The sequence below is a fragment of the Arachis hypogaea genome, chromosome 10, assembly GCF_003086295.3.
Source record: "Arachis hypogaea cultivar Tifrunner chromosome 10, arahy.Tifrunner.gnm2.J5K5, whole genome shotgun sequence".
NCBI lineage: Eukaryota > Viridiplantae > Streptophyta > Magnoliopsida > Fabales > Fabaceae > Arachis > Arachis hypogaea.
In genome coordinates, this window is record NC_092045.1 from 73,710,607 (window position 1) to 73,782,695 (window position 72,089).

The window sequence follows — 72,089 nt, forward strand, 5'->3', positions numbered from 1 at the left end:
ATCTAAGTTTTTCTGTTAAGAACCTGAAGCTCACTCCCCAGTTCTCTGTCCTAATTTTCTGCATGATTTTGGTTATGAGTTTTGAGTAGATTTTATGGTTTTGGTTGTTTAGGTGATCTCTAGTAGCGGGTAAATATTGGATTTTATCTCTAATCACGTTGGGTAAGGTAAGGTTTCACTAAACCCTTATTTTTAGTTATTAGTGTATCTTAGGTTTTGATTTTGGTATATATATGTGTTGTTAGTTTTAGTTTTGATGTTGGTTGGAGTTGGTTGAGGCTTTGGATCAAACTTGGTGGCTTCGCTTTGATGATTGGTGCGTTTGAGAATCGGTCAAGGTATGGTTTCGATTTTCTTTATGTAATATATAATGTTTCTGGACACTTAGGCTAGTGACCCATAGGATAGGATTGAATTAAATTGGTTGTTGGGATTGTTGTATGATGATGATGTATAATGATTTGAGGATTTGAGTTGTTGAAAGATAATTTATGATGAATTATGATGGGTTGATGATTTTTAGCATATTGATGAATTATGATGTTGTAATGATAATATGGTGTAAAATATTTAGATTGAGGTGAAATGAAATTGAGAGTGATGCTTGGTATTGATAGATGATGAATATTGATGAATTGTGTTGGTGCGTGTTGAGATTTGAAGATGGATGTTAATGATGATCTTAGGGTTGGTTAGTGTAGTTGGTTGATGATGATTATGTGTGTTTTTGATGGTTTTGGATGTTTATGGTTAAGGATTTTGATGGTGTTAAATGGTGTAAATGGGGATATTATGGATGATTGAGTTGAGAGAGGAATGGTATGGACCTTGATGTTGTTTTGGTATTGTTTGTGTTATAATTAGTTTGTTTTTAAATTGTGAGTTTTGGGAAATTTGAGGTTAAGAGGTTTTTGGGTAAAAATGGATCTTTGGTAAACTTTAACTGATCATAACTTTTGCTTCGGTTTTCAAAATTTATTGAAATTTTATTTAAATTAAAGCTTATTGAAAACTCTTCAAATTGATATAAAGTTTGTAAAATTTGAAATTTTGTAGAGGGAGTTACGATAATTCAAATTTGGTGTTGAAAATCTGAAATTCTACAGAGTTGCAGAATTTCAGGATTTTCTGATACGTGCGCACGCACAACCCTGCAAAAATTCTATTCTATGCGGACGCAAAGACCTGTGCGTACACACAGCCAGGGGAAAGGGCTCTGGTAGCAGCAAGAGCACAGCTTGTGCGTGCGAACATCAATGAAGAATTACGACCTATGTGGAATCACAGCCCTGTGCAGAAGGACAGCCCTGTTAGGGGTGCTCGCACAGCTTGTGCGAGTGAACATGCTTTATATATTTCAGTACCTATGCGTATGCACACCCTTGTGCGGACGCATACTTTCAAAATCTTCCTAGACGTGCGCACGCACACCCCTGTGCGGATGCACACGCCCTGTTTCATAATTTTAAGACTTTTGGGCTTAGATTTGAGTATGGGAATAAGGGAAATAGGCTAAGGGTTTTAGTTGATGATTATATTGAAATGTTAGAGAATGGAGGTTTAGGTTTCTGATGTATTGATGTTGAGTTTGGTTGAGAGAGAAGGAATAGTAGTGAACTTGGTGATTGCTGATGATGAATTGAGAAACTAAAGAAGTAATGAGTTAGTAATGGAAATGGTGAATGGCTAAGGTTGATGGAATTAGTATGAGTGGAAGTGTGTTATGAGGAGTGGCCTCTGAGATTGAATATGTAATTATACTATGCATTGTTCTCCATCGTAGGGGCTGTGGCAGAATCCCGCCTACGCTCGGATGTGAGAGTTGAAGCTGGGCTTCTCACTCATACTTTTCACAACCAGAGGAAGGTGGTAGGGCAAGTTCCCTCAGAATATTTCCCTCTGAAAGGAGAAGGTGGTAGGGCACTTATCCCTCGGAATTATTCCTCCTAAAAATGCGACTTCTCTCTGATTGCAAGGTGGTAGGGCACTAACCCACGGAATCATGCGACAACCAGAGGAAGGTGATAGGGCACGTTCCCTCATAATATTTCCCTCTGAAAGGAGGTGGTAGGGCACTCTCCGTCGGAATTTTCCACCTTATGCGCAATAGAGAGACTAATCTGGGAGTTGTCGATTGGATTCGCTGTCGGGTTTGGCACAATAACCGACATGTGATATCACAGCCAATAGGACAGACATTCATTATGTGCATCTTCTATATGCTTGCTTGCTTTGTTTACTTGAGTTTGCCTAATTGTATAACACGCTTACTTGCTTCTTGAATTACTTGTTGTATATGAATATTATCTATGTTTTACTAGCTTGCATTAATTGTGATTGTCTGGTGTTGAGGAGGTTAGATAGGCGGTGGTGTTGGGATCGCACAGAGGGTAGGTTGGCAAAGGTTGTGGGATACAGCAGTGTGACTAGTTTAGTTAGAATTCCCCTAAGTTTAGGTAACCCGGTTTATGGTTTAAGTTCTTTATTCATTTATTTTTGTTCTAAGCTTGAATATCAGTATGTGATGTAAATTTCTAGGATTGCCGTCAGCATCCCGGAGCCTTACATCTTATATCATTGGGCACTGTTACCATATTGAGAATCTCCAGTTCTCATTCCATACTTTATTGTTATTTTTCAGATGCAGTTCGTAATCTACTTCGGTGAGAATGTCGATATGGTGACAGAACAGAGTATGGTTCCTCCTTGATTTATTTCTAATTTACCTTACTATAATTACAATCACATCTCTTTGTATTTTATTTTTATGGCCTTAGAGGCTTACTTGAGAGATAGGTTGTATAAGCTGTTTTTAGTTGCAAAACTCTGTATTTATCTATTTAAAACTAGTCGACTTAAACTCCGCAAGCTGCGGCTAGTTCCCTATGAGCTATTATAATATTATATATATATGTGTGTGTGTGTGTGTGTGTGTGTGTGTGTGTGTGTTTTATTCTTTTGCATCTATACCTTGTGTCTTGCGCTTTAGCTTCGTGTGAATGTTTTCGTGCTTTTATAATTCTATTTTTTGAGTTCAATCCTTCATCAGGCTTCTAGAATATATTACTTCCTTATATATATATATATATATATATATATATATATATATATATATATTGTTCATACACTCGGTCGAGCTGTCCGAGCCGGGATGTTCAGTAGCAAAGCGACCGACCTCTTTAGGTCAAGCGGACCGACTTCTTCGTAAAAGAACTCGACCAAATCGACAGGAAAGCCCAAAGAAGGGCCCAACTCAAGGAATACGACCCCGATCCAAAGGCAGCCCAAGCTTATAGAGATAAGGGCGGTTCCATGGAAGATAAGCTGACCTCGACAAAAGATAAGATAAGATAAGATAACTAACTTATCTTATCCAAAGAAGGTCACATCTCACCATTATAAATACACTGGAGCACCCAGGTATAACTCATACTCTGATACTACTCAATACCTGCTTAATACCCTTGCTAACTTAAGCATCGGAGTCCCTTGCAGGTACCCCCACCCTTCGGTGACAAAGGATCAGCAGCATTCTCAGTTCCACAAGTCGGACACACCAGCTCCGGCCGCTATACACCTGCCAGACACGTCGGCTTCGACCAACACAGAAGATCTCGACCGAGATCGACCTATAGTTTCAGGTAACCCTCGGAACATATATATATATATATATATATATATATATATATATATATATATATATATATATATATATGTATGTATGTATAAGCCTTAGAACTGTCGTAACTTCTGATTAACTTTTGCATTACGGCTAGAGGTAAAGCTTAGCATAATTGAGGTGTTACACCTACTATTACTACAGAAAATTATGATAATTATGATGGATTAATCTCACTAAGTCAACCCTTAACATCGAAGGATAAGTCAAGTGAGCATAATTGTTGTTAATCCACAAATCCTAACTAACTTACCAAACTAGTTGTTAAAAAGCTAGTGTTAGTGAAGACAAGAACAATTAACAACTGGTACACGAAATCGTGATACACAACTTCGTGCAGCTGACCAGCAAGTGCACTGGGTCGTCCAAGTAATACCTTACGTGAGTAAGGGTCGATCCCACGGAGATTGTCGGCTTGAAGCAAGCTATGGTCATCTTGTAAATCTCAGTCAGGCGGATTCAAATGGTTATGGAGTTTTGATAATTAAAATATAAATAAACATAAAATAAAGATAGAGATACTTATGTAATTCATTGGTGGGAATTTCAGATAAACGTATGGAGATGCGTTATTCCTTCTGAATCTCTGCTTTCCTACTGTCTTAATTCAATCATTCATACCATTTCCATGGCAAGCTGTATGTTGAGGATCACCATTGTCAATGGCTACCTCGCGTCCTCTCAGTGAAAATGGTCCTCTACGGTTTCTGTACGGCTAATCAACTGTCAGATATCTCGTCTCGGATGAAAAATACCAGTCACAGCTACCGTATGGCTAATAAGCTGTCGATTCTCGATCGTGTCGGAATAAGATCCAATGATCCTTTTGCGCACTGTCACTGCGCCCCAGAGTCGCGAGTTTGAAGCTTGTTACAGTCATCTCTTCCCAGATCCTACTCGGAATACCACAAACAAGGTTTAGACTTTTTGGATCGCAAGAATGCTGCCAATTATTTCTAGCCTATACCACAAAGATTCTAATCTCGAATTTAGATGACCTATTGTCAGAGGGGAAACGATGTGAATCGTTGATTAGAGATCCAAGAGATATGCATTCAAGCTTGTTTTCATGTAGAACGGAAGCGTTTGTCAAGCACACGTTCATAAGTGAGAATGGTGATGAGTGTCATTTGATCATCACATTCATCCTGTTCTTGTGTGTGAATGAACATCTTGGAATAAGAATAAGTTTAATTGAATAGAAGAACAATAGTACTTTGCATTAATACTCGAAGAACAGCAGAGCTCCACACCTTAATTTATGAGGTGTAGAAACTCCACCGTTGGAAATACATAAGTGATAATGGTGTTCATTGGTTTCGGCCTCAGAGAGGGAACCAGAATAACCAAGACCTAGGTCTAAGGACTAAACGTCCAAAGATATTAGTACAATAGTAAAAAGTCCTATTTATACTAAACTAGTTACTAGGATTACAGAAATAAGTAAATGATGCAGAGATCCACTTTCGGGCCCACTTGGTGTGTGCTTGGACTGAGCATTGAGGCTTTCATGTGTAGAGACATTTCTTAGAGTTAAACGCCAGCTTTGGTGCTAGTTTGGGCGTTTAACTCCAGCTTTTATCCTGTTTCTGGCGTTTAACACCAGAATAGGGCAGGAAGTTGGCGTTTGAACGCCAGTTGGGCAACGTATGGACTATTATATATTGTTGGAAAGCCCAAGATGTCTACTTTCTAGCGAAATTAAGAGCGTGCAAATTGGGCTTCTGTAGCTCCAGAAAATCCATTTCAAGTGTAGGGAGGTCAGAATCCAACAGCATCTGCAGTCCTTTTCAGCCTCTGAATCAGATTTTTTCTCAGGTCCCTCAATTTTAGCCAGAAAAAACTTGAAATCACGAAAAAATACACAAACTCATAGTAAAGTCCAGAAATGTGAATTTTGCTTAAAAACTAATAAAAATATACTAAAACGTAGCTAGATCCTACTAAAAACTACCTAAAAATAATGCCAAAAAGCGTATAAATTATCTGCTCATCACAACACCAAACTTAAATTGTTGCTTGTCCCCAAGCAACTAAAAACAAAATAGAATAAAAAAAGAGAATATACAATGAAGTCCACAATATCAATGATACTTAGTCCCAATTAGATGAGTGGGGCTAGTAGCTTTTTGCTTCTGAACAGTTTTGGCATCTCACTTTATCCTTTGAAATTCAGAATGATTAGCATCTATAAGAACTCATAATTTAGATAGTGTTATTGATTCTCCTAGTTCAGTATGTTGATTCTTGAACACAACTACTTTATGAGTCTTGGCCGTGACCTTAAGCATTTTGTTTTCCAGTATTACCACCGGATACATAAATGCCACAGACGCATAACTGGGTGAACCTTTTCAGATTGTGACTCAGCGTTGCTAAAGTCCCCAGTTAGAGGTGTCCAGAGTTCTTAAGCACACTCTTTTTCTTTGGATCACGACTTTAACCACTCAGTCTCAAGCTTTTCACTTGGACCTTCATGACACAAGCACGTAGTTAGGGACAGCTTGATTTAGCCGCTTATGCCAGGATTTTATTCCTTTGGGCCCTCATTTCCACTGATGCTCAAAGCCTTGGATCCTTTTTTCCCTTGCCTTTTGGTTTAAAGGGCTATTGGCTTTTCTGCTTGCTTTTTTTTCTTTCTTTTTCTTTTTCGCCATTTTTTTCTCTTTTTTTTTCGCAAGCTTTGTTATTCACTGCTTTTTCTTGCTTCAAGAATCAATTTCATGATTTTTCAGATTATCAATAACATTTCTCTTTGTTCATCATTCTTTCAAGAGCCAACAATTTTAACATTCATAAACCTCACTATAAAAAATATGCACTGTTCAAGCATTCATTCAGAAAACAAAAAGTATTGCCACCACATCAAAATAATTAAACTAATTTCAAGATAAAATTTGAAATTCATGTACTTCTTGTCCTTTTGTAATTAGGAACATTTTTTTCATTTAAGAAAAGTGAAGGATTCATGGAATTATTTATTGCTTTAAGACATAGACACTAGACACTAATGATCATGTAGTAAAGACACAAAACATAGTAAAACATAAAGCTCAAAGCCAAAAACAGAAAGACAAATAGACAAGGAGATTAAGGAACGGGTCCACCTTAGTGAGGGTGGCCTCTTCTTCCTCTTGAAGAACCAATGGTGCTCTTGAGCTCCTCTATGTCTCTTCCTTGCCTTTGTTGCTCCTCCCTCATGGCTCCTTGATATTCTCTAATTTCATGGAGAATGATGGAGTGCTCTTGGTGCTCCACCCTTAGTTGGTCCATGTTGTAACTCAAGCCTTCCAAAGAGGTGTTGAGTTGCTCCCAATAGTTGTGTGGAGAAAAGTGCATCCCTTGAGGTATCTCAGGGATTTCATGAGGAATTTTCTCATGTTCTTGTTGAGCTCTATGAGTGGACTCTCTTGTTTACTCTATCCTTTTCCTAGTGATGGGCTTGTCCTCTTCAATGAGGATGTCTCCTTCTATGACAATCCCAGCCGAATTGCATAGGTGACAAATGAAATGGGAAAAGGCTAACCTTGCCAAAGTGGTGGACTTGTTAGCCACCTTGTAGAGTTCTAGAGGTATGATCTCATGAACTTCCACTTCCTCCCCAATCATGATACTATGGATCATGATGGCCCGATCTACAGTTACTTCGGATCGGTTGCTAGTAGGAATGATAGAGCGTTGGATGAACTCCAACCATCCTCTAGCCACAGGCTTAAGGTCCGGTCTTCTCAATTGAACTGGCTTGCCTCTTGAGTATCTTTTCCATTGAGCTCCTTCCACACATATGTCCATGAGGACTTAGTCCAACCTTTGATCAAAGTTGACCCTTCTAGTGTAGGGGCGTGCGTTTTCTTGCATTATTGGCAAGTTGAATGCAAACCTTACATTTTCCAGACTGAAATCTAAGTATTTCCCCCGAACCATTGTGAGCCAATTCTTTGGGTTTGGGTTCACACTTTGATCATCGTTCTTGGTGATCCATGTATTTGCATAGAACTCTTGAACCATTAAGATTCCGACTTGTTGAATGGGGTTGGTGAGAACTTCCCAACCTCTTCTTCGGATCTCATGTCGGATCTCCGGATACTCATTCCTTTTGAGCATGAAAGGGACCTCAGGGATCACCTTCTTCTTGGCCACAAATTCATAGAAGTGGTATTGATGGACCTTTGAAATGAATCTCTCCATCTCCCATGACTCAGAAGTGGAATCTTTTGCCTTCCCTTTTCTCTTTCTAGAGGTTTCTCTGGCCTTAGGTGCCATAAATGGTTATGGAAAAACAAAAAGTAATGCTTTTACCACACTAAACTTAAAAGGTTTGCTCGTCCTCGAGCAAAAGAAGAAGGAAAGAAGGGGAAGAAGAAGAAAATGGAGGAGATGGAGGGTGGAATGTGGTTCGGCCAAGGGGTAGATGTAGTGTTGGTAATGTGTGAAAATGAAAGAGTGTGGAGGGGTTTACATACGAGTGGGGGAAGTAGGTGATGGTGTTTTGCGGAAAAACGGATTTCCAACACACAAATCCAACCGGCAAGTGTACCGGGTCGCATCAAGTAGTAATAACTCACAAGAGTGAGGTCGATCCCACAGGGATTGATGGATCAAGCAACTTTAGTGGGTGATTAGTTTAGTCAAGCTAACATTGAGTGAATTGTGTGAAGTGTAGCCAACAGAAAGTAAATGGCAGAAATCTTAAAGATGCGGAAAGTAAATTGGCAAGTAACTTAAAGAGCAAGAAATGTAAATTGCAAGAATCTTAAATGACAAGAAATGTAAATTGCATTAAATGTAAAGGGGAGTGGGTGCTGGAAATTAAAGGAAGCAATAAATCAAGCAACTGAAAATTTAAATTGCAGGAAGAATAAAAGGATTTTGGGAGCTGGGATTCAAAAAATCAAACAAGAAATTGTAAATGGCAATCAAACAGAGAAGTAAAAGATGTAGTAACTTGCAACTGATCTCAAACAGAAAGCAGAATTGCTTGAAGAAGCAAACAGAAATTAAATTCAACTCAATTAGAAAATCAAAATGAAGATCTCAGGAAATCAAAGAGACTAGAAAACAAGTCTAGATCTCAATTCCTTCCTTGATCAAAGTAGAAAATAATCAGCAGAAGAGAAGTAAATCAAGCAGCAAGTGAAATGTAAATCCAATTCTCAATTATGCAGAAGAACAAAGCAGAGATGTTGCAGATGGAGAATGAAAACAGAATTCCTTCCAATCTCCACCCAAGATTCAAAATAGAAATGAAAACTCAAAGAGAGAGCTATCTACTACTACTACTCCCTAATGGAGCAAGCCTTTTCTAATCGAGCTCCCTTTTTTACAAAGATGGAAGTGATGCCTTATATAGGCTTTACAAAATAAAATGAAATTGAAATGAAAAACAAATTAAATGAAAATCCTAATTCTAGCTTGTTCTTGTGCCTTTGAGTGATGATGTGGGCTTTAGCTTGCTTTGGATTTGAGGAGAAATGGGTTTGCTTGGCCTTGATTCAATTTGGAGAGGAATTGAATTTAAATGAGATTTTGGTTGAATTTTGGCCCATGATGCTCCCAGGAGGCTGCTCTGCTCTTGTTGGAGGGCAGAGCAGGAAAGCTTTGTGTGGGCACCCTTGCGCGCTCCAAGTCCTCTTGGTCCATGTTATGTTGCATGACATGCTTCCCTGGGCCGTGCCAATTTTGTGTGCCATGCACCAATAAATGCTCCTTTGCCCTTCACAAGGGCAGGGCAGCGCAAGCTTTCCTTGTTCTTGGGTGAGGTCCCAAGTTCGAAACTTGCTGTAAGCATTTGGGGAGCAATTTTCCTTGATTTTCCATGAAGAGAGCACGACATTGCCCTGCTCTCCAAGAGGGCAGAGCAGAAAAATGAGCGCTACTTTCCTTTGGAGTGAGGCTCCAGCTTCGAACCTTGGTGGAAGCATTTTGGTTTATTTTTGCTTATTTTTGGCCCTTAAAGATGCCTTTCACTCATGCCTCAATTGTACGCTAAATATGAATTGATATATATCGTTGGAAAGCTCTGAATGGCAGCTTTCCAACGCAACTGAAAGCACATCAATCGGACGTCTGTAGCTCAAGTTATAGCCCTTTGAAATAGGTATGGTCATGCTGTGAGTGCCCAGTTTTTACCTTAGCGAAAATTCTTGCTTCCAACCTCACTTTGCATCACAATATTGCTCTGCCCTTGGCAAGAGCAGGGCAGTGTGTGCTGATTGCCTATTCTCCTTTAATTTGGTCATGGGCCACGCTTTTAAAAGCGTCGCCTAAGGCTCCAAAGTGTGCTCCATCTTCAAAGTGTGTCCCAAAGCTCTTTTTTTCTCCTTTTTTTGTGCTTCTTTGCTTCTTTTTCTTCTTATTTCCTACAAGATTTATAAAATTAAAAGATCAAGGAAATATACCAATTAAGTATAAAAGCATTCAATATTTAAGCACAATTCATCAATTTCTTGTATGAAAAAGCATAGAAAAATAGGTATATGATGACTTGTCATCACAACACCAAACATAAACCTTGCTTGTCCCCAAGCAAGAAAAGAATCATGCAATAAAAATTGACAATCCAAGGTAAGAAGAATAGTAACTCAATGTTCATGGTAGGCTAGTTTTCTATGCATGCTACAATCACAAAAGAAATATAAATGATTGATGCTTCTATCTAGCTCAATTTATGAAATCTTTTTCTTATAATTCTTCCTTGAAATAAGCTTTTGATTCTTTTTAGCTTCTCCTTTTGGGTGCTTTGCCCCATGAGTTGATAACAAAGCTACGACTTCTAAATGCTTTGTTTTCAAGTATTATCACTTGATACATAAGCACCACAAGCATTTAATTAGAGGACTTCATTAAGCTCATCATTTTTTTTTCTTTTCTTGACTCTCTAATCATTGATGCTCAGAACCTTGAGCTTTGAGGGAGTGCTTTTGCACTTGAGCCTAGCCTTGACTTCTAAGTGTTTTATTTTCAAGTATTTGACTTGATACATAAACACCACAAGCACTTAACAAATAAATTGCCATTGGTACTCAGAGCCTTCAGCTTTCTCATTCTTTCCCTTTTTCTTTTCTTGCTTTAATTATATTTGCTTCTTCAAGGTTTTTATGATTTCAAAAGATTTCACAAAATGTACTAGATGAAAACTTCAATTAAATAAAATCTAATGCAATTGAGCAACAATCGAACATACTAGCTTTTCAATACTTGTATGCACATGCTAAATTCTTCTTTAATGCCTTGTTTGTTTATGATCATGATATTTTACTGCTTTTGAACTCACAGAATTCAAGTTGGTAGTTATAATGCCACAGCAACATATTACAAATCAAGATTCAAGCTATGCTTTATTCATATACACATGTAAATAGAGAAGATAATAAGCCAATCATACAATTTAAGTGCTGGAAACAAATTAGAAGAAAAGGAACTCTACAACCTTGTAGTTCATCCTCATTATTGTTGTCTTTTTTCTCCAATTCTTCCCTTTCCCTTGCCAAACTTAGAGTGCTTGCTCATCCTCAAGCAACAATTAGAACAATGGCTATGGGGCTAAGATGGATCATGAGTTCTTATACAATGAAAAGTTAGTAGTACATGTGTTCTAAGCAAGCAAAATTAAAGATAATAATCAAGGCACAAGAGACAGAGACATTGTGATTGCAAAATTAAGAAAGTGAGCACAATACATTGCATAAAAGATAAGTGGCACACCAAACTTAGTGTGACACTTTCACTTGGAATTAATGCAAGTATCTTGTAAGAATTTGAACCAAATTTTGTTGCATAGCAACACCAAACTTAGAATGCAATCACATGTCAATTTATCTGAATTAAAACTAAGCAAGTGAAACTGTTATTTGTTAAGTACAATCACCAAGCCAAGAATCTGTCATGAATAAAGCTCTCTTGGTAATGTCTTAACAAACACAGTAAATAAGCAAACTGAAATGAAAGCATTTTAAAACAGAAAAATGACTAAAGAAAGCAGAATGAAAAAGTGTCAAATTAAAAGAGAAAAATAAAACTGCAGAGGCATTATGATTATGCAGACAAGTAGTGTTGCTTGAATGATTTTGCATAGAAAAATAAGTGGCACACCAAACTTAGAATCTTGGTGTGTCACTTTCATTTTTGATTTGATGCAATCATCCAAAAAGATTGAAAACAATTTGTTGCAAGGCAACACCAAACTTAGAATGTAACCATATGCCAATTTATTGAATTTAAACAAAGCATAGAAAGAAAACAAAGCAGAAAAGAAATGTTACCTACGGTTGGGTTACCTCCCAACAAGTGCTCTTTTAGGGTCATTAGCTTGACATGTTGTTCTTCACTTTCTTCCTCTTCTTCCAGTTTGTTAAGAGGAATGACCTTAAGGGGGGAGAAGATTCAGCTACTGTCCCTTGTCTTGGCCTTTCCTCAGCAAGCTTTCTTTTGCAAATGGCTTGATTGATTTTGCTTGCTGGATTAGGGACAGAATTGGTGTTCTTGCTAGTTGCCTTCACTTCTTTGGATTCAAGACTTGGTTGCTGTGTGATTATTGGAGTTTCGTATTCATCTAGAGCTTTTTGAATTGGTGGTTCTATGAGCTTTTCTTCTATGTACTTCTCTGCTTCACTTGAGTGTAAATTTTCTGGAATGACTTCCTCACTTTCTTGCTCCTCCACTCCTTTCTTTGCACCCAACATTTGACTTAATAGTTCTTTTATGGAGTAGGTTTGTTGTTCTTCCCAAGATTTCTTCATCTCCTCTTCATATTTTTCGATCACAGATTCAAGGGAAGTTTGTGAGGGTTGTGAATGTTCATGTTCCTTTGTCACCTCAAGTAGCGTTTGTGAATGTAAAATCCTTGGCTCATGTCCCTCATCCTTCATTGCAATTTCACATGACACAGGGACCTTTTGTTTTTGTTTTTCCATTTTCTCCATCCATGCATTCGACAATTGGCCTAACTGCACTTCCATATTTTTGAGGGAGTTCTCTTGTTCTTTCTGGTACTTCTCTTTCTCCTCCGCAAATCTTTTGAGCATGGACTCAAGCTTTGAGATTCTTTGGCTATTGGAAGTTTGTGTGAGTGGTAAGTTTTGAAAGGGGCTTTTTGTTGAAGCATGGTCAAGTGATGATATCTTTGGATGAATATCATATGGAGCATTAGAATTCCTTTCCCAGCCACCATTGGAATTATGACTTGCATCATTTTGTGGTGGAGGGAAATATCCCATATGGTTTTCTTGCTCATCTTGTGTCTGTGAAGCAAATCTCCATGGATTGGAGTGCTTAGAATTTGTATTTTCTTGGTGATATTCCCAACCACCATTAGAGATTGGTGATGGTGGGTGATATCCCATAAAATTTTGTTTGACCATAAGATGAGTTGAACTCCATTTGTATTTTGTAAACATCAATGAAATTTGAAATTCATGTCACAGAGAAAAAATTTCTTAGTGAGGCAATAGCTCAAACACCTTGCTATCAATTTAAAACAGAGAGCAAAAGCAAAGAAAATGCTTGATCTAGACTTCTCACCCACTTAATCATTGTTGATCTAAATCAATCCCCGGCAACGGCGCCAAAAACTTGATAGTGTTTTGCGGAAAAACGAATTTCCAACACACAAATCCAACCGGCAAGTGTACCGGGTCGCATCAAGTAGTAATAACTCACAAGAGTGAGGTTGATCCCACAGGGATTGATGGATCAAGCAACTTTAGTGGGTGATTAGTTTAGTCAAGCTAACATTGAGTGAATTGTGTGAAGTGTAGCCAACAGAAAGTAAATGGCAGAAATCTTAAAGATGCAGAAAGTAAATTGGCAAGTAACTTAAAGAGCAAGAAATGTAAATTGCAAGAATCTTAAATGACAAGAAATTTAAATTGCATTAAATGTAAAAGGGAGTGGGTGCTGGAAATTAAAGGAAGCAATAAATCAAGCAACTGAAAATTTATATTGCAGGAAGAATAAAAGGATTTTGGGAGCTGGGATTCAAGAAATCAAACAAGAAATTGTAAATGGCAATCAAACAGAGAAGTAAAAGATGTAGTAACTTGCAACTGATCTCAAACAGAAAGCAGAATTGCTTGAAGAAGCAAACAGAAATTAAATTCAACTCAATTGGAAAATCAAAATGAAGATCTCAGGAAATCAAAGAGACTAGAAAACAAGTCTAGATCTCAATTCCTTCCTTGATCAAAGTAGAAAATAATCAGCAGAAGAGAAGTAAATCAAGCAGCAAGTGAAATGTAAATCCAATTCTCAATTATGCAGAAGAATAAAGCAGAGATGTTGCAGATGGAGAATGAAAACAGAATTCCTTCCAATCTCCACCCAAGATTCAAAACAGAAATGAAAACTCAAAGAGAGAGCTATCTACTACTACTACTCCCTAATGGAGCAAGCCTTTTCTAATCGAGCTCCCTTTTTTACAAAGATGGAAATGATGCCTTATATAGGCTTTACAAAATAAAATGAAATTGAAATGAAAAACAAATTAAATGAAAATCCTAATTCTAGCTTGTTCTTGTGCCTTTGAGTGATGATGTGGGCTTTAGCTTGCTTTGGATTTGAGGAGAAATGGGTTTGCTTGGCCTTGATTCAATTTGGAGAGGAATTGAATTTAAATGAGATTTTGGTTGAATTTTGGCCCATGATGCTCCCAGGAGGCTGCTCTGCTCTTGTTGGAGGGCAGAGCAGGGAAGCTATGTGTGGGCACCCTTGCGCGCTCCAAGTCCCCTTGGTCCGTGTTATGTTGCGTGACATGCTTCCCTGGGCCGTGCCAATTTTGTGTGCCATGCACCAATAAATGCTTCTCTTCCCTTCACAAGGGCAGGGCAGCGCAAGCTTTCCTTGATCTTGGGTGAGGTCCCAAGTTCGAAACTTGCTCTATGCATTTGGGGAGCAATTTTCCTTGATTTTTCATGAAGAGAGCACGACATTGCCCTGCTCTCCAAGAGGGCAGAGCAGAAAAATGAGCGCTACTTTGCTTTGGAGTGAGGCTCCAGCTTCGAACCTTGGTGGAAGCATTTTGGTTTATTTTCGCTTATTTTTTGCCCTTAAAGATGCCTTTCACTCATGCCTCAATTGTATGCCAAATATGGATTGCTATATATCGTTGGAAAGCTCTGAATGTCAGCTTTCTAACGCAACTAAAAGCACATCAATCAGATGTCTGTAGCTCAAGTTATAGCCCTTTGAAATAGGTATGGTCATGCTGTGAGCGCCCAGTTTTTACCTTAGCGAAAATTCTTGCTTCCAACCTCACTTTGCATCACAATATTGCTCTGCCCTTGGCAAGAGCAGGGCAGTGTGTGCTGATTGCCTATTCTCCTTTAATTTGGTCATGGGCCATGCTTTTAAAAGCGTGGCCTAAGGCTCCAAAGTTTGCTCCAACTTCAAAGTGTGTCCCAAAGCTCTTTTTTTCTCCTTTTTTTGTGCTTCTTTGCTTCTTTTTCTTCTTATTTCCTACAAGATTTATAAAATTAAAAGATCAAGGAAATATACCAATTAAGTATAAAAGCATTCAATATTTAAGCACAATTCATCAATTTCTTGTATGAAAAAGCATAGAAAAATAGGTATATGATGACTTGTCATCAGTAGGTTCGTGTGTTTGGGGTTGGGTTGGGACGGAAAAAGTGTTTTGAATTTGAAAAGTGAGGTAGGTGAGGTTTTTGGGGAAGAGGGATGGAGGTGATTGGTGAAGCGAATATAGGGAAGAGGATAGAATTTGATAGGTGAGTGGTGTTTTGGGTAGAGTGTTATAGAGATGTGAGAGGGGGGAGAGAGAGAGAGAGGTGGGGTAGGTGGGAATCCTGTAGGGTCCACAGATCCTGAGGTGTCAAGGATTTCTCATCCCTTCACCATTTAAGCGTGCAAAATGCCCTTAGAATGCAATTAACGCCAGACGACTGCCTGTTTCTGGCGTTAAACGCCAGCTTTTATACCTTTCCTGGCTTTTAACACCAATTTGGTGCCCTATTCTGGCATTAAACACTAGTCTGGTGCCTATTTCTGGCGTTAAACGCCCAGAATGGTGCCAGACTGGGCATTTAACGCCCATCCTGCTACCCTTACTAGCGTTTAAACGCCTGTAAGTTCTTCCTCCAGGGTGTGCTGTTTTTAATGCTATTTTTGATTTTGCTTTGATTATTGCAGTTATTTTTGTGACTCCACATGATCATCAACCTAAAGAAAACATAAACTTATAATGGAAAATGAAAATTTAACATAGATAAATAAAAATTGGGTTGCCTCCCAATAAGCGCTTCTTTATTGTCAATAGCTTGACAGTGGTCTCTCATGGAACCTCACAGATAATCAGAGCATGGTTGTGACCTCTCAACACCAAACTTAGAGTTTGGTTGTGGCCTCTCAACACCAAACTTAGAGTTTGGTTGTGGCCTCCCAACACCAAACTTAGAGTTTGAATGTGGGGGCTTTGTTTGACTCTATATTGGAAAAAGCTTTTCATGTTTCTTCTCCATGTGTACAGAAGGAGAACCTTGAGTCTTGAATACAAGGTAGTCCTCATTCAATTGAAGGACCAACTCTCCTCTATCAACATCAATCACAGCTTTTACTGTGGCTAGAAAAAGTTTGCCAAGGATGATGGATTCATCCTTATCCTTCCCAGTGTCTAGGATTATGAAATCAGTAGGGATGTAAAGGCCTTCAACCTTCACTAGCACGTCCTCTACTAGTCCATAAGCCTGTTTCATTGATTTGTCTACCATCTCTAGTGAGATTCTTGCAGCTTGTACCTCAAAGATTCCCAGTTTCTTCATTATAGAGAGTGACATGAGGCTAATACCTGACCCTAAGTCACACAAAGCCTTCTCAAAGATCATGGTGCCTATGGTACAGGGTATTAAGAATTTACCAGGATCCTGTTTCTTTTGAGATAAAGGTTGTTGAATCCAGGTATTCAGTTCATTAGTGAGCAATGGAGGTTCATCCTCCCAAGTCTCATTACCAAATAGCTTGGCATTCAGCTTCATGATTGCTCCTAAATACTGGGCAACTTGTCCTTCAGCAATGTCTTCATCTTCTTTAGAAGATGAATAGTCATCAGAGCTCATGAATGGTAAAAGGAAGTTCAATGGAATCTCTATGGTCTCTGTATGAGCCTTAGATTCTAGTGGTTCCTCATTAGGGTACTCCTTAATGGCCAGTGGACGTTCCCTGAGGTCTTCCTCACTGGGAATCACTGCCTTTTCACTCTCTCCAGGTTCGGCCATGTTGGTCAAAGTTATGGCCTTGCACTCTCTTTTGGGATTCTCTTTTGTATTGCTTGGGAGAGTGCTAGGAGGAGTTTCAGTAACTCTTTTACTCAGCTGACCCACTTGTGCCTCCAAGTTTCTGATGGAGGACCTTGTTTCATTCATGAAATTGAGAGTGGCCTTAGATAGAAATCAGAGACTATATTTGCTAAGCTAGATGGATTTTGTTCAGAATTCTCTGTCTGTTGCTGAGAAGATAATGGAAAAGGCTTGCCATTGCTAAACCTGTTTCTTCCACCATTATTATTGTTAAAGCCTTGTTGAGGCTTTTGCTGATCCTTCCATGAGAAATTTGGATGATTTCTCCATGATGGATTATAGGTGTTTCCATAGGCTTCACCCATGTAATTCACCTCTGCCATTGCAGGGTTCTCAGGATCATAAGCTTCTTCTACAGAAGATGCTTCTTTAGTACTGTTGGATGCAGCTTATAATCCATTCAGACTCTGAGAAATCATATTGACTTGCTTAGTCAACATTTTTTTCTGAGCCAGTATGGCGTTTAGAGTATCAATTTCAAGAACTCCCTTCCTCTGAGGCGTCCCATTATTCACAGGATTCCTTTCAGAGGTGTACATGAACTGGTTATTTGCAACCATTTCAATGAGTTCCTGAGCTTCTGTAGGCATTTTCTTCAGGTGAATAGATCTACTTGCAGAATAGTCCAATGACATCTTAGACAATTCAGACAGACCATCATAGAATATATCCAGGATGGTCCATTCTGAAAGCATGTCAGAAGGACACTTTTTGGTCAGTTGCTTGTATCTTTCCCAAGCTTCATAGAGGGATTCACCTTCTTTTTTCCTGAAGGTTTGAACATCCACTCTAAGCTTGCTCAGCTTTTGAGGAGGAAAGAATTTGGCTAAGAAAGCCGTCACCAGCTTATCCCAAGAGTTCAGGCTATCTCTAGGTTGAGAGTCTAACCATATTCTAGCTCTGTCTCTTACAGCAAAAGGGAAAAGCATAAGCTTGTAGACTTCGGGATCAACTCCATTGGTCTTAACAATATCACAGATCTGCAAGAATTTAGTTAAGAACTAAAAAATATCTTCTGATGGAATTCCATAGAACTTGCAATTCTGTTGCATCAGAGAAACTAATTGAGGCTTAAGCTCAAAATTGTTTGCTCCAATGGCAGGTATTGAGATGCTTCTTCCATGGAAGTTGGAAGTTGGTGTAGTAAAATCACCAAGCACCTTCCTTGCATTGTTATTTTTGTTGGGTTTGGCCATTACTTCTTTTTCGAGATTCTCTATAAGGTTTTCTCTAGATTGTTGTGCTTTAGCTTCTTCTTCAAAGTCCTTTCAGGTTCAGGGTTAGCTTCAACAAGAATGTTCTTGTCCTTGCTCCTGCTCATATGAAAAAGAAGAGAACAGAAAGGAAGAGGAATCCTCTATGTCACAGTATAGAGATTCATTAAGGTGTCAAAGGAAAATAAGAATAGAAGGGTGAGGTAGATAGAGGCGAATTCGAACATATAAGGAATGAGAGAGTCCGAATTGCTAGTAGAGGAGAAGTGTTAGTGATTAAATAGAAAGAGATGAGAGGGAGGTAATTTTCGAAAAATTAAATCAAAATTTAAAATAATTAGTTAATTAAAAAGAATTTCGAAAAATGGTTAATGGTTTTCGAAAGTCAAAAGTGAGAAAGTGGTTAGGTGTTTTGCAAAAGATAAGAAATAATAAATTTGAAAAGATAAGAAGTTAGAAAGAAATTTTGAACTTAGAATTTAAAAGGATATGATTTGAAAAAGATATGGTTTAAAAAGATATGATTGGCAAACAATTTGAAAAGATTTGTCTTTTTTAAATTGATGACTTGGCTAACAAGAAACTAAAAGATATGATTCTAAAGTTCAAATATTGAATCTTTCCTAACAAGAAAGTAACAAACTTGAAAATTTTTAATCAAGATTTTTGAAAATAGTAAAAGAAAAATGGGAAAGATTTGAAATTTTTTTTTTGAAAAAGATATGATTGAAAAGATTTGATTTTGAAAGATATGATTTCAAAAATAAGAATTAAAACATGAAAATTTGAAAAAGATTTGAATTGAAAACAAAATCTTCTCTCCTGTGCCATCCTGGCGTTAAACGCCCAGAATGGTATCCATTCTGGCGTTTAATGCCCAAAATACTACCCTTTTGGGCATTTAACGCCCAGCCAGGGGGTACCTGGCTTTGAATGCCAGAAATGCTTCCTTACTGGGCATTTTTCTGAACGCCTAGCTTTTCTCTGTGATTTCTCTGCTGAATGTTCTGAATCTTCAATTCCCTGTATTATTGACTTGAAAAGATATATTTATGAATTTTTGAATTTTTAATGATGAGAGAGACAAAAACAAAATGAGTTAAAACAAGAGAATGCAAGATCAAAACAAATAATGCATGTAAGGACACTTTGAATGTCAAGATGAACACCAAGAATACTTTGAAGATCATGATGAAAATCAAGAACATATTTTTGAAAAATTTTTAGAAAAGAAAGACATGCAAGACACCAAACATAGAAGTTTGTATACTAAGGACACTAACAAATTGAGAATGCATATGAAAAACAACAAATCATACAAAACAAGAGAATTTAAAGATCAAAACACAGAAAATCTTCAAGAACAACTTGAAGATCAATAAAGAACATAATGCATAAGATTTTGAAAAATGCAAGAAAAAAAAGAAAACATGCAATTGACACCAAACTTAAAATTGACTCTAGACTCAAACAAGAAACACAAAATATTTTTTTATTTTTTTGTATTTTTTCTGAAAAATTATTTTTGGAAAAGAAAATAAGAAACTCAAAAATTTTAATAAGAATTCCAGGAATCATGCAATGTTAGTCTAAAGCTTCAGTCTAAAAAGATTATACATGGCTAGCCAAGCTTCAGCAAGACATTACATACAACAGCCAAATTGATGGGAATCAACTACCTCCAGTGATGATAAAGGCTTCCTCCGAAACTCTAGAATTCATTCTTAAAAATTCTGAAGAACAAAATAAAAAGAAAAATACCTAATCTAAGAAACAAGATGAACCGTCAGTTGTCCAAACTCGAACAATCCCCGGTAACGGCACCAAAAACTTGGTACATGAAATTGTGATACACAACTTCGTGCAGCTGACCAGCAAGTGCACTGGGTCGTCCAAGTAATACGTTACGTGAGTAAGAGTCGATCCCACAGATATTGTCGGCTTGAAGCAAGCTATGGTCATCTTGTAAATCTCAGTCATACGGATTCAAATGGTTATGGAGTTTTGATAATTAAAAAATAAATAAACATAAAATAAAGATAGAGATACTTATGTAATTCATTGGTGGGAATTTCAGATAAGCGTATGGAGATGCGTTATTCTTTCTGAATCTCTGCTTTCCTACTGTCTTCATTCAATCATTCATACTCCTTTCCATGGCAAGTTGTATGTTGGGGATCACCATTATCAATGGCTACCTCCCGTCCTCTTAGTGAAAATGGTCCTCTACGGTTTCTGTACGGCTAATCAACTGTCAAATTTCTCGTCTCGGATGAAAAATACCAGGCACAGCTATCGCATGGCTAATCAGCTGTCGGTTCTTGATCGTGTCAGAATAAGATCCAATGATCCTTTAGCGCACTGTCACTGCGCCCCACAGTCGCGAGTTTGAAGCTCGTCACAGTCATCCCTTCCCAGATCCTACTCAGAATACCACAGACAAGGTTTAGACTTTCTGGATCTCAAGAATGCTGCCAATTATTTCTAGCTTATACCACGAAGATTCTAATCTCAGATTCAGATGCCCCATTGTCAGAGGGAAAACGATGTGAATCATTGATTAGAGACCCAAGAGATATGCATTCAAGCTTGTTTTCATGTAGAACGGAAGCGTTTGTCAAGCACGCGTTCATAAGTGAGAATGGTGATGAGTGTCACTTGATTATCACATTCATCATGTTCTTGTGTGTGAATGAATATCTTGGAATAAGAATAAGCTTGAATTGAATAGAAGAACAATAGTACTTTGCATTAATACTCGATGAACAGCAGAGCTCCACACCTTAATCTATGAGGTGTAGAAACCCCACCGTTGGAAATACATAATTGATAATGGTGTTCATTGGTTTCAGCCCCAGAGAGGGAATCAGAATAACCAAGACCTAGGTCTAAGGACTAAACGTCCAAAGATATCAGTACAATAGTAAAAAGTCCTATTTATACTAAACTAGTTACTAGGATTACAGAAATAAGTAAATGATGCAGAGATCCACTTCCGGGCCCACTTGGTGTGTGCTTGAGTTGAGCATTGAAGCTTTCGTGTGTGGACACTTTTCTTGGAGTTAAACGCCAGCTTTGGTGCCAATTTGGGCATTTAACTCCAGCTTTTATCCTGTTTCTGGCGTTTAATGCTAGAATAGGGCATGAAGTTGGCATTTGAACGCTATTTTGCGTCATCAAAACTCGGACAAAGTATGGACTATTATATATTTCTGGAAATCCCAAGATTTCTAATTTCTAACGCAATTGAGAGCGCGTCAATTGGGCATCTGTAGCTCCAGAAACTCCATTTCGAGTGCAGGCAGGTCAAAATCCAACAGCATCTCCAGTCCTTTTTCAGCCTCTGACTCAGATTTTTGCTCTGGTCCCTCAATTTCAGCCAAAAAATACCTAAAATCACAGAAAAACACACAAACTCATAGTAAAGTCCAGAAATGTGAATTTTGCTTAAAAACTAATAAAAATATACTAAAAAGTAGCTAGGTCGTACTAAAAACTACCTAAAAACAATACCAAAAAGCGTATAAATTATCTGCTCATCAACAACCCATGAATTATCACTAAATGTTGGACATTATGGCTCTAGTAATCCATAAACTCATTTTCCCCAAGCCAAGGGGTGAAAATTTACCCCATAACTTAAATTGGCATTTCATCAAACACATAGACGGCATAAATATAAAACATGGAAAAATTGGGAAAATGGTAAAAGCTATGAACCACAAATCCTCAAAATCAATAAAGGAAACTCAAACAAACATATAAAAGCCATCAAACATCAAATTAAACAACTAGGAATCCAAAATTGCAAGACTATGTAAATATGGACAAAGGATATGAAAATAAAAGCAAGTGTAGAACAAGTGGTATAATAAAAGAGAGAATTAAATAAATACTTACAATAAAATTGCTATAATCCCGAATCAAAACTTGAAGTATAAAATCCTACAAACCCTAACTAAGAACCCTAAGAGAGAATTTCCTAATCCACACTACTTCTACTCTTACTATGTGTTTTTCCTATTCTAAGATGGTCCTCTTCATATGTGTTGATATGCCCTTAATATAGTACTTGATTTTAGCATCCAAGCCTTCCAAAATGGGCCAAAAGAGCCCCAAAATGCGAGTCCATGTGACTTTTTAATGGAGACATGCGTTGGTAACTATGCGTATGCACAGATGTGTGCATACTGATGAGCGGATAATTTGTACGCTTTTTGGCATTGTTTTTAGTATGTTTTTAGTATGATCTAGTTAGTTTTTAGTATATTTTTATTAGTTTTTAGTTAAAATTCACTTTTCTGGACTTTACTATGAGTTTGTGTGTTTTTCTTTGATTTCAGGTATTTTCTGGCTGAAATTGAGGGACCTGAGCAAAAATCTGATTCAGAGACCAAAAAGGACTGCAGATGCTGTTGGATTCTGACCTCCCTGCACTCGAAGTGGATTTTCTGGAGCTACAGAAGCCCAATTGGCAAGCTCTCAATGGCGTTGGAAAGTAGACATCCTGGGCTTTCCAGCAATATATGATAGTCCATACTTTGCCCAAGATTTGATGGCCCAAACCGGCGTTCAAAGTCACCCTCAGGAATTCCAGCGTTAAACGCTGGAACTGGCACCAAAATGGGAGTTAAACGCCCAAACTGGCATAAAAGCTGGCGTTTAACTCCAAGAGAAGTCTCTGCACGAAAATGCTTCATTGCTCAGCCCAAGCACACACCAAGTGGGCCCGGAAGTGGATTTTTATGTCATTTACTCATTTCTGTAAACCTTAGGCTACTAGTTTTCTATAAGTAGGACCTTTTACTATTGTATTGGGATCTTTTGATCACTTTAGATCTCTAGATCATCTTTGGACGTCTAGTTCTTAGATCATTGGGAGGCTGGCCTCACGGCCATGCCTAGACCTTGTTCTTATGTATTTTCAACGGTGGAGTTTCTACACACCATAGATTAAGGTGTGGAGCTCTGCTGTACCTCGAGTATTAATGCAATTACTATTGTTCTTCTATTCAATTCCGCTTGTTCTTGTTCTAAGATATCACTTGTTCTTCAACTTGATGAATGTGATGATCCGTGACACTCATCACCATTCTCACCTATGAACGTGTGACTGACAACCACCTCCGTTCTACCTTCGATTGGGTGAATATCTCTTGGATTCCTGATTGCACGATGCATGGTTGATCGTCTGACAGCCGAGTGCTCGCCTGACAACCGAGCCAACCATTCCGTGAGATCAGAGTCTTCGTGGTATAGGCTAGAACTAATGGCGGCATTCAAGAGAATCCGGAAGGTCTAACCTTGTCTGTGGTATTCTGAGTAGGATTCAATGATTGAATGACTGTGACGTGCTTCAAACTCCTAGCAGGCGGGGCGTTAGTGACAGACGCAAAAGAATCACTGGATTCTATTCCGGCCTGACCGAGAACCGACAGATGATTAGCCATGCTGTGACAGAGCATAGGAACATTTTCAATGAGAGGATGGGAGGTAGCCACTGACAACGGTGAAACCCTTGCATAAGCTTGCCATGGAAAAGAGTAAGAAGGATTGGATGAAGACAGTAGGAAAGCAGAGAGACGGAAGGGAAGGCATCTTCATACGCTTATCTGAAGTTCCTACCAATGAATTATATAAGTATCTCTATCTTTATCTTTATATTTTCGCATATCACCATACCCATTTGAGTTTGCCTGACTAAGATTTACAAGGTGACCATAGCTTGCTTCATACCAACAATCTCTGTGGGATCGACCCTTACTCGCGTAAGGTTTATTACTTGGACGACCCAGTACACTTGCTGGTTAGTTGTGCGAAGTTGTGTTTATGCCATGGTAGTGAGCACCAAGTCTTTGGCGCCATTACTAGGGATTATTAGAGTTTTGAAGAGTATTGATCACAATTTCGTGCACCAAGTTTTTGGCGCCGTTGCCGGGGATTGTTGAGTTTGGACAACTGACGGTTCATCTTGTTGCTTAGATTAGGTATGTTTTTTCTTCAGAGTTTTTAAGAATGAATTCTAGTGTTTCAAGGTGATGTTCTTATCATCACCAAAGCTGATTGATCTTCATCAATTTAGCTCTTGAATGCAATGTTCTGCTGAAGCTTGGCTGACCATGTCTAATTCCTTTAGACTGAAGCTTTAGACTAACATTGCACGATTCCTGGAATTCTCATTAAGAACTTTGATACCTTTTTCCACTTAATTTTCGAAAAAAACACAAAAAAAAAAATCAAAAAATCATAAAATCCAAAAAAATTTCTTGTTTGAGTCTAGTGTCTCATCTTAAGTTTGATGTCAATTGCACGCATTCATTCATGTGTCTTAAGAATCTTCAAGTAATTCTTGATGATTTTCGTGCTCTGATCTTTAAATTCAATTGACTTGAGTGTTTTGTGTGTCTCATATACATTCTCATTTTGTTAGTGTCAGTGGTATACAAACTGCTAAGTTTGGTGTCTTGCATGCATTGTTATTTGATTCTTGTTGCATTTTAATTTATCCTTATTATTAAAAATCCAAAAATATTTGTAATTTGTGTCTTTTCAAGTCCATAATACAGAAGAATTGAAGATTCAGAACATTCAGCAGAGGAATTGCACAGAAAAAGCTGGGCGTTCAAAACGCCCAGTGAAGAAGGACAGACTGGCGTTTAAACGCCAGCCAGGGTACCTGGTTGGGCGTTTAACGCCCAAAAGGGTATAGTTTTGGGCGTTAAACGCCAGAATGTGCACCATTCTGGGCGTTTAACGCCAGGATGGCTAAAGGGGGAAGATTTTGTTTTCAAATCAAATTTTTTTTTCAAGTTTTCAAAGTTTTTCAAAATCAAATCTTTTTTCAAATCAATTTTTCAATCAAATCTTTTTCAAAATCAATTTCTTTCTATTTTCAAAGATACTTACTATCAATTAATGATTTGATTCAACATTTCAAGTATGTCCCTTTTCTGTTGGGAAAGGTTTAATGTTTGAATCATATCTTTTCTTGTTAGTCAAGTTTTTAATTTTTCAAAATCAAATCTTTTTAAAATGTTTTCAAATCATGACTTCCCAATCACATCTTTTTAAAACTAATCATATCTTCTTAACCACATCTTTTTCAAAATAATTTTCAATCAAATCTCTTTGATTTCTAATTTCAAAATCTTTTTCAAAAATCATTTGATTTCTTTTCCACTTTCATTTTCGAAAATCAAGTAGTATTTTCAAAAATGTTTTCAAAATCTTTTACTTAATTTTCGAAAATTACTTCCCTCCTTCTCACATCCTTCTATTTATGGACTAACACTATCCCTTAATGCAAAATTCGAACTCCATCTTCTTTGATAAGTTCGAATTTTCTACTTCTGTCTTCTACTTTTCTTTTCCTCTAACACCTAAAGGAATCTCTATACTGTGACATAGAGGATTCCACATTTTCTTGTTCTCTTCTCTTTCATATGAGCAGGAGCAAAGACAAAGGCATTCTTGTTGAGGCTGATCCTGAACCTGAAAGGACCTTGAAGAGAAAGCTAAGAGAAGCCAAAGCACAACTCTCTTTAGAGGACCAGACCGAATTCTTCAAAGAAGAAGAACACATGGCAGCCGAAAACAACAATGCCAACAATGCAAGGAAGGTGCTGGGTGACTTTACTGCACCTACTCCCGATTTCTATGGGAGAAGCATCTCTATCCCTGCCATTGGAGCAAACAACTTCGAGCTTAAGCCTCAATTAGTTTCTCTAATGCAACAGAATTGCAAGTTCCAAGGACTTCCATTGGAAGATCCTCATCAGTTCTTAGCTGAGTTCTTGCAAATCTGTGACACTGTCAAGACTAATGGGGTTGACCCTGAGGTCTACAGACTTATGCTATTCCCTTTTGCTGTAAGAGACAGAGCTAGGACATGGTTGGACTCACAACCTAAAGAAAGCCTGGACTCTTGGGAAAAGCTAGTCAATGCCTTCTTGGCAAAGTTCTTTCCACCTCAAAAATTGAGTAAGCTTAGAGTGGAAGTCCAAACCTTCAGACAGAAGGAAGGAGAATCCCTCTATGAAGCTTGGGAAAGATACAAACAATTAATCAGAAAGTGTCCTTCTGATATGCTTTCTGAATGGAGCATCATAGGTATTTTCTATGATGGTCTCTCTGAACTGTCCAAGATGTCTTTGGATAGCTCTGCTGGAGGATCTCTTCATCTGAAGAAGACGCCTACTGAAGCTCAAGAGCTAATTGAAATGGTTGCAAATAACCAATTCATGTACACTTCTGAAAGAAATCCTGTGAACAATGGGACTAGTCAGAAGAAAGGAGTTCTTGAGATTGACACTCTGAATGCCATATTGGCTCAGAACAAAATATTGACTCAACAAGTCAATATGATTTCTCAAAGTCTGTCTGGAATGCAAAATGCACCAAGCAGTACTAAGGAAGCTTCATCTGAGGAAGAAGCTTATGATCCTGAGAACCCTTCAATGGAAGAGGTGAATTACATGGGAGAACCCTATGGAAACACCTATAATCCTTCATGGAGAAATCATCCAAATCTTTCATGGAAGGATCAACAGAGACCCCAACAAGGTTTCAACAACAATAATGGTGGAAGAAACAGGTTTAGCAATAGCAAGCCTTTTCCATCATCTTCTCAGCAACAGACAGAGAGTTCTAAGCAGAATACCTCTGACTTAGCAACCATGGTCTCTGATCTAATCAAAACCACTCAAAGTTTCATGACTGAAACAAGGTCCTCCATCAGAAATTTGGAGGCACAAGTGGGACAGCTGAGCAAGAAAATTACTGAACTCCCTCCTAGTACTCTTCCAAGCAATACAGAAGAAAATCCAAAAGGAGAGTGCAAAGCCATCAACATGGCCGAATTTTGGGAGGAAGAAGAGACAGTGAACGCCACTGAGGAAGGCCTCACTGGGCGTCCACTGGCCTCCAATAAGTTCCCCAATGAGGAACCATGGGAATCTGAGGCTCAAACTGAGACCATAGAGATTCCATTGGACTTACTTCTGCCATTCATGAGCTCTGATGAGTATTCTTCCTCTGAAGAGGATGAGTATGTCACTGAAGAGCAAGTTGCTAAATACCTTGGAGCAATCATGAAGCTAAATGACAAGTTATTTGGAAATGAGACTTGGGAGGATGAACCCCCTTTGCTCACCAAAGAACTGGATGACTTGTCTAGGCAGAAACTGCCTCAAAAGAGACAGGATCCTGGGAAGTTTTCAATACCTTGTACCATAGGCACCATGACCTTCAAGAAGGCCTTGTGTGACTTAGGGTCAAGTGTAAACCTCATGCCTCTCTCTGTAATGGAGAAGTTAGGGATCTCTGAGGTACAAGCTGCAAAAATCTCACTAGAGATGGCAGACAATTCAAGAAAACAAGCCCATGGACTTGTAGAGGATGTTCTGGTTAAAGTTGAAGACCATTACATCCCTACTGATTTCATAGTCCTAGAGACTGGGAAGTGCATGGATGAATCCATCATCCTTGGCAGACCCTTCCTAGCCACAGCAAAGGCTGTGATTGATGTTGATAGAGGAGAGTTGATCATTCAAGTGAATGAAGAATCCTTGGTGTTTAAGGCCCAAGGATATCCCTCTGTCATCATGGAGAGGAAGCATGAAGAGCTTCTCTCAAAAACAGAGTCCCCACAGTCAAACTCTAAGTTTGGTGTTGGGAGGCCACATCCAACTTCTAAGTTTGGTGTTGAACCCCCACATTCAAACTCTAAGTTTGGTGTTGGGAGGTTCCAACATAGCTCTGAGCATTTCTGAGGCTCCATGAGAGTCCTCTGTCAAGCTAATGACGTTAAAGAAGCGCTTGTTGGGAGGCAACCCAATGTTTTATAATTAACTATTTTCCTTTGTCATTTTTTTTTGTAGGTTGATGATCATGAGAAGTCACAAAATCAATGAAAAAAGCAAAAACAGAATGAAAAACAGGAAGAAAAACAGCACACCCTGGAGGACGCACCTATTGGCGTTTAAACGCCAGTGAGGTTAGCAGATGGGCGTTTAACGCCCAGTCTAGGCACCATTCTAGGCGTTTAATGCCAGAAAGGGGCACCAGACTGGCGTTAAACGCCAGAAAAGGGCAAGAAGCTGACGTTAAACGCCAGAAATGGGCACCAGCCCGGCGTTTAACGCCAGAATTGGCACAAAACGAGATTTTGATTGCCATTTGGTGCAGGGATGACTTTTCCTTGACACCTCAGGATCTGTGGACCCCACAGGATCCCCACCTACCCCACCACTCTCTCTCTTCTTCTTCACCCATTCACCAATCACCTCAACACCTCTTCCCCAAAAACCCTTCTATCAAATCCCATCTTTCTCTTCACCACTCACATCCACCCCACCAACCCCACCTACCTCACCATTCAAATTCAAACCACTTTCCCACCCAAACCCACCCTCAAATGACCGAACCCTACCCTTCCCCCTCTCCTATATAAACCCTCATTCACTCCTTCCTTTCCACACAACCTAAACACCATTTCTCTCCCCTTTGGCCGAACACAAAGCCATTCCCTTTCTCCTCATTTCTTCTTCTTCTCCTCTCTTCTTCCTTCTTTTGCTCGAGGACGAGCAAACATTTTAAGTTTGGTGTGGTAAAAGCATTGCTTTTTGTTTTTCCATAACCATTTATGGCATCCAAGGCCGGAGAAACCTCTAGAAAGAGGAAAGGGAAGGCAAAAGCTTCTACCTCCGAGTCATGGGAGATGGAGAGATTCATCTCAAGGGTGCATCAAGACCACTTCTATGAAGTTGTGGCCTTGAAGAAGGTGATCCCTGAGGTCCCTTTTTCACTCAAAAAGAGTGAATATCCGAAGAAGAGGTTGGGAAGTTCTTACCAACCCCATTCAACAAGTCGGAATCTTGATGGTTCAAGAGTTCTATGTCAATGCATGGATCACCAAGAACCATGATCAAAGTGTGAACCCGGATCCAAAGAATTATCTTACTATGGTTTGGGGGAAATACTTAGATTTCAGTCCGGAAAGTGTAAGGTTGGCATTCAACTTGCCTATGATGCAAGGAGATGAACACCCTTACACTAGAAGGGTCAACTTTGATCAAAGGTTGGACCAAGTCCTCACAATTATTTGTGAAGAGGGCGCCCAATGGAAGAGAGATTCAAGAGGAAAGCCGGTTCAATTGAGAAGGCATGACCTCAAACCCGTGGCTAGAGGATGGTTGGAGTTTATCCAACGCTCAATCATTCCCACTAGCAACCGGTCCGAAGTTACCATAGACCGGGCTATCATGATTCATAGCATCATGATTGGAGAAGGAATAGAAGTTCATGAGGTTATAGCTCAAGAGCTTTATAAGGTGGCGGACAAGTCCTCTACCTTGGCAAGGTTAGCCTTCCCTCATCTCATTTGTCACCTCTGTTATTCAGTTGGAGTTGACATAGAGGGAGACACCCCTATTGATAAGGACAAGCCCATCACTAAGAAGAGGATGGAGCACACAAGAGACCCCACTCATCATGAGATCCCTGAGATACCTCAAGGGATGCACTTTCCTCCACAAAACTATTGGGAGCAACTAAACACCTCCCTAGGAGAATTGAGTTCCAACATGGGACAACTAAGGGTGGAGCACCAAGAACACTCCATCATCCTCCATGAAATTAGAGAAGATCAAAGAATCATGAGAGAGGAGCAACAAAGACAAGGAAGAGACATTGAGGAGCTCAAGCACTCCATAGGATCTTCAAGAGGAAGAAAGAGCCGCCGTCACTAAGGTGGACCCGTTCTTTAATTTCCTTGTTCTTTATTTTCCTGTTTTTCGAAAATTAATGCTTATGTTTGTGTCTTGTGATCATTAGTGTCTTAGTGTCTATGCCTTAAAGTTATGAATGTCCTATGAATCCATCACCTCTCTTAAATAAAAAAATATTCTTAATTGAAAAAGAGTAGAATTGCATGAATTTTGAATTTTATAACAGTTTAATTATTTTGATGTGGTGGCATTACTTTTGTCTTCTGAATGTATGCTTAAACAGTGCATATGTCTTTTGAATTTGTGGTTCATGAATATTGGCTCTTGAAAGAATGATGAAAAAGGAGACATGTTACTGAGGATCTGAAAAATCATTAAAATGATTCTTGAAGCAAGAAAAAGCAGTGAATACAAAAAAAAAATTCGAAAAAAAAAGAAGAAGAAAAAGAAAGAAAAAAAAAGGAAAAAAAATAAGGTTGTGATCCAAGGCAAAAAGAGTGTGCTTAAGAACCCTGGACACCTCTAATTGGGGACTCTAGCAAAGCTGAGTCACAATCTGAAAAGGTTCACCCAATTATGTGTCTGTGGCATGTATGTATCCGGTGGTAATACTGGAAGACAGAGTGCTTTAGGCCACGGCCAAGACTCAATAAGTAGCTATGTTCAAGAATCATCATACTTTACTAGGAGAATCAATAACACTATCTGGATTCTAAGTTCCTAAAGAAGCCAACCATTCTGAATTTCAAAGGATAGAGTGAGATGCCAAAACTGTTCAGAGGCAAAAAGCTAAAAGCCCCGCTCATCTAATTAATACTGATCTTCATAGATGTTTTTGGAATTCATTGCATATTCTCTTCTTTTTATCTTATTTGATTTTCAGTTGCTTGAGGACAAGCAACAATTTAAGTTTGGTGTTGTGATGAGCGGATAATTTGTACGCTTTTTGGCATTGTTTTTAGTATGTTTTTAGTATGATCTAGTTAGTTTTTAGTATATTTTTATTAGTTTTTAGTTAAAATTCACTTTTCTGGACTTTACTATGAGTTTGTGTGTTTTTCTGTGATTTCAGGTATTTTCTGGCTGAAATTGAGGGACCTGAGCAAAAATCTGATTCAGAGACCAAAAAGGACTGCAGATGCTGTTGGATTCTGACCTCCCTGCACTCGAAGTGAATTTTCTGGAGCTACAGAAGCCCAATTGGCGCGCTCTCAACGGAGTTTGAAAGTAGACATCCTGGGCTTTCCAGCAATATATGATAGTCCATACTTTGCCCAAGATTTGATGACCCAAACCGGCGTTCAAAGTCACCCTCAGGAATTCCAGCGTTAAACGCTGGAACTGGCACCAAAATGGGAGTTAAACGCCCAAACTGGCATAAAAGCTGGCGTTTAACTCCAAGAGAAGTCTCTGCACGAAAATGCTTCATTGCTCAGCCCAAGCACACACCAAGTGGGCCCGGAAGTGGATTTTTATGTCATTTACTCATTTCTGTAAACCTTAGGCTACTAGTTTTCTATAAGTAGGACATTTTACTATTGTATTGGGATCTTTTGATCACTTTAGATCTCTAGATCATCTTTGGACGTCTAGTTCTTAGATCATTGGGAGGCTGGCCTCACGGCCATGCCTAGACCTTGTTCTTATGTATTTTCAACGGTGGAGTTTCTACACACCATAGATTAAGGTGTGGAGCTCTGCTGTACCTCGAGTATTAATGCAATTACTATTGTTCTTCTATTCAATTCCGCTTGTTCTTGTTCTAAGATATCACTTGTTCTTCAACTTGATGAATGTGATGATCCGTGACACTCATCATCATTCTCACCTATGAACGTGTGACTGACAACCACCTCCGTTCTACCTTCGATTGGGTGAATATCTCTTGGATTCCTGATTGCACGATGCATGGTTGATCGCCTGACAACCGAGCCAACCATTCCGTGAGATCAGAGTCTTCGTGGTATAGGCTAGAACTGATGGCGGCATTCAAGAGAATCCGGAAGGTCTAACCTTGTCTGTGGTATTCTGAGTAGGATTCAATGATTGAATGACTGTGACGTGCTTCAAACTCCTAGCAGGCGGGGCGTTAGTGACAGACGCAAAAGAATCACTGGATTCTATTCCGGCCTGACCGAGAACCGACAGATGATTAGCCATGCTGTGACAGAGCATAGGAACATTTTCACTGAGAGGATGGGAGGTAGCCACTGACAACGGTGAAACCCTTGCATAAGCTTGCCATGGAAAAGAGTAAGAAGGATTGGATGAAGACAGTAGGAAAGCAGAGAGACGGAAGGGAAGGCATCTTCATACGCTTATCTGAAGTTCCTACCAATGAATTACATAAGTATCTCTATCTTTATCTTTATATTTTCGCATATCACCATACCCATTTGAGTTTGCCTGACTAAGATTTACAAGGTGACCATAGCTTGCTTCATACCAACAATCTCTGTGGGATCGACCCTTACTCGCGTAAGGTTTATTACTTGGACGACCCAGTACACTTTCTGGTTAGTTGTGCGAAGTTGTGTTTATGCCATGGTAGTGAGCACCAAGTCTTTGGCGCCATTACTAGGGATTATTAGAGTTTTGAAGAGTATTGATCACAATTTCGTGCACCACGTACGCTCACTTTGCCAAATTTCCTCTTGTGCATATGCGCAGTGGGTTTTGCGCACACACACTAGCTGAATCCTTCTTGTGCGTACGCACGCATCCTTGTGCGTACTCACGCATGGCTGTGCTCTTCTCTTTTGTTTTCTTCATGATTTCTCCCTTTTTGCATGCTTTCTTCCACTTCTACCAAACCATTGTTGCCTTTAGGACCTGAAATCACTCAACAAACATATCACGACATCAAATGGAATAAAAGTGGGATTAAATTGCTCAATTTAAGCACAAAAATGCATGTTTTCACATTTAGGTTCAATTTAGGGATCAAACACAAAAGTATGCTATTTTACTGAATAAGTGTGAGTTTATATGATAAAATCCATCCGATTCAAGCTAAAATATATCGTTAAATATGGACTCATCAAGATGCATAGTGCTCTTGAGGAGAACGTAGTGCCAAAGGCGCTCTCCCGGGGTTGCACAGCACCTTTAAGGGAAGTGTAGTGCCAAAGGCGCTCTCCTGGGATGAAGGACGAGCGTTGTTGAGGGAAGCGTAGTGCCAAAGGCATTGGGATCTTTTGTTTAGTTTTTTGGGGTTTAAAGATGCCTATTATTTGTGCTCAAATTTCATGCCCACTATAAATTATTGTATATCGTTGGAAAGCTCTGAATGTTAGCTTTCCAACGCAACTAAAAGCACATCATTTGAATCTTTGTAGCATAAGTTATGCTCATTTGAAGAGGGCAAGGTCATGCTATCAAGGGTCGTAGGCGCTTTTGAGGGCAGCACTGCGCGAATTACGCTGCGTGGTGCTGTTGGAGGCCAAAATTAGTGCTAGCTTCGGAAGCCAAAACTTAATGTAACACCCGATAATATTATATATCGTTGGAAAACTCTAGATGTCTACTTTCCAATGCAATTAAGAGTGCATCATTTGGAACTCTATAGCTCAAGATATACTCCATGGAAGGTGAAGGGGTCCGTTGGCCTTACTACAGGTTGATACTATGCTCATCTTTGCACTTTTGGGGTAAGTTTTTTCCCTCAGATTTAGCGTCCACTATGTATTGTCATACATTCTTGGAAAGCTCTAGATTCCTACTTTCCAATGCCTCTAGAATAACCTCATTTAGAGCTTCGTAACGCAAGTTATGTTCCTTTGAAGAAGACAAGGTCAGGCTGCCAAGGGTAGCAATGCCTAGCGCTATTGGAGGAGCGTTGGCGCCAATGAAACTGCCTAGTGCTTGCAATGCTTGGCATTTGTGGGGCAAGCATAGCGCCAAAGGCGCTCTCCCCTGTTTTTTCTCTTCTCTACTTCACCCTTTAAGCTCCTTTCTTCTTTTATGCTTGTTTTGTGCTTTTACTTCTTTTTCCATTATTTTCTACAAAATAGATCAAATCAAAGAGATGAAAGTAATCTATGTTTTAAGCACAAAAATACTCAATAATTAAGCATGATTAATTAAATTATAACATGAAAAAGCATAGAAAAACCTAACATGATGCGCAGTCATCATAACGTAAAAGAAGAAAGGAAACAATAACTAACTATGAAGTGGGTAGGAAGTTAGAGAAATTTAAGTTTTTAAAATTTAAATTAAGTTTAATTATAAATATGTATCTAAAAAATAAGGATATGTTTTAATAAAAAATAATTAAATAATATTAAGGACTAACCAAAGGCTGATTTTTGTTGTACAAGTAGCATTACCCAAGATAGATAAGCAAGAGAGAGAGTGCAGAACACTGGGAAAGGGAAGAACTCAAACCCTTGCTCGAATTCAATTCACCATAACTTTCAATCTGGAGCTCTGATTGATGAGCCGTTAGTGGTCACGCGTTCATCTCGAAATTCTCTTTGAAACCATTACAACCATGAGGTAAGACTACTGCATTTTAGCTCCCAATTTCTCCACCTTCAGTTTTGAAAATGTTAGGTTTTGAGAATTGAAGAATTGAATGATTTTGATGCTTTAGATGAACTCTGACAATGAAAAATTATCGGGTTTTTGCCCAATTGCTTGTGGGTAATGGTAAGAAACTAATAACCCTTGTGAATCCTTTAATTAAATGAGATTGGGTAGTGAAATTAGTGAATGTGTATGTAATTGGGTGAAATTAGATTGTGTAAATGTGAATTGGAACAATAATGATGATATTAGAGGCAAACTGGGTGATATCGATGACTAGGAAGCGGATTGTGAAGGTTGGGTCTTTGTTCGTTGAGGAATAGAGACTTTGGAAACTTGAGGAACGGAGGTATTTTGTGGTGCTTCGGCATTAGGGAGAAATCGACTAAAGTATAGTTTTGGTTTCTCGTAGATAATATATAATGTTTTGTGAAAACATAGGTTGGATGACCATAGGATAGGTTGAAAATGTGGGAATATGTTAATGCTAGTAACCTTGATGGAAATCTAGAATTATATTGTGAATGAGTTGATGAATGATGATTTTGTTAAGTTGGTTGTAGGAATTGTGTTAATTAATGTTGTTGATGGGAGTTGATGAATGATTATTGATGAATGTGAGTATTGATGATGAAAGATTGAGGATTGGTTGAGTTATGTATATGTGTGTGTGTGTGTGTGTGTGTGTGTGTGTTTGTTTGTTTGTTTTTTTTTTGTTGAATAATGAATGAATTGGGAGCTGGAAATGATTTGAAAAAGGTTTGAAAGGTAGTTTGGTTGGGACCCGAGAATGGTGGCAAAGTATGAATTTTAAAGGAGATGTTGCCGAAATTTTTATAAAAATTGGAGATTTGGTTTGAAATATTATTTAAACAAGTATGGATAAAAGAATTATATTATGTGACTTTGATTTATAAAGAAAAGAAATGTATTATGTTTTGGAACTTTTTTTATTAAGAAAAGTATTATGTTGGAGTTTCAATTTATTAAGAAAAGTATTATGTTTTGAGTTATATTTGGTTAAGAAAAGAACTATACTATTTTGAAATCGATTGATCAAGGAAAGGTTTATGTTTTGAGTTTGATTTCTTTGAGGAGATAATTATGTTTTGAGTGTGAATTATTGATGAATGAAATGGGAGGTGTGATGATGATAATTATTGAATGAACTAAATGATGATGAGGATGAATCTAATGTGGAAATGTTTTTGTGAGGATCGTGGTTATTTACCGCCCACCAGTTTTTAAATGAATATGTTTTGTGGGGATCGTGGTTATTTACCGCCCACGTATGTGCTGTTTACCAATTGAAAACGTCTTTGGGAATCGAGGTGGTTAACCACCCACAGATGGTGGGTGATGACAAGTCGTCATATACCCATTTTTTTAGCTAATTTCACTTGTTTTACTAGCCTTTATGCACTTTCTTGCATCCTAAGTAAGTGATTTGGAATGAAAATGCATAACTTCTTTAAATCAAGCAACTACCATTAAATTGATGCTAACTCATGAGGTTTAAGCTAAATTTAATTGATTTTTAATTGATTTATAAGCCTTGTGAATTTAGTGATACTTTGAGTGGTTGTTTTGGTTTATTGTAGGTGAAGAAAAGAAGAAAAGGGGAAGCGTGGCTTAAGAAAGCGTGGCCCAAGAGAGAAGAAGTGTGGCGCATTAAAGGAGGAAGCAAGCATTGCCCTCCACAAGGACACACTGCCCTCTAGGAGGGCAACATAAGGAAACAAGCCTTGAGAGGCAACACTGCCCTGCCCACGACAAGGGCAGAGCACAAATTGGTGCCATGGATCAAGGAGAGCAAAAACATTGCCCTGCCCTCCTCAAGGGCAATATCGGGCTCATCAAAGGAATTAATTCAAGGGAGAAGCTCACCAATGCTGGCCACAAGGATCGAACACGGCACCATGAGGAAGCAAGGAACTAAGCCTTACTTTGGTGCCAAGAAAATCAAGGAACTAAGCCTTACTTCGGCAGCATCATAGCGCACGCACGGGCAACAATTCTGGCGCACCAAAAATTTCTGCCCTGCCCTCCACAAGGGCAGGGCAGCATCCTGCAAAGCATCAGCGCCCAACTCGCACGCACCAAGAGCCGCATGCACAAATTCCTGCCCTGCCCTCCACAAGGGCAGGGCAGCCTCCTGGGAGCTACTTTCTTCATGGGCTAAAATTGGATTAAAAATCTAATTTAATTCATTTCTTCACCAAATCAAAAGCCCATCCAAATCCCAAGATCCAAGAATAGAAAGTGTATAAATAGGAGATAGTTTGTTGAAATGAGGACCTTTTTCCTTTACTTTTGAACTTTGACCTTTCTTTTGAGCTTTTGAACTTTTACTTTTATTTTTGAACTTTTGAACCTTCTCTTGGAGACTTGATAGCGCGAAATTGTGATCAACACTTTTCAAAACTCAAATAATCCCTAGTAATGGCCCCAAAAACTTGGTGCTCAATACCATGGCATAAACACAACTTCGCACAACTAACCAGCAAGTGTACTGGGTCGTCCAAGTAATAAACCTTACGCGAGTAAGGGTCGATCCCACAGAGATTGTTGGTATGAAGCAAGCTATGGTCACCTTGTAAATCTTAGTCAGGCAAACTCAGATGGGTATGGTGATAAACGCATAAAACATAAAGATAAAGATAGAGATACTTATGTAATTCATTGGTAGGAATTTCAGATAAGCGTATGAAGATGCCTTCCCTTCCGTCTCTCTGCTTTCCTACTGTCTTCATCCAATCCTTCTTCTTCCTTTCCATGGCAAGCTTAAGCAAGGGTTTCACCATTGTCAGTGGCTACCTCCCATCCTCTCAGTGGAAATGTTCAACGCACCCTGTCACGGCACGGCTATCCATCTGTCGGTTCTCGATCAGGCCGGAATAGAATCCAGTGATTCTTTTGCGTCTGTCACTAACGCCCCGCCCTCAGGAGTTTGAAGCACGTCACAGTCATTCAATCATTGAATCCTACTCAGAATACCACAGACAAGGTTAGACCTTCCGGATTCTCTTGAATGCCGCCATCAGTTCTAGCCTATACCACGAAGATTCCGGTTAAAGAATCCAAGAGATATTCACCCAGTCGAAGGTAGAACGGAGGTGGTTGTCAGTCACACGTTCATAGGTGAGAATGATGATGAGTGTCACGGATCATCACATTCATCAAGTTGAAGAACAAGTGATATCTTAGAACAAGAACAAGCGGAATTGAATAGAAGAACAATAGTAATTGCATTAATACTCGAGGTACAGCAGAGCTCCACACCTTAATCTATGGTGTGTAGAAACTCCACCGTTGAAAATACATAGGAACAAGGTCTAGGCATGGCCGAATGGCCAGCCTCCCAATGATCTAAGATAGCATCAAAACAAAGATAACTACCCAGATGTCCCAATACAATAGTAAAAGGTCCTACTTATAGAGAACTAGTAGCCTAGGGTGTACAGAGATGAGTAAATGACATAAAAATCCACTTCCGGGCCCACTTGGTGTGTGCTTGGGCTGAGCAATGAAGCATTTTCGTGTAGAGACTCCTCTTGGAGTTAAACGCCAGCTTTTATGCCAGTTTGGGCGTTTAACTCCCATTTTGGTGCCAGTTCCGGCGTTTAACGCTGGGATTTCTGAGGGTGACCTTGTACGCCGGTTTGGGCCATCAAATCTTGGGCAAAGTATGGACTATCATATATTTCTGGAAAGCCCAGGATGTCTACTTTCCAACGCCGTTGAGAGCGCGCCAATTGGGCTTCTGTAGCTCCAGAAAATCCGCTTCGAGTGCAGGGAGGTCAGAATCCAACAGCATCTGCAGTCCTTTTCAGTCTCTGAATCAGATTTTTGCTCAGGTCCCTCAATTTCAGCCAGAAAATACCTGAAATCATAGAAAAACACACAAACTCATAGTAAAGTCCAGAAAAGTGAATTTTAACTAAAAACTAATAAAAATATACTAAAAACTAACTAGATCATACTAAAAACATACTAAAAACAATGCCAAAAAGCGTACAAATTATCCGCTCATCACAACACCAAACTTAAATTGTTGCTTGTCCTCAAGCAACTGAAAATCAAATAAGATAAAAAGAAGAGAATATGCAATGAATTCCAAAAACATCCATGAAGATCAGTATTAATTAGATGAGCGGGGCTTTTAGCTTTTTGCCTCTGAACAGTTTTGGCATCTCACTCTATCCTTTGAAATTCAGAATGATTGGCTTCTTTAGGAACTTAGAATCCAGATAGTGTTATTGATTCTCCTAGTAAAGTATGATGATTCTTGAACATAGCTACTTATTGAGTCTTGGCCGTGGCCCAAAGCACTCTGTCTTCCAGTATTACCACCGGATACATACATGCCACAGACACATAATTGGGTGAACCTTTTCAGATTGTGACTTAGCTTTGCTAGAGTCCCCAATTAGAGGTGTCCAGGGTTCTTAAGCACACTCTTTTTGCCTTGGATCACAACTTTATTTCTTTTTTTTTTCTTTCTTTTTCTTTCTTTTTCTCCTTTTTTTTCGAATTGTTTTTCTCTTTTTTTTTTTTTGTATTCACTGCTTTTTCTTGCTTCAAGAATCATTTTTATGATTTTTCAGATCCTCAGTAACATGTATCCTTTTTCATCATTCTTTCAAGAGCCAACATTCATGAACCACAAATTCAAAAGACATATGCACTGTTTAAGCATACATTCGGAAAACAAAAGTATTGCCACCACATCAAAATAATTAAACTGTTATAAAATTTAAAATTCATGCAATTCTTCTCTTTTTCAATTAAGAACATTTTTCATTCAAGAAAGGTGATGGATTCATAGGACATTCATAACTTTAAGGCATAGACACTAAGATACTAATGATCACAAGACACAAACATAGGCAAACATAAGCACTAAAATTTTCGAAAAAAAACAGGAAAATAAAGAACAAGGAAATTAAGGAACGGGTCCACCTTAGTGATGGCGGCTCTTTCTTCCTCTTGAAGATCCTATGGAGTGCTTGAGCTCCTCAATGTCTCTTCCTTGTCTTTGTTGCTCCTCTCTCATGATTCTTTGATCTTCTCTAATTTCATGGAGGATGATGGAGTGTTCTTGATGCTCCACCCTTAGTTGTCCCATATTGGAACTCAATTCTCCTAGGGAGGTGTTTAGTTGCTCCCAATAGTTTTGTGGAGGAAAGTGCATCCCTTGAGGTATCTCAGGGATCTCATGATGAGTGGGGTCTCTTGTGTGCCCCATCCTCTTCTTAGTGATGGGCTTGTCCTCATCAATAGGGGTGTCTCCCTCTATGTCAACTCCAACTGAACAACAGAGGTGACAAATGAGATGAGGGAAGGCTAACCTTGCCAAGGTAGAGGACTTGTCCGCCACCTTATAAAGCTCTTGAGCTATAACCTCATGAACCTCTATTTCTTCTCCAATCATGATGCTATGAATCATGATAGCCCGGTCTATGGTAACTTCGGACCGGTTGCTAGTGGGGATGATTGAGCGTTGGATAAACTCCAACCATCCTCTAGCCACGGGTTTGAGGTCATGCCTTCTTAATTGAACCGGTTTCCCTCTTGAATCTCTCTTCCATTGGGCGCCCTCTTCACATATGACTGTGAGGACTTGGTACAACCTTTGATCAAAGTTGACCCTTCTAGTGTAAGGGTGTTCATCTCCTTGCTTCATGGGCAAATTGAATGCCAACCTTACACTTTCCGGACTAAAATCCAAGTATTTCCCCCGAACCATAGTAAGATAATTCTTTGGATTCGGGTTCACACTTTGATCATGGTTCTTGGTGATCCATACATTGGCATAGAACTCTTGAACCATCAAGATTCCGACTTGTTGAATGGGGTTGGTAAGAACTTCCCAACCTCTTCTTCGGATCTCATGTCGGATCTCCGGATATTCACTCTTTTTGAGTGAAAAAGGGACCTCGGGGATCACCTTCTTCAAGGCCACAACTTCATAGAGGTGGTCTTGATGCACCCTTGAGATGAATCTCTCCATCTCCCATGACTCGGAGGTGGAAGCTTTTGCCTTCCCTTTCTTCTTTCTAGAGGTTTCTCCGGCCTTGGATGCCATAAATGGTTATGAAAAAACAGAAAGCAATGCTTTTACCACACCAAACTTAAAAGGTTTGCTCGTCCTCGAGCAAAAGAAGAAAGAAGAGAGTAGAAGAAGAAGAAATGAGGGGAAAGGGAATGGCTTTTGTTTTCGGCCAAGAAGGGAAGAAGTGGTGTGTATGTTGTGTGAAAATGAAGGAGTGAAGGAGGGTATATATAGGAGAGGGGGAAAGGAGGGTTCGGTCATGTATGGGTGGGTTTGGGTGGGAAAGTGGTTTGAATTTGAATAGTGGGGTAGGTGGGGTTTTATGAAGGATGGATGTGAGTGGTGAATAAAAAGATGGGATTTGATAGGTGAAGGGTTTTTGGGGAAGAGGTGTTGAGGTGATTGGTGAATGGGTGAAGAAGAAGAGAGAGAGTGGTGGGGTAGGTGGGGATCCTGTGGGGTCCACAGATCCTGAGGTGTCAAGGAAAAGTCATCCCTGCACCAAATGGCTAGCAAAATATCGTTTTGTGCCAATTCTGGCGTTAAACGCCGGGCTGGTGCCCATTTCTGGCGTTTAACGCCAGCTCCTTGCCCTTTTCTGGCGTTTAACGCCAGTCTAGTGCCCCTTTCTGGCGTTAAACGCCCAGAATGGTGCCAGACTGGGCGTTAAACGCCCAACAGCTAGCCTCACTGGCGTTTAAACGCCAGTGGGTTCTTCCTCCAGGGTGTGCTGTTTTTCCTTCTGTTTTTCATTCTGTTTTTGCTTTTTTCATTGATTTTGTGACTTCTTATGATCATCAACCTACAAAAAAATATAAAATAACAAAAGAAAATAGTTAATTATAAAACATTAGGTTGCCTCCCAACAAGCGCTTCTTTAATGTCATTAGCTTGACAGAGGACTCTCATGGAGCCTCAGAAATGCTCAGAGCTATGTTGGGACCTCCCAACACCAAACTTAGAGTTTGAATGTGGGGGTTCAACACCAAACTTAGAGTTTGGTTGTGGCCTCCCAACACCAAACTTAGAGTTTGACTGTGGGGGCTCTGTTTGGCTCTGTTTTGAGAGAAGCTCTTCATGCTTCCTCTCCATGATGACAGAGGGATATCCTTGAGCCTTAAACATCAAGGATTCTTCACTCACGTGAATGATCAACTCTCCTCTATCAACATCAATCACAGCCCTTGCTGTGGCTAGGAAGGGTCTGCCAAGGATGATGGATTCATCCATGCACTTCCCAGTCTCTAGGACTATGAAATCAGTAGGGATGTAATGATCTTCAACTTTAACCAGAACATCCTCTACAAGTCCATGGGCTTGTTTTCTTGAATTGTCTGCCATCTCTAGTGAGATTTTTGCAGCTTGCACCTCAGAGATCCCTAACTTCTCCATTACAGAGAGAGGCATGAGGTTTACACTTGACCCTAAGTCACACAAGGCCTTCTTGAAGGTCATGGTGCCTATGGTACAAGGTATTGAAAACTTCCCAGGATCCTGTCTCTTTTGAGGCAGTTTCTGCTTAGACAAGTCATCCAGTTCTTTGGTGAGCAAAGGGGGTTCATCCTCCCAAGTCTCATTTCCAAATAGCTTGTCATTTAGCTTCATGATTGCTCCAAGGTATTTAGCAACTTGCTCTTCAGTGACATACTCATCCTCTTCAGAGGAAGAATACTCATCAGAGCTCATGAATGGCAGAAGTAAGTCCAATGGAATCTCTATGGTCCCATTTTGAACCTCAGATTCCCATGGTTCCTCATTGGGGAACTCATTGGAGGCCAGTGGACGTCCATTGAGGTGTTCCTCAGTGGCGTTCACTGCCTCTTCTCCCTCCCAAAATTCGGCCATGTTGATGGCCTTGCACTCTCCTTTTGGATTTTCTTCTGTATTGCTTGGGAGAGTACTAGGAGGGAGTTCAGTAATTTTCTTGCTCAGCTGACCCACTTGTGCCTCCAAAATTCTAATGGAGGATCTTGTTTCAGTCATGAAACTTTGAGTGGTTTTGATCAGATCAGAGACCATGGTTGCTAAGTCAGAGTTATTCTGCTTAGAACTCTCTGTCTATTGCTGAGAAGATGATGGAAAAGGCTTGCTATTGCTAAACCTGTTTCTTCCACCATTATTATTGTTGAAACCTTGTTGGGGTCTCTGTTGATCCTTCCATGAAAAATTTGGATGATTTCTCCATGAAGGATTATAGGTGTTTCCATAGGATTCTCCCATGTAATTCACCTCTTCCATTGAAGGGTTCTCAGGATCATAAGCTTCTTCCTCAGATGAAGCCTCCTTAGTACTGCTTGGTGCATTTTGCATTCCAGACAGACTTTGAGAAATCATATTGACTTGTTGGGTCAATATTTTGTTCTGAGCCAATATGGCATTTAGAGTGTCAATCTCAAGAACTCCTTTCTTCTTACTAGTCCCATTGTTCACAGGATTTCTTTCAGAAGTGTACATGAATTGGTTATTTGCAACCATTTCAATCAGTTCTTGAGCTTCAGTAGGCGTCTTTTTCAGATGAAGAGATCCTCCTGCAGAGCTATCCAAAGACATCTTGGATAGTTCAGAGAGACCATCATAGAAAATACCTATGATGCTCCATTCAGAAAGCATATCAGAAGGACACTTTCTGATTAATTGTTTGTATCTTTCCCAAGCTTCATAGAGGGATTCTCCTTCCTTCTGTCTGAAGGTTTGGACTTCCACTCTAAGCTTACTCAATTTTTGAGGTGGAAAGAACTTTGCCAAGAAGGCATTGACTAGCTTTTCCCAAGAGTCCAGGCTTTCTTTAGGTTGAGAGTCCAACCATGTCCTAGCTCTGTCTCTTACAGCAAAAGGGAATAGCATAAGTCTGTAGACCTCAGGGTCAACCCCATTAGTCTTGACTGTGTCACAGATTTACAAGAATTCAGCTAAAAACTGATGAGGATCTTCCAATGGAAGTCCATGGAACTTGCAATTCTGTTGCATTAGAGAAACTAATTGAGGCTTAAGCTCAAAGTTGTTTGCTCCAATGGCAGGGATAGAGATGCTTCTCCCATAGAAATCGGGAGTAGGTGCAGTGAAGTCACCCAGCACCTTCCTTGCATTGTTGGCATTGTTGTTGTTTTCGGCTGCCATAGGTTCTTCTTCTTTGAAGATTTCGGTTAGGTCCTCTACAGAGAGTTGTGCTTTGGCTTCTCTTAGCTTTCTCTTCAAGGTCCTTTCAGGTTCAAGATCAGCCTCAACAAGAATGCCTTTGTCGTTGCTCCTGCTCATATGAGAGAGAAGAGAACAAGAAAATATGGAATCCTCTATGTCACAGTATAGAGATTCCTTGAGGTGTCAGAGGAAAAGAAAAATGGAAGGCAGAAGTGGAAAATTCGAACTTATCAAAGAAGATAGAGTTCGAATTTTGCATTAAGGAATAGTGTTAGTCCATAAATAGAAGGATGTGAGAAGAAGGGAAGTAATTTTCGAAAATTAAGTAAAAGATTTTGAAAACATTTTTGAAAAACACTAATTGATTTTCGAAAATGAAAGTGGAAAAGAAATCAAGTGTTTTTTGAAAAAGATTTTGAAATTAGAAATAAAAAAGATTTGATTGAAAACTATTTTGAAAAAGATGTGGTTAAGAAGATATGATTAGTTTTAAAAAGATGTGATTGAGAAGATATGATTTGAAAAAAACATTTTAAAAAGATTTGATTTTGAAAATTAAAAACTTGGCTAACAAGAAAAGATATGATTCAAACATTAAACCTTTCTCAACAGAAAAGGCAACATACTTGAAATGTTGAATCAAATCATTAATTGATAGCGAGTATCTTTGAAAAAGGAAAGAAATTGATTTTGAAAACACATGATTGAAAATATATGATTTGAAAAAGATTTGATTTTGAAAAAAATTGAAAACTTGAAAAAAAAATTGCATTGAAAAACAGAATCTTCCCTCTTGTGCCATCCTGGCGTTAAACGCCCAGAATGGTGCACATTCTGGCGTTTAACGCCCAAAACTATACCTTTTTGGGCGTTAAACGCCCAACCAGGTACCCTGGCTGGCGTTTAAACGCCGGTCTGTCCTTCTTCACTGGGCGTTTTGAACGCCCAGCTTTTTCTGTACAATTCCTCTGCAGCATGTTCTGAATCTTCAATTCTCTGTGTTATTGACTTGAGAAGACACAAATTAAAAAATATTTTTGGATTTTTAATAATAAGGAAAAATCAAAATACAACTAAAATCAAATAACAATGCATGCAAGACACCAAATTTAGCAGTTTGTATACTACTAACACTAATGATAATGCATATGAGACACATAAACACTCAAGTAAAGAGAATTCAAAGATTAGAGTAAGAAATCATCAAGAATTATTTGAAGATCCTTAAGACACATGAATGAATGCATGCAATTGACACCAAACTTAAAATGAAGCACTAGACTCAAACAAGCAATTTTTTTGGGATTTTATGATTTTGTAAATTTTTTTTGTGTTTTTCGAAAATTAAGTGGAAAAAAGTATCAAAATTCTCAATGAGAATTCCAGGAATCAGTGCAATGCTAGTCTAAGACTCCGGTCCAGGAATTAGACATGGCTTCACAGCCAGCGAAGCTTTCAAAGAAAGCTTCGGTCCAAAACACTAGACATGGCCAATGGCCAGCCAAGCCTTAGCAGATCACTGCTCCAAAAGCAAGATTGATAGAAATCAACAAGCTCTTGTGATGGTAAGTTGAAATCTCGGTCCAATGAAATTAGACATGGCTTCACAGCCAGCCAGATTTCAACAAATCATCATGAAACTCTAGAATTCATCTTCAAGAATTTCGAAAAAAAAAATACCTAATCTAAGCAACAAGATGAACCGTCAGTTGTCCAAACTCAACAATCCCCGGCAACGGCGCCAAAAACTTGATAGCGCGAAATTGTGATCAACACTTTTCAAAACTCAAATAATCCCTAGTAATGGCCCCAAAAACTTGGTGCTCAATACCATGGCATAAACACAACTTCGCACAACTAACCAGCAAGTGTACTGGGTCGTCCAAGTAATAAACCTTACGCGAGTAAGGGTCGATCCCACAGAGATTGTTGGTATGAAGCAAGCTATGGTCACCTTGTAAATCTTAGTCAGGCAAACTCAGATGGGTATGGTGATAAACGCATAAAACATAAAGATAAAGATAGAGATACTTATGTAATTCATTGGTAGGAATTTCAGATAAGCGTATGAAGATGCCTTCCCTTCCGTCTCTCTGCTTTCCTACTGTCTTCATCCAATCCTTCTTCTTCCTTTCCATGGCAAGCTTAAGCAAGGGTTTCACCGTTGTCAGTGGCTACCTCCCATCCTCTCAGTGGAAATGTTCAACGCACCCTGTCACGGCACGGCTATCCATCTGTCGGTTCTCGATCAGGCCGGAATAGAATCCAGTGATTCTTTTGCGTCTGTCACTAACGCCCCGCCCTCAGGAGTTTGAAGCACGTCACAGTCATTCAATCATTGAATCCTACTCAGAATACCACAGACAAGGTTAGACCTTCCGGATTCTCTTGAATGCCGCCATCAGTTCTAGCGTATACCACGAAGATTCCGGTTAAAGAATCCAAGAGATATTCACCCAGTCGAAGGTAGAACGGAGGTGGTTGTCAGTCACACGTTCATAGGTGAGAATGATGATGAGTGTCACGGATCATCACATTCATCAAGTTGAAGAACAAGTGATATCTTAGAACAAGAACAAGCGGAATTGAATAGAAGAACAATAGTAATTGCATTAATACTCGAGGTACAGCAGAGCTCCACACCTTAATCTATGGTGTGTAGAAACTCCACCGTTGAAAATACATAAGAACAAGGTCTAGGCATGGCCGAATGGCCAGCCTCCCAATGATCTAAGATAGCATCAAAACAAAGATAACTACCCAGATGTCCCAATACAATAGTAAAAGGTCCTACTTATAGAGAACTAGTAGCCTAGGGTGTACAGAGATGAGTAAATGACATAAAAATCCACTTCCGGGCCCACTTGGTGTGTGCTTGGGCTGAGCAATGAAGCATTTTCGTGTAGAGACTCCTCTTGGAGTTAAACGCCAGCTTTTATGCCAGTTTGGGCGTTTAACTCCCATTTTGGTGCCAGTTCCGGCGTTTAACGCTGAGATTTCTGAGGGTGACTTTGTACGCCGGTTTGGGCCATCAAATCTTGGGCAAAGTATGGACTATCATATATTTCTGGAAAGCCCAGGATGTCTACTTTCCAACGCCGTTGTGAGCGCGCCAATTGGGCTTCTGTAGCTCCAGAAAATTCGCTTCGAGTGCAGGGAGGTCAGAATCCAACAGCATCTGCAGTCCTTTTCAGTCTCTGAATCAGATTTTTGCTCAGGTCCCTCAATTTCAGCCAGAAAATACCTGAAATCATAGAAAAACACACAAACTCATAGTAAAGTCCAGAAAAGTGAATTTTAACTAAAAACTAATAAAAATATACTAAAAACTAACTAGATCATACTAAAAACATACTAAAAACAATGCCAAAAAGCGTACAAATTATCCGCTCATCAAGACTTCACTGAGATTTCAGAGAATTGGGGAGGAGAGTTGATCTCTCTTCTTCCTCGTTCTTGCTTGAGCATTTTTACTTTTCTTGTTTGAGTCTTGGGTGTGAAGAATTGAGGAATTTCTGTCTCAATCTCCATTCAAGATCTCTTGGGTTTTCCCTACTGCATAATTGAGCTAAATTTCATTTTCTTACTGCTGCCGAGCTAAATTTCTTTTACTTACTGCTACAATCTTTAATTTCTTGTTAATTGCTTTGTGAATTTGGGTCTGGGAAGGCAATTGAGATCTAGACTTTGCTATCTAGTCTCTGGAGTCCTGAGATCCACTTTTCCTTTTGGTTCTTCTGTGAACCCCTGCTGCAATTTAATTTCATTTCCTGTTTGAATTCTAGTTACTTCCAATTCATCTTCTGCTTTATTAATTGTTGTAGTTTAATTTCCCTTGTTGAAATTCTGAATTCCCAATCCTCAACTCCCCTTTCCATTCAAGCAATTTACATTTCTTGCATTTTAAGTTACTGCAATTTACATTTCTTGCACTTTAAGTTTCAGTCATTTAATTTCTTGTTCTTTAAGATTCAGCACCTTTACTTTCCGTTCTCTTTAATTTCTGCAATTCATTTTACATTTCCTGTTATTTACTTACTGTTGGATACAAAATCACTCAACCAATATTTGATTCGCTTGACTAAATCAACCACTAAACTAAAATTGCTCAATCCTTCAATCCCTGTGGGATCGACCTCACTCCCGTGAGTTTTATTACTTGATGCGACCCGGTACACTTGCCGGTGAGTTTTGTGTTGGATCGTTTTTCACACATCATGTTTTTGGCGCCGTTGCCGGGGATTGAATTAGATTGACAATGATTAAGTGAAGTGGAGATCTAGATCAAGCACTTTTTCTTTTTCTGTTTCTTTAACTTTTGACTAACACACTAACTGTTTGAATTTTTGCTTAAACTAACTAAAACTTCATTCTAGCAATAGATTGAAGTTTCACTGATTTTCTGGATTTGTGTTTCTTATTGTGTGTTTGTATGTCAGGTACAGGAAGATCTTCCCCTATCCTCTCGGAAATTGACCAAAGAACTCTTCGAAGATTAAGAAGAGCTGAAAGAGGGAAGAACATTATTGGAGAGGAAGAATCTGAGGAGGAATTCCAAGAAATGGAAGGAGATCCATCAAATCTCAATCAACCAGGAGGAGGGGCCAACAATAACCCACAACAAAGAAGAGTACTGGCTTCTTATACATTTGCAAATGCTAAACACTGTGGGAGTAGCATTCTTACTCCCAATGTCAATGCAAACAACTTTGAACTAAAGCCACAACTTATCACTTTGGTTCAAAACAACTGCTCTTTTGGAGGAGGGCCATTGGAGGACCCAAATCAACACTTATCTACTTTCTTGAGGATTTGTGACACTGTCAAAACCAATGGTGTGCCTCCTGACAGCTACAAGTTACTGCTCTTTCCATTCTCTCTTAGGGACAAGGCTACTCAATGGCTAGAAACATTTCCAAAGGAGAGCATCAACACTTGGGATGACTTGGTGAGCAAGTTTCTTGCCAAATTTTATCCCCCTTAAGGGATCCTAAGATTGAAGACTGAGGTGCAGACATTCACTCAAATGGAGGCTGAAAATCTATATGAAGCATGGAAAAGATATAAGGCACTGTTGAGGAAATGTCCACCAGAGATGTTCACTGAGTGGGACAAGCTGCAGAACTTCTATGAGGGACTTACTCTAAAGGCTCAAGAAGCACTTGATCATTCAGCCGGAGGCTCATTACAACTCATGAAAACTACAGAGGAAGCTCAAAATCTCATTGATATGGTGGCTAACAACCAACATTTCTTTGCTCACCAAAGGCAATGCCAACCATCACAAAGGAGAGGAGTAATGGAGTTGGAAGGAGTGGATTCAATCTTAGCTCAAAACAAAATGATGCAGCGGCAGATTCAACAACAATTTGAGCAAATGGCCAAAAGAATTGATGGCCTGCAAGTTGCATCAGTGAGTGCCACAAGCCAACCATCAACTCCTTGGGGGCAAAATGAAGAAATTCAAGAGGAGCAACAGCAAGAGCAAGTCCAATACCTGCACAACCAAAATCCTGGAACAAATGAAGTCTATGGAGACACTTACAATCCTTCTTGGAAGAACCATCCTAACCTCAGATGGGGAGACAACAACAATCAAACTCAACAGCCATGGCAAAGGAACTCAATTCAAAACAATTGGAAAAATACAAACCACAACAACCAGCCAAACACTAACCAAAACACATATAGAAAACCACAAAATGCTTATCCCAACTCTAACCATTATCCACTCAATAACCACCCAACTAACCAAAACACTTACCATCATCCATCAACACTCCAAAACCAACCAATCTCACAAGACTCTCAGAGGATCACTAATTTAGAGATGCTCATGGAAAAGATGATGAAAAACCAAGAATTGACAACAAAGAACCAAGAAGCTTCCATGAAGAACCTAGAGAGGCAAATTGGACAAATCTCCAAGCAAATCTCTGTTGAAAAACCATCAAGCTCACTACCAAGTGACACCATTCCTAATCCAAAAGAGGAATGCAAGGCAATACAGTTGAGAAGTGGAAAAATCCTGCTGAAAGATGAAGAAGCCACTAAGAAACCCAAGGAAAGTGATAAGAAACAAGTTGAAAAAGAGGCAGCCAATGATGAAGATGTAACAACAAGCAATCACTCTCAGAATCAACCTCAAGAGAAAGAAAATAGACCAAAAAATTTGAAGAAGGGAAAGCAGATCATGGAAGAACCAATTCCAAGACAAAAACAAGTGGAGAAAAGCTTGACACCTCCATTGCCTTATCCCCAAAGATTCCACAAAGAGACAAAGGATCAACATTTCCACAAATTCCTTGAGACTTTCAAGAAGCTGGAAATCAACATACCTTTGGCTGAGGCATTGGAGCAAATGCCTCTGTATGCCAAATTCTTAAAGGAACTCATCAACAAGAAAAGGAGTTGGAATAAGAAGGAGACTGTAATGCTCAGTGAAGAATGCAGTGCACTAATCAGAAAAGGACTTCCTCCCAAGCTTGAAGATCCTGGAGGTTTCTTCCTACCTTGCACTATTGGAAGTCTATTCATCAACAAGGGGATGTGTGACTTAGGAGCAAGTATAAATCTAATTCCATCTTCTTTAGTGAAAACGCTTGGCATAGGAGAGGTGAAACCAATACAGATGTCCTTGGAATTGGTAGACCAATCAGTGGTATATCCTAAAGGGTTGATTGAAAACCTTTTAGTTAAGGTTGACAAGTTCATCTTTCCAGCAGACTTTGTGATCCTAGATTCAGCAGATAACGAGAATGACTCCATAATACTTGGTCGACCATTTTTGGCCACTGCTAGAGCCATTGTAGATATAGAGCAGGGAGAGCTAACCCTCAGGATGCATGAGGAGAGCATCACCTTAAAAGTATTTCAAGAATCACAAAGTAATAAAGAAACAAGCAAGACAAGTAGTGACCTCCTTCTAAAGCAAGCAACCAACAATGCAGTAGAACAGAAAAATGAGCAGGTGCAAGAAGGAAAAGGTATTCAAAAAGAAGCCGGGATGATAAACAAGAAGGGAGGTATCACAACCCAAGCCACTGTCAAGGGAGAAAGATCAACAAGAAAGAAAAAGATGAAGAACAAGAAGAAGGCTTACAAAGGGTGGAAGAATAAGAAAATCCCAACTGAAGGATTTTCCAAAGGTGATAAGGTGCAACTAGTGTATCAACAGCTGGGAACAGAAGATTATTACACTGTCAACCAAGTACTCTCTCTTGAGCATATTGAAATTAAGCATCAAGGCACACAGAGAAAGCTTACAGTGAGAGGTGACAAGTTGAGACATCACCAGCATCAACCACCCTAAAGGGAGTTCAATGTCAAGCTAGTGACAATAAAAGAGCGCTTCATGGGAAGCAACCCATGATTTAAGATTTCTGTCTTTTCTTTCATCTAATAAGCTATGATTCCCCTGAGTATGATTCTGAACTTTCATATTTGATAAATGCATACATTGTTTTAGAGCATAAGTCAGACTTCTAAGTTTGGTGTCCCTTAAGGCACACCCAATTTTTGCTTTTCAAAAGAAAGGGGGCTATTCTTAGAACATATGAAACATCATTTTGATGAAGCATATGACCAAACACTAAGTTTGGTGTCTACATATGTAATACTGTTCTACAGATCATTTCCTATTCATGGAATCAAAACCATACAGAAAGGGATCATGCATCAATTTTTAATATAAAATACATCAATTGTGAATAATGGTTTGCATTGCTAAGCCATCCCCTCAATAAGAGATAAGTTTGGTGTTCACCAACTTTTAGCATCTTTAATTAAGGGACACAATTGATCACTAAAAAAATTAAATAATAATAAACAAAACAAAACAACTTTCTTCTTTATTGCAAATCACTTGCCAACGTCTATATTAAAGTTCTAAGGCTAGCTGTTTTGGTTTATTTAGGAGGAAGAAATTGCGACAATTGCAAGGAGGGGCCACGGCTAGAACAAACTGAGTGAGGATGGTCACATGTGCCTAGAGAAATGCGCTCCTTGGGAAGCAGAATTTGCATGCATGCATCATCGAACACCTAAATGCATGCAACCAATGAGAAGGGAATCCTCGTCAAAGCCTCAACAAGGCATGCAGACCGTTCAATCCATGAACCTTTTATATGATCAACTCAATCTCAACCCTTCATGAGCACCAACGAACCCCTTCCTCATTCATTATGGTTTTGTTAGAAGGTTTGAAGAATTTGCCTATAAATAGCCGTTAGAACTAAATGACTTACACATTCATACAAACCATTTTCACTTGTAAACCATAATCCCTTCTACTCCCGAAACAAAAGCCAACAATTCCCTTCTCTTGCACAACAAAACCGAGCATCATCCCAAACACAACACATTCTTCTCTTACTTCCATTTTTCCCTCCTTTTCACTTCAAATCTGATGGCCTCTTCAAGTTCAAAAAGAAGGCCAGGAAAGGAATCAATGGTGACCGAGCCTCCATCATTTGACACAAGAAAATTTAGGTCCCAGTTCCATGAAGGAAGATATCATAGATTCATGAAGACAAGGAATGTTATCTATGAGAAGGGCCTTGAGTTAAAGGAAGGAGAATACCCCATCATGAGGCAAATCACTAAAGAAAGAATGTGGGAACTCTTATGTGCTCCTCTCGTTGACATCAGTGCAGTCATGATCAGAGAGTTCTATGCAAATGCTGTAAAAGAAAACAAAGATAGTGCTCCCTACACAAGTTATGTCAGAGGAGTTGAAGTGAACTTCAGCCCAGCAGCCATCACTAGAGCTCTAAAGTTGAGAACCATAACTTATGCAGAGCCTAGTTATGAGACCAGATTGCAGATGGAAAACAATCCTGATGAGATCTTGCAAGGGCTATGTGTGGAAAATATAGACTGGGAAAGAGACTCAAAAGGAGTTCCAAGCCACTTGAGGAGAATAAACCTTACTCCTGTGGCCAAAGGATGGTATGAGATAGTAAGGAGGTTTATTCTCCCTACTGGAAACGCTTCTTGGGTTACCATCAAACGAGCACTCTTGACATACTGCATCCTACATGGAGGTGAAGTCAACCTCGCATAACTCATAACTGACAGTATTCAAGAGATGGCTAACAACACAAGTAAATCAAGTGGTCTTGGACATCCCAGTACCATCCTTAGGCTATGCATCAAAGCTGGAGTGATCTTTGAAGATGAGGACATAGAAAAAGTGAAAAAGGGGAAAGGAATCACCAAGAAGAGTATGGAAGGAATGAATGAAGAAGATGATCAAGAGGGGGCGGTAGCTCCCAGACAAAGGAGATCACAAAGAGAGGAAGGACGAAATCAAGCTCATGGCGCCATAGACATGAGCCAGCTACAAAGAACAATTGAAGAGCTATCGCAGCAACTCATGCAAGCTCAACAAGACCAAAATCAGGGGCGCCAAGAGCAATATCTAGAGCCCCATCCAGAGTTTAGGGAGCAATATTTGAAAGATAAAGAGGAACGAGAAGCTTGGCAGCGTCAAATGGAGGAGAAGCAAGAGAGATGGCAACAACAAATGATGACTCAGCAGCAAGAATTTCAAGCACAGATTCTTGAAGGACAAAAAGAGCAATACAAAGAATTCAAAGAATCATATGATAAGCTGTATTTTAGTCAAGCTAAAGCATGGGAATATAGTCACAACCTGTATCAATGGAAGAATATTCATCACACCATGGAAGAAGTGAGATATATGCAAAGAATGGAGAGTGATGAAAACATACAAGCAAGGTTGGAATATTTGACCCACAATTTACCAACACTCAATCTACAGATCAAGCCATTTGAGCAATGCCCTGAATTTGACGCCAAGCAAAAAGTAAGATCTCATCATTATACGGAGCTAACACTTAACAGATTGGAAGAAGTTGGACTCTCAGGACTCTTAGATTCTGTTTGAGATAGAAGATGCCCTGGTGAAGAAATCCGAGACTACTCCAAGCTAGGGAAGAGAAAGAAGAAAAAGGGAGAATCAAGCAGCAATCACAATCATTAGAAGGTGGCAAAGTTCTTTCATACTTCTTCCTTCATAACCTTAATAAGGAGATGCATGTCTGAAACATGATATGCCTCCATTGTTTATTTCTTTTACTTCCTGCATTGTTCTTATTTTATTTTTCTTTGTCACTTAATAAATAGCTAGAGAAATGCTAAATCTGAATTTTACTTGTTATCCATCACTTAGCTAAATTTTGTTTTGTTTCCCACATGCTTGAATAAAAGAGAATTATTTGAATTGAAAAGTAAAATATCCAATGTTGCATAAGTTAGAATGGAAGTTAATGGTGGTATATGTGTTTGATTAAATGTATAACTCATGAAATAATTGCTGCATAGTATCATTTTCATTAAAGTGTGAGTTAGCTTGCTGTTATAAAGATTCTTATCAATAAAGAAAAAGCCCTTGAGAACAAAAACAGAAAGAAAAGGAAGACGAAAAATCCAATGTGGCAAGAAAACAAAGAATAAAGGTTGGACACTAATAGCTTGGACCCTAGGACATATGCCTGTGGTGTTCTTGTACTAAGATATGCTTGGATAAGTAAATTCTAAGGGGTATTTTAAAACCCGGTCACTTAGATCAACTAATTTGGGATGGCCAATTGAAAGTCCACAATAAAGAGCAACTTAGATACAGAACATTTAGTTATCCAAAGAGATGCTGGGCATCAATGATCCTAGGAAGAAATAGTGAGCCATGTGTCTGTGGTGGAAAGATGTTGGGTAAAAATAAAGCCAAAGGCTACTACTGCAACATTAGACACCAAACCTCCAAAAGAATAATAAGCTTGTTAAGCATTATAAGAAAATAAAAGTTAGCAAGGGAGTAATTAAAAAGTAAGTCTTATAACAGCAAGTTTAGCAAGCCTTTGAGGAAAAATGTATACTATGTAACAGCAACAATAATTGAGTTATCATTGTCTGCATAAAGACTCCATAAATCAAGTTCTGCTATATGTCTAATAAGGATATGTGTTCTTTTCTTGTTCATTTCATTTCCTCTTAGTTTTGATGCTTGCTTGGGGACAAGCAAGATTTAAGTTTGGTGTTGTGATGACAAGTCATCATATACCCATTTTTTTAGCTAATTTCACTTGTTTTACTAGCCTTTATGCACTTTCTTGCATCCTAAGTAAGTGATTTGGAATGAAAATGCATAACTTCTTTAAATCAAGCAACTACCATTAAATTGATGCTAACTCATGAGGTTTAAGCTAAATTTAATTGATTTTTAATTGATTTATAAGCCTTGTGAATTTAGTGATACTTTGAGTGGTTGTTTTGGTTTATTGTAGTGAAGAAAAGAAGAAAAGAGGAAGCGTGGCTTAAGAAAGCGTGGCCCAAGAGAGAAGAAGTGTGGCGCATAAAAGGAGGAAGCAAGCATTGCCCTCCACAAGGACACACTGCCCTCTAGGAGGGCAACATAAGGAAACAAGCCTTGAGAGGCAACACTGCCCTGCCCACGACAAGGGCAGAGCACAAATTGGTGCCATGGATCAAGGAGAGCAAAAACATTGCCCTGCCCTCCTCAAGGGCAATATCGGGCTCATCAAAGGAATTAATTCAAGGGAGAAGCTCACCAATGCTGGCCACAAGGATCGAACACGGCACCATGAGGAAGCAAGGAACTAAGCCTTACTTTGGTGCCAAGAAAATCAAGGAAAAGAGGTAGCGTGCGTGTCACCCGAGTTTCGAACGAGGAGCTTCAGCCTTGGCACATTGCCCTGCCCTCCACAAGGGCAGGGCAGCATTTTGGTGATGCACACACGCGCACAAGATTGGCGCACCAAGGAGCTTCGGCAGCATCATAGCGCACGCACAGGCAACAATTCTGGCGCACCAAAAATTTCTGCCCTGCCCTCCACAAGGGCAGGGCAGCATCCTGCAAAGCATCAGCGCCCAACTCGCACGCACCAAGAGCCGCATGCACAAATTCCTGCCCTGCCCTCCACAAGGGCAGGGCAGCCTCCTGGGAGCTACTTTCTTCATGGGCTAAAATTGGATTAAAAATCCAATTTAATTCATTTCTTCACCAAATCAAAAGCCCATCCAAATCCCAAGATCCAAGAATAGAAAGTGTATAAATAGGAGATAGTTTGTTGAAATGAGGACCTTTTTCCTTTACTTTTGAACTTTGACCTTTCTTTTGAGCTTTTGAACTTTTACTTTTATTTTTGAACTTTTGAACCTTCTCTTGGAGACTTCACTGAGATTTCAGAGAATTGGGGAGGAGAATTGATCTCTCTTCTTCCTCGTTCTTGCTTGAGCATTTTTACTTTTCTTGTTTGAGTCTTGGGTGTGAAGAATTGAGGAATTTCTGTCTCAATCTCCATTCAAGATCTCTTAGGTTTTCCCTACTGCATAATTGAGCTAAATTTCATTTTCTTACTGCTGCTGAGCTAAATTTCTTTTACTTACTGCTGCAATCTTTAATTTCTTGTTAATTGCTTTGTGAATTTGGGTCTGGGAAGGCAATTGAGATCTAGACTTTGCTATCTAGTCTCTGGAGTCCTGAGATCCACTTTTCCTTTTGGTTCTTCTGTGAACCCCTGCTGCAATTTAATTTCATTTCCTGTTTGAATTCTAGTTACTTCCAATTCATCTTCTGCTTTATTAATTGTTGCAGTTTAATTTCCCTTGCTGAAATTCTGAATTCCCAATCCTCAACTCCCCTTTCCATTCAAGCAATTTACATTTCTTGCATTTTAAGTTACTGCAATTTACATTTCTTGCACTTTAAGTTTCAGTCATTTAATTTCTTGTTCTTTAAGATTCAGCACCTTTACTTTCCGTTCTCTTTAATTTCTGCAATTCATTTTACATTTCCTGTTATTTACTTACTGTTGGATACAAAATCACTCAACCAATACTTGATTCGCTTGACTAAATCAACCACTAAACTAAAATTGCTCAATCCTTCAATCCCTGTGGGATCGACCTCACTCCTGTGAGTTTTATTACTTGATGCGACCCGGTACACTTGCCGGTGAGTTTTGTGTTGGATCGTTTTCCACACATCAGTGGGGATCGAGGTGGTTTACCGCTTACCAGATGAGGATCATGGTACTATTGGTAAGCAAAATTTAACATTGCACAACTAAACCAGCAAATGCACTACATCGTCCAAGTAATACCTGAGGTGATTCAGGGTCGCTCCCATGAGGATTGTCGGCTTGGATCAAACAGTGGTTATCTTGTAAATCTTAGTCAGGCGGATAGAAAACTTGTTTAATTGTTTAGACGTATAAAAGTAAAATAAGAATAACGTACTCAGTAATTGAGAATTCAATGATAAGAAGATGGTTAAGGCTTCAGAGATGCTTTGTTCTTCTGGATCAATCCTTTCTTACTGTCTACTCCAACTGTGAATGATTTCTTCTATAGCAAGCTATATGTGATCAACACCGATTTGAGCGGCCGCCAATCCTCTTTTAGGATGAACACCGGGTTTAGTGTGCATCCAGTCTGAATGACGGTGAAGCTTCTGCAGTTCATTCCCTTGATGATCCTACTCAAAATGCCATAGACAAGGTCGAATCTTCTGGATCAGAGAATGCTGCGCCTTGATTCTAGCCTTTACCATAAAGACTCTAATCTTCCCATACCTCAGCTGAACTGATGTCTCGAGAAGTCCCTAACAAAGTCGTGGATTAGCTGTCTAAGAGACGTATCTTCAAGCTAGTGGTTCATTGATATCCGATGAAAGACGCTTGTTGAACCCATGTAGAATAGAGATAACTTTTGATGGGTCAACTCATTCATAAGGTTGAAGAACGAAGCTATATCTTAGGAGAGAATTAAACAGGAATTGAAATAGAATAGTAGTACTTTTATTAATCCATAAAACTCAGCAGAGCTCCTAACCTTAACCTAGGAGGTTTAGTGACTCATGCTGATAGAAAAAATAGAAAATAAAATGTGAAAGTGGGCAAGAGTCCCTAACAAGGGTGGATTTTTGTCTATATATATTAATCTAATTATTAAGGATTATAAAAATATATTAGGCTTAGGCTTGTAGTGCAAAAATCCACTTTCGGGCCCACTTGGTGAGTGTTTGGGCTGAGCTAAGGGTATCTTCATGTGCTAGTAAAGCTCACGGGCGTTGAACGCCCCCTTTGGACTCCCCTTTGGGCGTTGGATGCCAAAATCGGGGTAGATGGCTGGCGTTGAATGCCAGTTTTAGGCCTTCATCTCCAATGACAAGTATGAACTATTATATATTTCTGGAAAGTCCTGGATGTTAGAGTTCTATAGCCGTTAAGAACGCTCCTTTTGGAGATCTATAACACCAGAAATGCTTGTTTGAATGCACGAAGGTCAGATCCTGACAGCATCTGCTACGCTTTCCTTACCTCTGAATCACACTTTGTTAAAACTCTCAAATTTCAGCCAGAAAATACCTGAAATCACCATAAACCACAACAACTCATAGTAGAATCCAAAAATGTGAATTTTACACTAAAGCTTATGAAAACTAATGTTCTGAAAATTGGTTCAAACCGGCCGGTCGAACCGATCAAACCGGGAATCGATGTAAAAAGAGAATTGGTTATATACCAAAACCAAAAAATTCAGAAATCGCTATTGGACTGTCGAACTGGTCAGGAATTGGTCGGTCAAACTGAACCGGAACCCGACCGGTTTTCTGAAATTTGCTTAATAGTTAATACGGCGCCGTTGGGTAAACAAACCGTAACCCTTAACCAAAACGGAAAACGCGCAGCCCTCTCTTGGCCTCTCCTCTCTCACAGTTTCACTCATCCACTCTCCTCATTCCTCTCATTGAGCTCCTCCCTCACTCCCTCACTCCCTCATTTCCCTCTCTCTGGCCTCTAAATGAACACACTAAAGGATGCAGAGAAGAGAACTCAAATGCGGCTTGGAGGAAGCACCGAAGGAGCCCTCCATCTGGTCGCCATTCTTCAACGTCTAGCCACCGCTGCCGTCTGCATTGCTACAGCTTCAGCACAACGTCGCCATTGTTCACCGCGCGTCTGCCTCCTTTTTGGCCAAGCTTCTGCCTCTGTTTACTGGCCGAGCCTTGTTCCGCCCTTTTTGGCTAACCCTTGTTCTGCCCTTGTTCGAGTTGCTTAGCCTTCTGTTCAGCCTCTGTTCTGCTGCCTTTCAACACCGTTCCGCCGTTGTTCAACCATCTTCGTCACATTTTAAAGCTCATCCCTCTCTTTGTACTGTTTGAATTTCAGAACTGCTCCATCCTAAGGTATTTTTTCCTACTTCTTGTTCTTTTTTGTATTAATTATTCAGTTTTTGTTTTATTTGATTGTTGTTTTCATGATTAGTATGTTTTTCTAGTTCTTATTTTGTTGGTTTGCTGTAGTTTAAAATTTTAATTGTTCTTGTTATTTTGATTTTTAGTTTTAATTGATCTTATTAACTTGTTAATTTGATAAATTATTATTTTGGTGTTGTTCTTGACCTTTTAATTGTTATATTGTGTTTTGCTGTTGTTGATTTAATAAATTGTTCATTGAGTGGAAGATGAAAACTTGCCATGATAAACCTACTCCTGCCATATTAAACCTGTCATGTTAAACCTACTCAATTCATTTCATTATTGGCATTGATAATAAGGCTTTTAATTTTATTGCAAGAGTGGTGGTACATCTTGATGAAGCTATAATGATGTAAGCATGGATAAATCATAAGCTTATTCCGCAAACAGGAAATTCACATGCTAGAAAAAAAAAAGGGAAGAAAGAAAACACATGAAGCTTTGCACGGCCTCTGATCTCCTCTGGTTGTTCTGTTAGGCATATCAACAAACAAGTCTCGCAAGCCACAAGGCTTTAGATAAGTGAGGAATTAATTTATATATAGAGGTATTAGAAAGAAGCTTGATTTGGAGGCAATTAATTAATAATGATGAGCCATGATGTATTACATGATGATAATAATGATGGTGGGGGGTTTGCTTACAATACAGGGAAGAAAGCGTAGTAAGATCAAAAGGGGTTGGTTGATGAGTCTAGTATTAATAATAAATGGTTTTGAGAAGGACCTCAGAGATAATAGATACTTTCATCTCTTTTTTTCTTTTCACACAAGTTATATGTTGTTGCTGGAAGAGTAGTCGTATTTGCACAATAAAAATTAAATCTAATTGTATATTTATAGATGATTGATGTTGATTTAGATTAAAGTGTTAGTGGTGGTGGTAGTAGTATATGTTATTGATGAGAGAACTTTTGCGTGGTCTACAAATTTGCGGATAAATCCTCGTTGCAAGTATAGTTTCTAAACCTTCAAAAGTCCTTTCATACAAACGTTTTGGTTATCACAAGTAACAAACCCCCTTGAAATTGATAACCGAGTATTCAAACCTCGGGTCGTCTTCTCAAGGAATTGCAGGGAGGTATGTTCTTATTATTGGTTATGAGTTTGTAAATTAGGGGTTTTAGAAATTAGGGAGCAGTATGTTGCATAAGAAGAAATAAAATAAATAAATAACTATAAAATAAACTCTTGGCAAGGTACGAAAACAGGAAGTCCTATCCTGGTTATCCTTATCAATTGTAAAGAGAATTGGATTCTTCTCCCACTTTGTTAACCTCTAACTATGAAGGTAAGTTATGTGGATGAATTAATTCTGATTCCTCAGGTCATAGTCTTTCCTTGGGAAAGACTAGAGTTATTGGAACTTGAATCAATTCTTGAAGAATTCCAATTTTCAATCAACAATGAGTTTGATAACTCAAGGGTCACCAATTATTTAACCAAAGCCGAAAGGGAAAAATAAATCTAAATTGAATTGAAAGCAATCTTAAACAGAGCAAAGCAATCTTAAATCTGAATTACCTCAAATAATATTAATTAAGAAAATCATAACATGAATGTAGCATAAGCCAAATAGGCAACATATCTAATACAAGCATTGAAGCATCTGAAAGTAAAAAGAAGAATATAAAGTGAAAGAACATTGAACCTGGGATTGAGAGTCACTCCTAAAACTAAGAGAAATCCTAAATCCTAATCCTAAGAGAGAGGAGAGAGCCTCTCTCTCTAAAAACTACATCTAAAACATGAAAAGTGAATTATGAGAGCCTCCTCATGAATGAATGGATTCCCCCACTTTATAGCCTCTAATCTGTGTTTTCTGGGCCACAAACTGGGTTAAAAACAGCCCAGAAATCGCCCCCAGTGTATTCTGGTACGTACAGGTCACGGAAAAGTGACGCGGCCGCATGGCTCACGCGGCCGCGCGGGTTGTGTTCCTGCCAGGTCACGCGTCCGCGTGACCCACGCGTTCGCGTTGCCTGGAATCGGAGCAGCTATGGCAAATTATATATCAAATCGAAGCCCCGGACATTAGCTTTCCAACGCAATTGGAACCGCGTCATTTGGACCTCTGTAGCTAACGTTATAGCCGTTTGAGTGCAAAGAGGTCAGGCTGGACAGCTTAGCAATTTCTCCAACTTCTTGTATTCCTTCCACTTTTGCATGCTTCCTTTCCATCCTCTGAGCCATTCCTGCCCTGTAATCTCTGAGATCACTTAACACACATATCAAGGCATCTAATGGTAATAGGAGAGGATTAATAATAAGCAAATATAAGATCAGGAAGGAAATATAAAACTATGCAAATATTATGAATAAGTGGGTAAAGAGTTGATAAAATCCACTCAATTGAGCACAAGATAAACCATAAAATAGTGGTTTATCAGTTATGTTGCACCATTTGCTTTTTATGGTCCAAGTAACTGATGTATCAAGGAAGCAAAACTGCAGTAAGTTATGGCAGATTTTGATGATTGATGACAAATTTGGATGTTGGCATTTTATGTTTGGTTGGTTATTTTTTTATTTGATTTTTGAGTTTGTATTTGAATGAGATTATAACATTCTAGTTTATGTAGTACTTTTTATTTGGATGATATTTTAAAGTCTATATTAGAATATAATTATATTTTAGTGTGTTTATTTATATTTTATTTATTATTTTATTATAAAACGGTTTTTCGGTTCAACCATGGTTGAACCTATGAACCAGCAGCAAGAGCGATTCGATGACCGGTTCGGTTTTCAGAACCTTGATGAAAACATAATACAACTTAAACAAAACATGTTAAAAACTATATATAAATGATGCCAAAAAGCATATAAAATATCCGCTCATCACAACACCAAACTTAAACTGTTGCTTGTCCCCAAAAAACTAAAAACAAAGTAGGATAAAAAGAAGGGTAAGGTACAATAAATCTCTGAGTTTTCAATAAAGCTCAGTTTCAATTAGATGAGCGGGACTTAGTAGCTTTTTGCTTCTGAATAGTTTTGGCATCACACTCTCCATTGAAACTCAGAAGTGTTGGCCTCTTTAGGAACTTAGAATCCAGATGATATTATTGACTCTCCTAGTTTAGTTTTTTTTATTCTTGAACACAACTTTTAGAGTCTTGGCAGTGGCCCTATGTACTTTGTTTTCCAGTATCACCACCGGATACATAAATTCCATAGACACTTAACTGGGTGAACCCTTTATGATTGTGGTTCAGCTTTGCTAGAATCCCCAGATAGAGGTGTCCAGAGTTCTTAAGCACACTCTTTTTGCTTTGGATCATGACTTTAACTGCTCAGTTTCAAGCTTTTTACTTGACACCCTCACACCATAAGCATATAGTTAGGGACACTATTTCTTTGGAGTGCTTAGGCCAAGATTTTGCTTCTTTTAGGCCTTCCTAACCATTGATGCTCAAAGCCTTGGATCCTTTTACCCTTGCCTTTTGGTTTAAAGGGTTATTGGATTTTTGCTCTTGCCTTTTGGTTTAAAGAGCTATTGGCTTTTTCTGCTTTTTATTTCTCCCTTTTTTTTCATCTTGCTTTTCTTTTTTTTCACAAGCTTATATTTTTTTTCTTTTTCATGCTTTTCTGCAACTTTTTCTTTCTTCAAGAATCAAGTTTTGGATTTTTCAGATTATCAATAATACTTCTCCTTTTTCATCATTCTTTCAAGAGCTAACATTCTTAATTCCAATTTCAAACATGCACTGTTCATTCATACATTCAGAAAACAAAAGCAATGCCACCACATCAAGATAATTGAACTATTCTTATTATATAACTCGAAATTCATGCAACTTAATCTCTCTTAAATAAGGTTTTCTTTTAAGTAAGTGAGAGATATATGGAACATTTTATAACTTTAAGACATAGATAGAAATGATCATGTAATAAAAACACGAGAACATATAATAAAACATAATAGAAAATAGAAAAAATGACATAAAAGCAAGGGGTGATGGAACGGGACCACCTTAGTGACGGTGACTACTACTTCCTCTAGAGAATCCAATTGAGCGCTTGACATCTTAAATGTCATGCCCTTGTCTCTGTTGTTCTTCCCTCATAGCTCTTTAATCTTCTCTAATTTCATTGAGGATGGTGGAGTGCTTTTGATGTTCAATCCTCAGCTGATTCATGTTAGAGCTTAATTTTCCCACATAGGTATGCTACTGATTTCAATAGCTTTGAGGAGAAAAATACATCTCTTGAGGCATTTCAGGGATCTCAAGTTGAGGTGGCTCCACATGCTCATGTTGTGGTTCATGTGCCTGCTCTCTAGTATGCTCCATCCTTCTTTCAGTTATGGGCTTATCCTCTTTAATTGAAAGGTCACCTTCTATGACAATTCCAGCTGAATTGCATAGGTGACAGATAAGATGAAGGAAAGCTAACCTTGCTTGGGTGGAGGGCTTGTCCGCCACTTTGTACAACTCTTGAGGTATTACCTCATGTACTTCTACCTCCTCTCCAAGCATGATGCAATGGATCATGATGGCTCGATCTATGGTTACTTCAGACCGGTTGCTAGTAGGGATGATAGAGCGTTGGATGAATTCCAACCATCCTCTAGCTATGGGCTTGAGGTCAAGCCTTTTTAGTTGGATAGGCTTGCCTTGGGAATCCCTTTTTCACTGTGCTCCTTCCACACAGATGTCTGAGAGCACTTGATCTAGCCTTTGATCAAAATTGACTCTTCTAGTGTAAGGATGTGGGTTTCTTTGTATCAAAGGCAAGTTGAACATCAACCTCACACTTTTCGGGATAAAGTATAAGATTCTCCCTCAGATCATGGTGCTCCAATTCTTAGGATGACGGTTCAGACTAATGTTATGGTTTTTCGTGACCCATGTATTAGCATAGAACTCTTGCACCATTAAGATCCCAACCTCTTGGATGGGATTGGTTAGGACTTCCCAACCTCTTCTACGGATTTCATGTCGGATCTCCAGATACTCATTCTTCTTAAGCTTAAAAGGGACCTCAGGGATCACCTTTTTCTTTGCCACTACTTCATAGAAGTGGTCTTGGTGGGCTTTGGTGATGAATCTCTCCATCTCCCAAGATTCAGAGGAGGTAGCTACGGCCTTTCCTTTCCTTTTTCTAGAAGGTTCTCCAACCTTGGGTGCCATAAGTAGGAATGAAAAGCAAAAAGCAAGGCTTTTCCAACACCAAACTTAAAATTTTGCTCGTCCTCGAGCAAAAATAAACAAAAGAGAATAATAGAGTAGAAGAAGAAGAAAATAGATGGAGATGGAGGGAGAAGAGTAATTTGGCCAAGTGATGGCTAAAGGTGTATGAGTAGTGTATGGGATAAGTGGAATGAGGGGGGTATTTTTAGGGGGTATGGTTAAGGTTTCGAATTAGTGGGGGGGAATATGGGTGGGAAAATTTGAATTTTAGTGGGTGGGGTTTGGTGGGAGTTATGATGGTTTTGGGGAAGAGGTATGGATGTGATTGGTTGAGGGTTTATAGGGAAGAGTGTGTGGGGAAGTGTTAAAAGAAGAGAGAAGAAAGGTGGGGTAGGTCAAGATGCTGTGGGACCCACTGGCCCTGAGAGGCTAGGGAATTCAAATTCTCTGCCCCCCTTATAGGCGTTGAACGCCCAGCTCATGCTCCAAAGCTAGCGTTCAACACCAGCTTGCTGCTCCACTAAGGGCATTGAATGCCCAGGAAGGACCTCCTTCTGAGAGTTCAACGCTAGATGTTTTGCCTCTGTTAGGCGTTAAACGCCAGCCCTGGGCGTTCAACGCCAGTAATGTTACCCTTTGTGGGTGTTAAATGCCCACTTATACCTTCTTGTTTGGCGTTCAACGCCAGCAAGATATGTACTCCAGGGTATTCTGTTTCTACTTCTAAACGTTTCTCTCTCTGTACGGACTAATGCACATGATCATGCACCTAAAGAAAATAATTAAGAAAAACAAATTCAAAGAAAAAACATAAATAATAACTATGGTTGGGTTGCCTCCCAACAAACGCTCCTTTAACATCACTAGCTTGACGGTTGCCTCCTTACAGAGATTCATATGGGCTCATAATTTCGCCCCTTACAGTGAACTTTCTACTTGTCTTCTCATGGATGAACTCCACATGCTCTAGAGATAAAACACGATTCACTATATGTGGTATGACTGGTTTTTTGGTGAAGACAACTCTCATGCCAGGTGAGAGGCCTTCAGTGGAGATCTTTTTGTCCCTCCAGCCTTTAAGTACTTTTTTTATTAGTACCTTTGTTCTCAGTGCTTGTTGATGGCTGCCCAACACCAAACTTAGAATTGGTGTTCAGGGATTTAGTAAAGCTTTGCCCTGAAAGAGATGGTTGGAACACTAAGTGTTGCACAGTTATCTCTCTTTTCTCAGAGGAAGAGTTGGGGTGAGGCATCTTGAACAAGATGTGCTCCTCCCCTAGTTGTAAAATCAGTTCTCCCTTTGCTACATCAATGACAGCATTGGCAGTGGCTAGGAAAGGTCTTCCAAGGATGATGGACTCATCTTCATCTTCCCTAGTATCTAAGATTATGAAGTTTACAGGGATGTAAAGGTCTTCAACCTTTACTAAGACATCCTCTACAAGGCCATATGTTTTTTTCATTAACTTGTCTGCCATCTCTAGTGAGATATTTGCAGCTTGTACCTCAAGGATTTCCAACTTCTCCATCATAAAGAGTGGCATGAGGTTTATACTTGACCCTAGGTCACACAGAGCCTTCTCAAAGGTCATAGTGCCTATCGTGCAAGGAATTAGGAAGCGTCCGGGATTCGGAAGCTTTTGAGACAGCTTTTGCTGAACCAACGCAGTGAGTTCTTTGGTAAGCACAAGAGGTTCTTCCTCCAATGTCTTTACTCCAAATAACTTGGCAATTAGTTTCATAAGAGCTCCTAGGTACCGAGAAACTTACTCTTCCCTAGTTTCCTCATCCTCATCAAAGGATGAGTATTCACCAGAACTCATGAATTGCAAGAGTCATTGTAAGGGGACCTCTATGGTCTCTACATGAGTTTTGGCTTTCTTTAATTTTTGGATAAGAACTTTAACAGTGGGTGTTGAGTACTTAGTAGGAACACCCTTATTGGCGTCCAACTCCACCTCTTGTGGCCTTTTGGGCATTGAATGCTCAGTGGGGACATCTTCACTGGCATTCAACACCAGCTTCTTTGCCAATTTGGGCGTTAAACGCCCAGTAAGGTCCTCGTTACTGGCGTTCAACACCAACTCTTATGCCAGTTTGGGTGTTGAACACCCAGTAAGGTTTTCCTTACTGGCGTTCAATGCTAACTTGTCCACCTCAGATTCAGCCTCAGCCTCTGTGGTGATGGCCTTGCACTCTTCTCTTGGTTTACTTCAGTATTACTAGGAAGAGTGTTAGGAGGAGTCTCGGGGATTCTCTTACTCAGTTGACCAACTTGCACCTCCAAATTTCTGATGGAGGACCTTGTTTCAGTCATGAAATTATAAGTGATCTTAGAGAGATTGGAGCCTATAGTGACTAAGTCAGAAAGGCTTTGCCTAGGAGTCTCCATATGCTCCTGAGAAGATGGGAATGGTGACCTGTTGTTGAACCTATTCTGAGTTCTTCCACCTTGATTATTATTGAAGCCTTGCTGAGGCTTCTGTTGATCCTTCCATGAAAGGTTAGGATGGTTCCTCCATGAAGGGTTGTAGCTATTTTCATAGGGTTCTTCCATGTAATTCACATCCTCCATCATGTGTTGTTCAGGGTCATAAGCTTCTCCTTCAAAGGAAGCTTCTTGAGAGCTGCTAGTTGCAGCTTGCATTCTGGTCAAATGCTGAGAGATCATATTGACCTGTTGGGTCAAGATCTTATTCTGAGCCAATATGGTATTCAAAGTATCTACTTCAAGAACTCCTTTCTTTTGAGCTACTGATGAGCGGATACTTTTTGGCATTGTTTTTAGGTAGTTTTTAGTATGATCTAGTTACTTTTAGGGATGTTTTCATTAGTTTTTATGCTAAATTTACATTTCTGGACTTTACTATGATTTTGTGTGTTTTTCTATGATTTCAGGTATTTTCTGGCTGAAATTGAGGGACCTGAGCGAAATTCTAATAGGAGGCTGACAAAGGACTGCTGATGCTGTTGGAATCTGACCTCTCTGCACTCGAAATGATTTTTATGGAGCTACAGAACTATAAATGGTGCGCTCTAAATGGCGTTGGAAAGTAGACATCCAAAGCTTTCCAGCAATATATAATAGTTCATACTTTATTCGCAATTAGATGACGTAAACTGGTGCTCAACGCCAGTTCCATGCTGTATTCTGGAGTCAAACGCCAGAAACACGTCACGAACCAGAGTTGAACGCCCAAAACACGTTACAACTTGGCGTTCAACTCCAAGAGAAGCCTCAGCTCGTGGATAGATCAAGCTCAACGCAAGCACACACCAAGTCGGCCCCGGAAGTGGACTTATATATCAATTACTTACTTTTGTAAACCCTAGTAGCTAGTTTAGTATAAATAAGACATTTTACTATTGTACTAGTTGTCTTTCGACCACGTTACATCTTTGGTCTCAGTTTTATTTTATTATTCATCTTAGGAGACTATTGATCACGTTTTGGGGGCTGGCCATTCGGCCATGCCTGGACCTTCATCACTTATGTATTTTCAACGGTGGAGTTTCTACACACCATAGATTAAGGGTGTGGAGCTCTGCTGTACCTCGAGTTTCAATGCAATTACTACTATTTTCTATTCAATTTGACTTATTCTTATTCCAAGATATTCGTTGCACTTCAACTTGATGAATGTGATGATCCGTGACACTCATTATCATTCTCACCTATGAACGCGCGTGACTGACAACCACTTCCGTTCTACCTTAGACCGGGCATATATCTCTTGGATTCCTTAACCAGAATCTTCGTGGTATAATCTAGAATTGATGGCGGCATTCATGGGAATCCGGAAAGTCTAACCTTGTCTATGGTATTCCGAGTAGGATTCCGGAATTGAATGACTGTGACGAGCTGGGCGTTATGACAAACGCAAAAGAATCAAGGGATTCTATTCCAACATGATCGAGAACCAACAGATGATTAGCCGTGCTATGATAGAGCATTTAGACCATTTTCACTGAGAGGATGGGATGTAGCCATTGACAACGGTGATGCCCTACATACAGCTTGCCATAGAAACGCGTGACAGAGATTGGATAAAGACAGTAGAAAAGCAGAGATTCAGAAGGAACACAGCACCTTTATACACCTATCTGAAATTCCCACCATTGGATTTCATGAGTACCTTTATCTTTATTTTCTATTTAATTTATTATTATTATTCGAAAAACCAATAATCTCTTAAATTAGTTAAATCTGCCTGACTGGGATTTACAAGATGACCATAGCTTGCTTCATACCAACAATCTCTGTGGGATCGACCCTTACTCACGTAAGGTATTACTTGGACGACCCAGTACACTTGCTGGTTAGTTGTGCGGAGTTGTGACAAAGTGTGATTTATGTTTGAGAGTACCAAGTCTTTGGAGCCATTGTTGATGATCACAATTTTGCCTATCAAATTTTTGGCGCCGTTGCCGGGGATTGTTCGAGTATGGACAACTGACGGTTCATCTTGTTGCTCAGATTAGGTCATTTTCTTTTTATTTTCTTTTCAAAAAAAAAGTTTTCAAAAATTTTTTTATTTTCGTTTTTCTAAAGAATATTTTCGAAAAAATAATAATAAAAATACAAAAAATCATAAAATCATAAAAATGAAAAATATTTTGTGATTCTTGTTTGAGTTTTGAGTAAATTTTTAAGTTTGGTGTCAATTGCATACTTTAAAAAAATTTTCTTGCATTTTTCAAAAATTCATGCATTCATGGTGTTCTTCATGATCTTCAAGTTGTTCTTGGTAAGCCTTCTTGTTTGATCTTGATGTTTTCTTGTTTTGTATCTTTTGTTGTTTTTCATATGCATTTTTTGTTTGTTACAGTCCAAGCATTAAAGAATTCTAAGTTTGGTGTCTTGCATGTTTTCTTTGCATCAAAAATTTTTCAAAAATATGTTCTTGATGTTCATCATGATCTTCAAAGTGTTCTTGGTGTTCATCTTGACATTCATAGTGTTCTTGCATGAATCTTGTGTTTTGATCCAAATTTTTTATGTTTTGGGTCATATTTGTGTTTTTCTCTCTCATAATTAAAATTTTAAAATTCAAAAATCAAAAAAATATCTTTTCTTTAATTTTCTCATAATTTTCGAAAATTTGAGTTGACTTAGTCAAAAAATTTTAAAATTAGTTGTTTCTTACAAGTCAAGTCAAATTTTCAATTTTAAAAATCCTATTTTTTCAAAACTTTTTCAAAAATAAAAACTTTTTCATTTTTATCTTATGATTTTCGAAAATTTAAAAATATTTTTCAAAAATCTTTTTCTTAATTTTATCTTTATTTTCAAAAATTATGCTAACCATTAATGTGATTGATTCAAAAATTTGAAGTTTGTTACTTTCTTGTTAAGAAAGGTTCAATCTTTAAATTCTAGAATCTTATCTTTTAGTTTCTTGTTAGTTAAGTAATTAATTTTAACTTTAAAAATTAAATCTATCTTATCCTATCTTTTATATCATATCTTTTTCAAAATTTTATCTTTTTCAAAAATTTGATTTTAAAATATCTTATCTAAACTTCTTATCTTCTTATCTTTTCAAATTTGATTTTAATATCTCTTCCAACTAATTATTTGACTTTTTGTTTGTTTCTTATCTTTTTCAAAACCACCTAAGTACTTTTCCCTCTCTAATTTTCGAAAATATCTCATCCCTTTTTCGAAATTCTTTTTAAATTAACTAATTATTTAAATTTTAATTTTAATTCTATCTCATCTTTAATTTTCAAAAATCATTAACTTCTTTTCAAAATTAATTTTTGAATTCTCTCTCTCATCTTCTTCTATTTATTTATTCATTTACTAACACTTCTCTTCACCTCTCTTCATCTCCCATCACTGCCTCTATCCTTATCCTTGTGTTTGGATTATCCTTTCTTTATTCTTTTCTTCTTCTACTAATAATAAGGATCCTCTTTACTGTGACATAGAGGATTCCTCTTTCTTTTCTTTTTCTCTTCTCTTTCATATGAGCAGGAACAAGGAAAAAGGCACTCTTGTTGAAACTGATCCTGAACCTGAAAGGACTCTGAAGAGGAAACTAAGAGAAGCTAAATTACAACAATCCAGAGGCAACCTTTCTAAAATTTTCGAACAAGAGAAGGAGATGGCAGCCGAACCCAACAACAATAATGTAAGGAGGATGCTTGGTGACTTTACTAAACCCATGTTCAAGTTTGATGGAAGAAGCATCTCAATTCCTGCCATTAGAGCAAACAATTTTGAGCTAAAACCTCAATTAGTTACTCTAATGCAACATAACTACAAGTTTCATGGACTTCCATCTGAAGATCCATACCAGTTTTTAACTAAGTTCTTGTAGATTTGTGAGACTGTTAAGATGAATGGAGTAGATCCTGAAGTCTACATGCTCATGCTTTTCCCTTTTGCTGTAAGAGACAGAGCTAGAACATGGTTGGACTCACAACCTAAAGATAGCCTGGACTCATGGGATAAGCTGATCACGGCCTTCTTGGATAAATTCTTTCCTCCTCAAACGCTGAGCAAGCTTAGAGTGGATGTTCAGACCTTCAAGCAAAAAGATGGTGAATCCCTCTATGAAGCTTGGGAAAGATACAAGCAGATGACCAAAGAGTGTCCGTCTGACATGTTTTCAGAGTGGACCATATTAGATATATTCTATTATGGTCTATCTGAGTTTTCCAAGATGTCATTAGACCACTCTGTAGGTGGATCCATTCACCTAAAGAAAACGCCTGCAGAAGCTCAGGAACTTATTGACATGGTTGCAAATAACCAATTCATGTACACTTCTGAGAGGAATACCGTGAATAAAGGGACACCGCAGAGGAAGGGAGTTCTTGAAATTGATGCTCTGAATGCCATATTGGCTCAGAACAAAGTGTTGACTCAGCAAGTCAACATGATTTCTCAAAGTCTGAATGGATGGCAAAATGCATCCAATAGTACTAAAGAGGCATCTTCTGAAGAAGAAGCTTATGATCCTGAAAACCCTGCAATGGCAGAGGTATATTACATGGGTGAACCTTATGGAAACACCTATAATTCATCATGGAGAAATCATCTGAATTTCTCATGGAAGGATCAACAAAAGCCTCAACAAGGCTTTAATAATGGTGGATGAAATAGGCTCAGCAATATCAAGCCTTATCCATCATCTTCTCAGCAACAGACAGAGAATTATGAACAAAATACCTCTAACTTAGCAAACATAGTCTCTGATCTGTCTAAGGCCACTTTAAGTTTCATGAGTGAAACAAGGTCCTCCATCAGAAATCTGGAGGCACAAGTGGGCCAACTGAGTAAAAAAATCAGTGAAAACCCTCCCAGTACTGTCCCAAGCAATACTGAAGAGAATCTTAAGAGAGAGTGCAAGGCCAGTGACATAGTCAATATGGCCGAATGCAAGGAGGAGGGGGAGGACGTGAATCCCAATGAGGAAGACCTCATGGGATGCCTCTCAAATAAGAAGGAGTTCCCTATTGAGGACCTAAAGGAATCTGAGGCTCATATAGAGACCATAGAGATTCTATTAAATCTCCTTTTGCCATTCATGAGCTCTGAAGATTATTCTTCCTCTGAAGAGGATGAAGATGTAACTGGAGAGCAAGTTGCTCAATATCTAGGAGCTATCATGAAGCTGAATGCCAAGTTATTTGGTAATGAGACTTGGGAAGGTGAACCTCCCTTGCTCATTAGTGAACTTGATACATGGGTTCAGCAAACCTTACCTCAAAAGAGACAAGATCCTGGCAAATTCTTGATACCCTGTACCATAGGCACCATGACCTTTGAGAAAGCTTTGTGTGACCTAGGGTCAGGCATAAATCTTATGCCACTCTCTGTAATGGAGAAGCTGGGGATCATTGAGGTACAACCTGCCTTATTCTCATTACAATTGGCAGACAAGTCACTAAGACAAGCTTATGGATTAGTAGAGGACGTGTTAGTAAAGGTTAAATGCCTTTACATCCCTGTTGATTTCATAATCTTAGACATTAGGAAGGAGGAGGATGA

The 72,089-nt window shown here is 39.0% G+C and overlaps 2 non-coding genes across 2 annotated transcripts; one reads left to right on the plus strand and one right to left on the minus strand.

Moving 5' to 3' along the window:
- Window positions 1–26,182: 26,182 nt before the first annotated feature.
- LOC112719268 (small nucleolar RNA R71) lies at window positions 26,183–26,290 on the minus strand. Its single transcript, XR_003161576.1, has one exon. It is a non-coding gene; the product is annotated as a small nucleolar RNA R71 (small nucleolar RNA).
- Window positions 26,291–43,115: 16,825 nt separating this feature from the next.
- LOC112719269 (small nucleolar RNA R71) lies at window positions 43,116–43,223 on the plus strand. The gene has a single exon (XR_003161577.1). It is a non-coding gene; the product is annotated as a small nucleolar RNA R71 (small nucleolar RNA).
- Window positions 43,224–72,089: the final 28,866 nt, after the last annotated feature.